Source organism: Medicago truncatula, chromosome 5, assembly GCF_003473485.1.
Source record: "Medicago truncatula cultivar Jemalong A17 chromosome 5, MtrunA17r5.0-ANR, whole genome shotgun sequence".
Lineage (NCBI taxonomy): Eukaryota > Viridiplantae > Streptophyta > Magnoliopsida > Fabales > Fabaceae > Medicago > Medicago truncatula.
In genome coordinates, this window is record NC_053046.1 from 11,904,882 (window position 1) to 11,965,952 (window position 61,071).

General features: G+C 32.9%; 5 protein-coding genes, 1 long non-coding RNA gene and 1 pseudogene across 13 annotated transcripts; 2 read left to right on the forward strand and 5 right to left on the reverse strand.

Moving 5' to 3' along the window:
• The first annotated feature begins 1,485 nt into the window (after positions 1-1,485).
• On the forward strand, positions 1,486-4,758 carry LOC11415723 (putative disease resistance protein RGA3). The gene has a single exon (XM_003612688.1). It carries the CDS (start codon positions 1,486-1,488, stop codon positions 4,756-4,758), a length of 3,273 nt encoding a protein of 1,090 aa, XP_003612736.1.
• A 1,940-nt stretch (positions 4,759-6,698) lies between these two features.
• Positions 6,699-9,035, reverse strand: LOC11416706 (probable rRNA-processing protein EBP2 homolog). The gene is made up of 2 exons (XM_003612689.4): positions 8,883-9,035; positions 6,699-7,895 (listed from the first exon to the last, which is right to left on the reverse strand). The coding sequence occupies exon 2, from the start codon at positions 7,887-7,889 to the stop codon at positions 7,020-7,022; it is 870 nt and encodes a 289-aa protein (XP_003612737.2). The 5' UTR covers positions 7,890-7,895; positions 8,883-9,035; the 3' UTR covers positions 6,699-7,019.
• A 2,366-nt stretch (positions 9,036-11,401) lies between these two features.
• Positions 11,402-14,955, forward strand: LOC11411127 (aspartate--tRNA ligase 2, cytoplasmic-like; annotated as a pseudogene).
• Positions 14,956-15,307: 352 nt separating this feature from the next.
• LOC11409585 (GDSL esterase/lipase At4g10955) lies at positions 15,308-17,858 on the reverse strand. Of its 2 annotated transcripts, none has more exons than XM_013598203.3 (3): positions 17,538-17,858; positions 16,851-16,935; positions 15,308-16,338 (listed from the first exon to the last, which is right to left on the reverse strand). In XM_013598203.3, exons 2-3 carry the CDS (start codon positions 16,910-16,912, stop codon positions 15,366-15,368), a joined length of 1,035 nt encoding a protein of 344 aa, XP_013453657.1. In that variant the 5' UTR covers positions 16,913-16,935; positions 17,538-17,858; the 3' UTR covers positions 15,308-15,365. The 2 variants fall into 2 exon arrangements, with proteins under 2 accessions (XP_013453657.1, XP_003612739.2); XM_003612691.4 differs by lacking the exon at positions 17,538-17,858 and adding an exon at positions 17,081-17,218.
• Positions 17,859-24,644: 6,786 nt separating this feature from the next.
• Positions 24,645-30,484, reverse strand: LOC112421788 (uncharacterized). Of its 2 annotated transcripts, XM_024783462.2 has the most exons (9): positions 30,336-30,484; positions 29,826-30,172; positions 28,421-28,945; positions 28,184-28,345; positions 27,486-27,587; positions 27,319-27,366; positions 27,005-27,064; positions 26,428-26,864; positions 24,645-25,462 (listed from the first exon to the last, which is right to left on the reverse strand). In XM_024783462.2, the coding sequence occupies exons 2-9, from the start codon at positions 30,154-30,156 to the stop codon at positions 24,884-24,886; spliced, it is 2,244 nt and encodes a 747-aa protein (XP_024639230.1). In that variant the 5' UTR covers positions 30,157-30,172; positions 30,336-30,484; the 3' UTR covers positions 24,645-24,883. The 2 variants fall into 2 exon arrangements, with proteins under 2 accessions (XP_024639230.1, XP_039690104.1); XM_039834170.1 differs by lacking the exon at positions 30,336-30,484 and having other exon boundaries at positions 29,826-30,242.
• Positions 30,485-36,731: 6,247 nt separating this feature from the next.
• LOC11407549 (putative disease resistance protein RGA3) lies at positions 36,732-46,803 on the reverse strand. Its single transcript, XM_003612696.3, has 2 exons — positions 43,514-46,803; positions 36,732-36,963 (listed from the first exon to the last, which is right to left on the reverse strand). Exons 1-2 carry the CDS (start codon positions 46,801-46,803, stop codon positions 36,732-36,734), a joined length of 3,522 nt encoding a protein of 1,173 aa, XP_003612744.2.
• Positions 46,804-51,216: 4,413 nt separating this feature from the next.
• On the reverse strand, positions 51,217-57,727 carry LOC112421870 (uncharacterized). 6 transcript variants are annotated; one of them, XR_005646166.1, is made up of 10 exons: positions 57,300-57,727; positions 57,129-57,189; positions 56,304-56,477; positions 55,636-55,849; positions 55,235-55,312; positions 53,484-53,630; positions 53,352-53,382; positions 52,613-52,857; positions 52,208-52,269; positions 51,217-51,980 (listed from the first exon to the last, which is right to left on the reverse strand). It is a non-coding gene; the product is annotated as an uncharacterized lncRNA (long non-coding RNA). The 6 variants fall into 6 exon arrangements; XR_005646167.1 differs by lacking the exon at positions 52,208-52,269 and having other exon boundaries at positions 55,235-55,335; positions 57,300-57,726; XR_005646168.1 differs by lacking the exon at positions 52,208-52,269 and having other exon boundaries at positions 56,304-56,418; positions 57,300-57,723.
• Positions 57,728-61,071: the final 3,344 nt, after the last annotated feature.

Consider the following 61,071-nt stretch of genomic DNA (forward strand, 5'->3'; position numbering starts at 1 on the left):
GTTAATTAATCTTCATCAATTAATAAGTAATAAATCATAATATATTGTTGTATTTCATTATTGATTAAATTGAAAGAGTTGAAACCAATCAATTGATCTGAAGTATTGTTAATGAACTTCACAAAAAGACGAATATTTTGGAACAATCCGTGTTTGATGGAACAATTCATCTCACATAAGAATGAAGTTAAAGAGAGGACCAACGGAAGCATTCAAGTTTTCAAGCTTAATCACACTAAGTCACTAACTATTATTTAAATTGCATAACAATGGAAAATAAAGTAACGTTTTGTTTGCAATTTACAAAAAAATATTAATCAAAGAATGAATTTAATTTATGATTTCTTGTTACAATTTCACTAATTTTTTTACTTATTGCATGTAGTGTTATTTACGCACTCTCATACCAACGATTCAATGCTTATGGTTGTATCTTGAATTCATCCTTTTACGATTGCATTTTGTTGTATCAGATCTCTTTCTTTACTATTCAAAAATCTTCTTTAGTCTCATCATACTAAAAGCCTCAAGGAACGCATTAATCTCTTCATATTAAAGCAAGATTCAAGGAACTCATATTTCTTATATCTTTGACATTTCTTATAATCTATGATTTCTTAAAATTTTTGCATATATTATGCATATAGAAGATTATGTTTTTTCTTTACTAAGTTATACTCCGAAAGTTGGTCCCCCTAAGTTAAATTTCTGACTCTGTCCTTAGTCTCACGGCCGAACTCAAGATCAATAGGGTCATTACTATGAAAATCGAAGGGTTAGCATAAAATAAAATAAAATATTTCCTCCGTCCCAAAATGTAAGTAAAAAATACTCATTTTCTTTGTCTCAAAATGTAAGCAAAAAAAGACAAACTTTAATCCCTTTTAATCTTGTTTTTTAAAGCAAAAAAGACAAACTTCCCGTCTTTGTGCGGTGTATTTTTTATTTCCCGTCTTAGTGCGGTGTTTATTTGATTCAGGTTGAAAGATTAACTTTGAGCAAGTGCAGATCCGATCGATCAATGACTTAGGCGTCGTCAACGTTGCAGATCCGGAGACATGGATAATGTGAGTTTGTTCACAGATTCATCCTTTTTTTTAACGAATTTGGATTTGTATTGTATCGATGTACTGTCAAAAAAAATCTTTTTTTTTTTTTTAAAACCATATTTTCCAAAAAAAAACTTTTGTTTATTCTCATGAACTTAAATACAAATTACGTTCAATTTTTTCTCTTTTCCATTTTCTCCATAATCAATAACCAATAAAAATTGTTTCCTATTAGTTTTAATAATAAGTACGATTTGATTTTTTATTTTTTTTTACAATTTGGGATGGAGGGAGTATTAAGAGTGTTGAAAAATGTAGTGATCACTACATATACTAGATAATAGTGAGCAATGGTATCTTCACCATCCACCCTAATTACCTGAGCACTTTCCATCCAATTTTTTTTGAAGATTTTCACACACAAAACACAAGAACAATGGACGTAGCCATGCTTTCCCATTCCATCTCCAACATCCTACAATCTACAAGCTCCCTAAAACCCCTACCAAGTCGTTTATCAGGACTTGACATCACCCAGCTTGAAAACATTCTCACACAAATCAATGACAAAGTCCATAAACACAGCCACTACTCCGAGTGGCTTCAAAAGGTTAAAGATGTAGTCATCGATTTGAACGATTTGATGGAGGATCTTCGTTACAAGGAGAGTATCACCGACTCATCAAAATCGCTTATCAAAACAGGCTTAAACATTATAAATCGTTACCAATTCAAGAAAGCCATTGTCCAAGTCAACAAAGCCACTGAGGAACTCGAACTGCTGCTGAAGGAAGAAAAAACAGTTATTAGTAATACTAATGAGAAAAGAAAGTTGGCATACAAAGATTTTGAGAAAAGTACTGAGCATGTAGCTGTTGGCAGAGAAAGAGAGAAGAAGGAGATTATAGATAAACTGCTGAAGATGAACAAGGTTGATACTGCTGTTCCTTTTGTAATTGCTATTGTTGGTGTTCCTGGAATTGGCAAAACAAAACTTGCTCGTCTCGTTTGTGAAGATGAGCAAGTCAAAGGGAGTTCTGGTTTCCAAGCAATTTGGATCAATGGTCTTCATCACCAATTTGATGTTGAATCCATAGTAAAAAGCGTTACTGATCGGTATGTTCATAAGAAACGCGTCTTACTTGTTATAGATGATTTGCGAATTGAGATTGAGAATGGTGATCTCGAGAAGTTGCAGAAGAAATTAGCGCAGGCTGCAGGTGGAAGGACTGATACCGTCATACTTGTTACAACAACACGAAGCAGCCATGTTGCCAACAAAATTGCTGCTAGACATGTTTTGAAGTTGCAGGGGCTTAATCAAGAGGAATCTTGGTCATTGTTTCAGCAGATTCATGGACCAATTACTTCAACCAAAAAAGTGCAAAGCACCACTGAACCCGAACGTGAACCTGAACGGGAGATTGTGGAAGGTTGTGCTGGAGTTCCTCTTTTGATTGTGATCGTAGCGATGGTAATGAAGAAGCAAAGTGGTGGTGGTGGTCGTGGTGACAACTGGATTCCGAAAGCATTAGAAACGCTTAAGTTTATCTATTACGACAACCTTCCCACTTATCAGAAGTTATGCTTCGCATATTGTTCATTGTTTCCAGAAGATTATTTGATTGATGCAGAGAGATTGATTCAACTCTGGACGGCTGAAGGGTTTCTTATCAATCCAGAACAACAATTTGGTCAAGCTTGTTTCAAAGACTTTGTTCCTTTGGTTTTCCATCAAGCGGAAGAAGAAAGTGACTACCTCCGGTACTGCGGTGTTGTGAGGAACAATATGAACAACTGCTTGTATAGAATGAATCCGTTGATGCATAAACTCGCAAGGCAAGAAATCGCTGGTAACGAAAACATCACCGTGGATGTGATGGGGGAAAGGGTTCAAGATGGAATGCTGCGAGTTTCGTTCGATTTTGCTTTAGATCTTTCATGTGAGATCCCTGATTTGGTGTTTCAGAAAGCAAAGAAACTAAGGACCTTTCTTTTGCCATACAACATTAACAACCCTCGGCTTCCGTACGAGGTAAAGGTGACAACATCAACTTGTGATAAGATCTTCGACACCTTCAAGTGCTCGCTACGCGTGTTGGATCTACATGATTTGGGGATCAAGACGGTTCCGAGCTCTATTGAGGATGTGAAGTACTTGAGGTATCTAGATCTTTCCCATAACAACATAGAGAAGCTTCCTAGTTGCATAACAAATCTTATCCACTTGCAAACATTGAAACTGTCTCAATGTCATGTCCTCAAGGAATTGCCAAAAGACATGGACGATTTGAGTTGCCTCAATCATCTTGACTTAGAGGGATGCTTGGATCTAACTCAAATGCCAAGTGGGATAAATAAGCTTACTTCTTTGCAAACATTGTCACTTTTCGTAGCCAGCAAGAAACAAGTCACGGGAGGACTAAGATCACTCACAGATCTTAACAATCTGAGAGGCCACTTGGAAATTTCTCATCTTGAACAAGTCAAGTTCTCTCCATCAAAGGAAGCTGCTAAAGATGATTTTTTGAAAAATAAGCAACACCTCGAGTTCTTGACTCTAAGATGGGATCATGACGAGGAGGAAGAAAGCAATGTCGACATTGATAATAAATTTATCGATTGTCTCGAGCCACATCAGAATCTGAAAGAGCTATTAGTTGTCGGGTACCATGGCCACATGTTGTCTAATTGGCTCGCTTCACTTCAATTCCTTGGTAAATTTACCTTGAACGACTGTCCCAATTGCAAATTTCTCCCACCAATGGATCAGCTTCCACATCTCAAGGTTCTCCAACTTCGGAGATTGGACTCTTTGAAATTCATTGCAGAGAACAATCACACTAATACACCAAAATTCTTTCCATCCTTGAAGGAACTTGCAATCTCAGATTGTCCTAATCTAAAAAGTTGGTGGGAAAAAGACATACGGGAAAATGATAGACCATCTTTCAGTTGCATTTCAAAGCTAAATATCCAATATTGTCCTCAGTTAGCTTCCATGCCACTATATCCCGGTCTTGATGATGAGCTCGTTGTGGTGGAGTCGAGCGTAATATCAATGAAGGATACAATGAAGTACGCTGCTCCTGAAATCAAAACTTCTAATTCACAATTGAAACCCTTCTCCAAATTGAAGTCCATGGTAGTTGAGCGCATCGACCATTCTCCACCAGAAAGATGGCTCAAAAACTTCATTTCACTTGAGGAACTTCACATTAGAGATTGTTTTAATTTAGCGTCTCTACCACAAGGTTTCAAGTCTTTGAGTTCACTCCAAACACTCACTATTGAAAGATGTCAAGAACTTGATCTTGACAAACATCCAAATGAGTGGGAGGGTCTGAAAAACCTTCGTTCTCTTACATTAAGGAGTATTCCAAAACTTAAGTCCCTTCCATGGGGAGTTGAAAATGTGAACACTTTGAAAGACTTAAGGATTTATGATTGTCATGGTTTAACTTTTTTACCAGAAAGTATAGGTAACCTCACTTCACTTGAAAAACTGGTTCTTTCTGAATGCAGAAAGTTAGATTCTCTGCCCAAAGGAATGGAAAAGCTTGAGTCTCTAAATACTTTGATTATTATGGATTGCCCTTTGTTATTGCCAAGGTGTCAACCAGACACAGGTGATGATTGGCCACAAATTGCTAATATAAAAAACAAACTGGTGAAAGAAACTTCTCAAGACTTAATGGATCACTTGTGAATTGTGATCAAGACTTGAATTCTACTTTTAATGATTCTTCTTTCATGATTTATTTCTTATGATGTTAAGTTATTTATTATTGTTGATTTTCAGACAAAATGTAGTATCTCTTTAATTAGTTATTATTTCTGGTGATGAAAACTTGAATTCTACTTTCATCGATTCTACTTTTGTTGTCGAGTCTTTTTGAGTGTGAGTGTAGTATCACTTGTATTACTTCCCAAATGTCAGTATAACTTCTTGTACTTTTATCCATTTTCTATAAATATAATCTGCCATTAAAAAAAAAAAAAGAATTTAGACATGTCAAAAAAGAATTAACACAATTCCAGAACTAATGCAGGAAGAAATCCACCACCATTGTTTTGACATAACAAAATTATGAATCACAATAACTCCTCCATAAACGATGACCCGGCCTGCCCCTTCGATATATCGCACCAGAACCTTACTCAAAACCAATATGAGCAATAGATAAGATCAGCTAAACTGCGATTTAAATCGCAAAAACTATGATTTAAAGCACAAACATGAAAATTGGTGATGAAGTTAATGGAGATAGAGTTGAAGATAAGTATGATTAAAAAAAAGAATTTAAAACTGGTTTTAGATTCTTTATTTTAGATTTTTATTTTTGTAAAATTGTAACATACTTTTTTTTAAGGGTGTTAGAAACAGATTAAACTTTCAAAAGTGATTATTTTAATAAACGAAAGGGATCTTTTAAGAAAAAATGTAACAAACATGCCCTTAATCGGTACATAAAAATTGATTAATAAATATTTAAAAAATCAAGTTTTTTTTGTTGAGACGTTAAAATATCAAGCTGTGTTTGTTCATAATCATATACTCTTTTTGTATATGTCATTCTAGCAAAAAAAAAATTAAAAATTCTCCCAAACTATGTCATTTTGTGATATCAATAAAATTTTGCACTATTTTTCAAATTTTGTCCCATTAATTATTATTATCCTAGTTCATCCACTCTATTTAGTGTGAGAGTAGTATACAACAAGTATAGTTTCTACCTATAAAAAACCATAAAAAATTATAGGTGTTCATGAGGAAATTAAATAAGAAATTCCAACTTGAGGTATAAAAGCTTATTTCAAGTCATTAGAGAAACTGTTTATGCTTTATTTATGATATTCCGAGACAACAAAAAAAGAAAAGAAAGAGAGTTTCCTCCATGATTCTTGAAAACCATTCATGTCTGGATTTATCCATTCTAAACACTTTTTTTCCCTGCCTAGATGGATTCAGAGGGGTGTGGTTCTTAAGAAATCAGCAAGCTAAGAGATGTGGTTGAGTTAAGAGAATAAACGAGTTAATGTGTGGTTGTGTTAAGAGATCAAATAAGTTAAAAGTCATGTGGTTGAACCAATAGATTAAACGAGTTACAGTGTTCAAAGTCTAGGTTTCGAATCCTGGCAAAGGAGACAAATACTAACATAACAACAAACATATACCCCCTCATTATGATGAGAAGCTATAAGCTTTAATATAAGCTACTTGAATTAGCTTATCAAAAACCGATATAAGTTATACTCTCGTCAGAAAGTGACATTTTCCAAATTGGACTTTTTTTTAGTCAAATGAGCTAATAAGACATAAACTATAAGTTAAAAAACAAGTCTTACCAAACATACTCTTTATAAGCTAAAATTATATTAAAGAGGTACGATCAAAGTATTACAGGTAATGAAAGAAAAAAGAAAAAATACAAAGAGTGGATGGATTAATCAAAGACAGCATAAAGGATTACACCACCAAACTTGAATTATCACAACACAAGGTCTAAAATAAGAGATGAAGATGAATCTTTTCAGTCAAAAAGTCTATCGTTGCACTCTTTCCAAATATTCCGAAAACATGCCAACCAAATGGCATTGAAGCATTAACGAAACAAACAATGACATGCACCAATGCAAGTGTTCCCGTAAACAAGACAAGAAAAGAGTGTTCAATTGATAAATAAATAACATAACAAAAAAGAAACAGTCATTTCTCTACTAACACAGGCTTGGTACTTAAACGAGCGATTACATCTTATAGTAACGAGCAGCACAGCGTAACAAATTGTTTAACAAAACATCAAAATTGCAGTAGATATATAAGAATCTATAACTGCCAATAAAGTTTATCAACTTACCATGATATATTTAGGAAAGAGAACCTACAGATTTGATGGAAATTCTCCAGATTGTGCCATATCAGCATTCCATCACACGCCTTTGTGAGAAAACAAAACAAGATTATATTTATCTCTTTCTCTTATTTCCAGCAGCAGAACCCTTACTGAATCCGCCAAAATCATTAGTTGTGTCAGCTGTATTCTGCTTCTTTGAACCCTTCCGGCCTCCAAAACCAAATTTGGCATTCTTAGTATCTCTTTTCTTTTGCGGCTTCTTTCCCTTTCCCATAGCTTGCTTTGCCTTACCTCCTGACCGATCGCCTGGAGACACTCCAGGCCTCTTTTTCTTTGATCTCTCAAACACTTTTCCATCCTCAAAGCTCAAAGACTTATCTGGAGCATCGGCTCCGTCAGCAAACCCACTCTGTTGTCTCTGCTTCCTCCACTTCTTAACAGATTCAATGTCATCCTTTTTCTGCTTGGCCCTTTCTTTCAATTTCTGTGACTGAACCTCTTTAGACAATCTCTTCGCTTCCCTGGCCTTTCTTCTCTCATCAGCTTCCTCCATCTTCCGCTTCTCATCTAATAGCCGACTTTTCACCTTTTCCATGTGGCTATCTCCCTTCACCATTTCTGCGTAATAGTCGGCAGGTCTCAGGAAAGGGAGACCCATCGACTCAAGCTTTTCAAAGGCCTGTCTAGTTCCCTCCAATGCCTGCGTATAAAACGATAGCTCACGTGCCAAGTCATCATTCACATCTACTTCCTGCCCTTGATCAATATCAATGGAGAGTTTGTGCTTCCAATCCACATTCTCAGGCCAGCTTATGTCTCCAAGTTTATCTAATATAGCATCTCTGTTATTCACTGCAGTTTTAGATGGTTCAGCTAATTTGACATCTTCTTCCGAATCTGATTCAAACGGTGACATTTCCTCATCCAAATCTTCAGTTTCATCGTCAATCATTGGATCACCGTTAACCAAAGGCACCTCCATTTCAATCTATACAAATATCATATAAAGAAAAAAGAAAAAGAAAAAAATCATTTTAGGACAAACTAATGCAATCTAGCATACAAAACAAAGATTTTCTTTGTTATTTTACAGGATAAACAGAAAAGTAAACACATCAGTGGGGAGAAGATTCCCCAGCTATTAGGTGGAGAAAAGGCATCACATTCAAAACAAAGTCTTCAAATACATGACTAAATAAACCATTGTACGGATAGAGCACAAAAATGCACATCTATTTTCGTGAATGTATTAGGTTTACAATTAACACAAATGATTAAAGGGAAAATAGAACATAAAGTAATGACTTCTTTTTTTTTAACCATGTTATTGGTGCAAAGTATCCACGGGCATTGCCGATGACTAATCTCCGTCGACAAATATGGCTAACCACCTATAGTGGAGTGTCCCCTCCCAATCATATTTTCCCCTCAACAAGGAGACCTTGCTTAAGGGATCCGAGCCTAGTTCACTCGGATCAATGTAATGTCAATTGTCATCACAAAGTATGAAAATCGATAGAACTAAAATACAAGCATAATAACAAATATTTAATAAATGATAAAATATAAATCAAATCTACAAAGTGTAATATAAAACTGCAATTTCAATTTTTCCAAATTACAGAAACCTAGCACCATAATACCCTTTCCCGTAACAAAAATAATGAAAACCAAACAATAGCACAAATTCATCTATATACACGATGAGAATCACTAAATCTTAACAAGGCATAAAAGCAAGCGAAATTCCAATAATAAAACCAAATTGAAATAAATAATGGTGAAGATTCAAAATAGAATAGAACCCATTATCTTCAACTCATGAACCCATTCAGAACAAATAAAAAAAGTAGCTAAAAGCTCAATATAAGCTTAAAATCTCAGAACAAAGCTTGTTTCTTCGTAACAACAAAAACATGAATTAACGCGAAAAAACAAAGCGGAAAAGGAATAAAAAGCGTGTGCAAGGACTCACCGTGTTCTACGTTGGAACGGTTGCGAAAATCAGTTCAGAAATTTGTAGGGTTTAGACAGAGGTTTAAGGAGGCAGAGATGGAAGAGAGACAACGTTTGTGGTTGTTTTCTGAGAAACAACACCCTAGACCTCTTATGTTTTCTTTTTGTCACTTTTTTTTTTCCTCTCTGTTTTGGGCCTCAAGAATCAAACTCTACTAGAAAGTTACTCTATAAGCCCCTTTAAATACTCACACACCCCTGAAATATTCACTTCACAAAAAAAAAATCCATGAAAAAGTTTGAAAAAAATTTAATGTTAAAGAAAAATTTATAATAAAAAATGTTTAACTAAAATAGGTAATTATATTTTGAGATTTTTTGTGTGTAAATTGTTAAACCAAAATGGTTTAAAGAACAAAACCTATAATTTTGAGTTTTTTATGATCACAATATATTAGAGACCAATTGATATTGTAATGTTTTTGCTTCTTGCATAGAATATTTTTACCATTTAGACAAGAAAACATAAGCTTTGTGAATGTCTCGTTGCCACCATTTGACACCTCCTAAACATGATTGTTTGGGCAACATAGATGATGGGAAGTCAAAGTCAACACTACACATCATCAATTTAAGGAATCGAGCAACCATATATGACGTCATTTTTATCAAGGCATGAGCGATCATCTAGAGCAATATTGTGCCTTAACTTATATTCAACTAAGAATATCTCCCATACAACGATCAAATCATGCCATCTAGAAATATAGTACAAATCATGTCATCGTTAAAGTAGTTATTCAGAGCCAAAGTCGCACTACAAGACAAAACAAGGTATTAGGAATCTTATCTACAATTGTACCTTCAATGGGATCAACAATGACACTATTCAAAGTAACGACTTCATTCAAATCCCATAATAAAGGAAACATATGTCGTTAAAAAAGAATATTCTTACTACAAATCCACAAAACAAGAATTGATTCAAACATAATTTCACACTTAGCAAAAATCACAAATATTACAAAGTTTTATTTATATTCTTTCTTAGGAAATTTAATACACTTGTAATTTGGTTTAATTTCTTTACATATTTGTCGAGTTGTTGTAAACATAAAAACTTCAGTTTCAAGGAAGGCCTCTAGGTTGAGGCGAGTTTAATACAAATAAGTTATTTAGGTTTAGGCAAAGAAGTCCTCTAGTTTGAGGTAGAAAATGTAGGACTAGGTTGTCTTAGTGTTATGTAATAAATGAGATTATAGTAAAAATCCTTCAAGTGTTAAGGGACTGGACTAGCTCGGATTTGAGTGAACCAGGATAACTTCCCTTGTTGTCTTTACTTTCTGTTCTAAGTCATTATTTAAGTTGTGCTAATAAAAGAAAAAGATTTTTAAAACACAATTTAAACACCCATTTCTTGTGTTTTTTGTACCTTCTTATAAATCGGATATCCTCGTGTAACTGAGAAGAATAATCTCTCGAATGTTTGCTATACACAATCGATCCTAGTTTTCTAGTGAGAGAAACTCCAACATGGGTAGTTTTAGGTCATTTTTGACCTAAAATCACCACTCTACATCTTTTTTCATCTTTTCTTTCAATGGTTTCAAATATATCAAATTTTTCCTTTTGTGTTTTTGTGATTTCGTCGTCTAATTGCAGTGTTGTGTTGTTAGTCGTCTTGTACGGCGTTTGATTTCGCGTCTTGTCGCATTGTTCGTTTAGTTCCTATTAAAAGATCGACATCAGTCAATTACAAATTCAACGTTGCAGATCCAAAAACATGGGTATTTCTGTTACTTAGATTTTATTATATTATTTGTAGGCATTTTGTTGTTGTATGCTATTAATTTGGGTATTGTGAGCTTGTTCGCAGATTCATTCTTTATGTTTTTATCGACGTTTGTATATGATGTGATGTACTCTATCAATTTGAATAAATGAACATCGTTTTTTTTTATCAACAAAAAAAAAAATCCCTCAAATGTTGTCAGACTCAAATGGGAGATAAAATCTCCCTAAGAATTTTAAAGTTGTTGTGTACTCATGCTCAGGTTTGAACACGGGACTTTGATTAAACTAGAATTAATAAATAATTAATTTTCGAGTTTTTAGTGTTTATGATATAAATTTAATTTTAAAAACATTAATTGTTACCGGTAATCTCAATCTTATTCCATCAACTGAAGTCAATTTTTAACTTTTTTTTTCTCTCTCTCTTTACGTATGGTTCAAAAGATTCTTTCAGTCTTTGGGACATATATTAAAAAACAAAATATAAAAATATAAATAATTTTGAAAATTGTACATCATGTGATCGAATGTATTCTTAATTTCTTATAGTATAAGTTGGAGTGTAAATTTAGTTTCAACGTTTTTTAAGAAATTAAACTAGAACCCAAATTGTAGTTTCAAGGCTTTTTAATCATGAACAACCGAAATTTGTTTTGAATACGGCTCTTACTTCATCTGTATGGTGGCTGAATAAAAGAAAAAACTTGGGGAGACTTCAATGCCTTGGGGCACAAGTCTCTTCATCAAATATATAAACAGAACACTCCCAAAGCCTGCAAAGCTAGATTTCTCCTTTACCGTCGTGATTCCGAACTCTCAACTTTCACTCTATCTTTGCTTCCACAATCGAAGAGAATACGCCCTGAGTTCAGTACGATCGAAGCTTCCACAATCTTTTTCAATGTCATCTCCCGAGTCCAAAGAGCCTGCATCGGCACCATCATTGACGAAATCATCAGAATCTATAAGTAAAAAAGCCGCCAAGCTGGAAAAGCTCCGATGTTGCCAACAAATGGCCTCCGCGGCTCCTACGTCCGCCTCTAATCTCTCAGCAGACCCCTTAGCCACCAATTATGGCGACATCCCGTTAAAGGAGCTGCAATCGAAGACACCGGTCCATCCTGTCCCCCGGACCCAGGTCGAAGCACTTGACGATTCACTGGTGAATAATTCAGTTAGAATTTGAGGGAGGGTACAAACTATACGACCAGTGAGTAAGAAGTTGGCGTTTTTAGTCCTCAAAGAAAATGTTGAAACTGTACAGTGCTTGGTGCAAACTCAGCCTGATTCAGTGAGTGAGCAGATGGTGAAGTTCGCAAAAACTATCAGCCGCGAGTCTGTGGTGGACGTTCATGGCGTTGTTTCCATTCCGGCTGCTCCTATTAAAGGCACCACTCAGCAGGTTTTTATTAGTTTTTTAGGGTTTCTAATTTTGTGGTGTTGTGAAAATTTGATTTTGGAGTGTGAGTTGTATTGTTTAGGGTTATGACGATATTGTGTTGTGTGGTTTTGTTCGTTATAGGTGGAAAGTCAAGTAAATTGTATTTTGTGAGTAGGGCTGATCCCGTTTTACCCTTCCAAATTGAGGATGCTTCTAGAAGTGAAGCTGAATATGACAGGGCCAGTCAGGTACATTACACCAACTGTTCATCCTTAGTTGCGGCAAGCAATTACTATATTCCAGATCAATAATTTAAAACCATACTGATTAAGATTTGTGTTCTTCTACGTTTATTGTATATAGATTCGGTTTATCTTTTTTGTACATGTTATTTTGTGTTCATTTTGATATTTCCATTTATGTGAATGATGATGTTTTTTTTGTGATGGACGCAGGCTGGCGAACAACTTGTTCACGTGAATCAGGATACACGATTGAATTTTAGAGTAATTGATTTGCGAACACCAGCTAATCAAGGAATTTTTCGTATTGCGGATAATGTTGAACATGTAAAGCATTTTAATTCAATTTCAATTGCGAATGTTATTCTGATGAGTTTGTTTCTTTACTTGTTTATTTACTGTTGAGTCATGTTTATTATATTTTCTGGAATAAACGCATCCAAAGAAACTTGCTTAAGTAATGTATTTTGTGTGTGATGCTATGCTGAATCATCTCAATAACTTTTGATTGTATTTTCGGGCAGGCATTCCAGACAATTTCTAAGAGCCGAAAACTTCATTTCAATTCACACTCCAAAGTTGATTGATGGATCTAGTGAGGGTGGTGCTTCTGTTTTTAAACTGAATTACAAAGGGCATCCTGCATGCCTGGCTCAGTCACCTCAACTTCACAAGCAAATCGCAATATGTGGTGATTTTAACCGTGTTTTTGAGGTCGGGGCTGTGTATAGAGCAGAGGATTCCTTTACTCACAGGCATCTGTGTGAGTTTACTGGTCTTGATGCTGAAATGCGGATTGACTGCCACTATTTCGAGGTATATCTGTCACACTGGCTGATTTTGTGTTTGAAATCGTTGAGGGGCATAACCTGATTTACTGATGATTTGTCTTATTTTATTTGGCAGATTATGGATATAGTTGATAGATTGTTCGTCGCTATATTTGATTGTTTGAACCAGAAATGTAAGAAAGATCTTGAAGCTGTGAGGAATCAGTACCCATTCGAACCACTAAAGGTACTTTATTTTTTTTGTATTATCATAGTTGATCTTATGTAGTGGATTTGTTGTTGTTTTTTGTCATGCTTTATTGCATATTGTTCAGCATGATTTGTTCAGTTGATCTTAGTATTGTGGTGTACATTCTTTTTGCTGTGTGATATTAAATGTTAATTGAATGCATAGTTATTTGTTTTGATCTGACCATAACCCTGTGAATCTGCAGTACCTGCGAAATACTCTGCGGCTTACATACGAAGAAGGTATTGAAATGCTCAAGGTAAGCTAAAAAATTCTAAACTATTCAACTTGCAAGTGGTATATAAATAACAAACAAATGTGATACAATGAAGCTGAAACCTCTAGTCTTTCTTTTACACGACGCTGAGTTAGAAAGGTGGGAGGTGATGGAGTTAAGGCACTGATAAGGAGTAGCTTGTGCACATTTTAATCTTATAGATTATCATACTAAAATCATCAATTAAAATTGACATTTTGGAGTCCTGTAAAGGATGCTGTCATGTGTGAATTGTCGTCTTCAGAAAACATTTCATCGGTAAAACCAACTGGAATTTGGCTAGGCTCCCAATGTTCTGTCCTAGGGTGTGACTGTGAGCCCGTCCTCTGAAGTCTTCTAGTCTAATTTTTCTCCTATGGATAGTTCTGGGAGTGAAGTTTTTTATTGAATCATTTAAGACTCATAAAAGAACTTATTTTAACTATGATCTATAAGGCTGATAGAAATTTACTATATGCTTGTCTTTGCATCTATTAATGATTTTTCTTTGCAGGAAGTTGGAGTAGAAATTGAGCCTTTTGGTGACTTGAATACTGAAGCTGAAAGGAAACTAGGCCAATTAGTTTTAGAAAAGTAATTCCCTTAATATTTTACTACTAAATATTATGTATTTATTATTATGAGCTATTATGTAAAATTGATTTTGAACTTCAATTCTATTTATAGGTATGAGAAAGAGTTCTGTATCCTTCACCGATATCCTTTGGCTGTAAGGCCGTTTTATTCAATGCCTTGCTCTGATGATCAAAACTACAGTAATTCGTTTGACGTCTTTATCCGTGGTAAGAAGATACAACAAGTTATTTTTCTTTGCAATGCTTTGATATGACACTATAGTGCACTTAACTCATCACATCTTGTTCAACCGTCATGCTTCTCCAAATGTATTAGCACTTCCATTAAATCTCAAGCTTCCTGTTATTTTTGTTTGATTTGAACTTCTATATATTCGTTGTCCCTTAGGTGAGGAGATAATTTCAGGGGCTCAGCGTATTCATGAACCAAAATTGTTAGAAGAACGTACACAGGCTTGTGGTATCAATGTCGATGCCATATCTTATTACATTGAAGCTTTCAGGTATTATTTATCATCACATCTCCCTGTAGCATTGAGTGTCGCTTATACCTATGTTTAGGATGTCTCTACTACTGAACCCTGGTTATTGTTGTTATTATTTTCTGGTGAAAAATTGTCTATCAGATAACTAAATGTGTGATCATTTCCAGATATGGTGCACCACTGCATGGTGGCTTTGGCGCAGGCTTGGAGCGTGTCGTAATGCTCTTCTGTGGCCTCGATAATATTCGCATGACATCACTCTTTCCACGTGACCCAAAAAGGATTACACCATGATAATATTTCGCATCAAAACAATAGCTCAGATATCGAGTCTTTTTTATTTTTGTTATTGCTGGATGGTCTTCTGTAAATTCATGAAGATATAATTTCCATTGGCAATCTTGGAGCTGATTTTAAGCAATTTTAATTCTCTAAATAAAAAATCACAGATAAAGGAGTGTTTCATGGAAGATTTATGAAACAATATAAGGAAATACTAGAAAATTTTCTCTAATTGCTGGAATCTCGATCATTCTCATGCGTAATAAACTTATGTCGAAGCAAACATCTTTTCAAGCACATACATCTTTTCAATGCAAAGTTAACTACTATTTTGTCAAAACAAAATTATTCTAAATTACAACAACTTAAAAAGTGTATTTTAACACAAACAACTTAAAAGCTAAATAGCATTTTCTGCTCATACTTGAGTACAATAACTAGAAGAACTACTGGTATTTGTAGAGTTCGGATTTCAAGTGTAAGTCTGGTTTCCACCACTGGTGAATCTCGTGATCTTCTTTGAAATTTCCAGTAGGATTATAGTTAACTGTCAGAGTAGCTGAAGGAATGAGATGTAGAGGTTCAGAATCTTCAGGTTCCTTACCAAACACATTCATCATTAGAGAAACTAGCGAGGTTTGGGTTGCTATCTGCTCAATGATTCCAGCACCAATATCCTCCATTTTTCCTCTATGTTCAAAGTATCCGACATACTCCAAACATATTTTGTCACATGGATTTACAAATAAGCATGGAACCCAAGCAGACAAAGCAGTAAAAGAATCAAAGGACAATTTTTTGATATCCATTGTAGCAACCGCGAGTCCAGCTGTGAACATGCTGCCAGCGACTCGAAGCCTTTCTTTCCACTTTTTATTTTTAATTCTTTCAATTGGAGCAGATGGAAATGGAGGGTTGAAAAGAAAAGACTCAATGAATATGTCCTTCTTAGCCATAGCTTTTCCTCCAAGCAATGCAATTCCTGAACCTAGGGAGTGGCCAGCCAACCATATTTTCGAACCACCTACAATATCCACCATGTTTCTGACAGCTTCGATGGCTATTTTTGGTCGTGAAGTTCGATGAAGTCCATTTCTACAATATTCAAAATCCAAATGGAAATCGCGTATTAATGTGTCTGGTTCTTTTATAGTCCCTCGAAAGGCAATTACATAACGCGGACTTCTATGTAAGGTGTCATTGCAAATTGATGATGGAGGCTTGAACTCATAAATTGCACCAAATATGGAGTGATCAACATCATCAATTAGTGTATGATGCAGCTGAAAATGGAAGAATGTCCACCAAGGAAGTGCTAGAGCATTGGGACCTTCTCGTTGTTCTTGCCGATCCTTTTCCAGAATGTAAACACCTTGGACCAAACTAGCAGCAACTGACTTTCGATTACAAGCATCATCCCTGAATGTATAATTAAGATGAAATCTTATTTTGTAATATTAAATTTATATGTAAATTCTAAGAAGGAAAAAAACATTTCAATTTTAAATGCAACTTTTAGAATTCAAACTATTTCTTAGTCAAGCAAGTCAACTAGTATACCAATACATTTAAATATGCAGAAAATTAATGTATACTAATAAGTTTAAATTATGAAAAAGTTAACAAATTTTTATTCTAATTCAAAGTACGAAATATAATATAATAATAAATAATATTATTCATAGTTACTTAAATAGGCCGGTCTAAGAGGCTTTTTGAATGGTCTGTGGCCTGACTTTTTAAGCTAAATAGATTTCTAATAAAGCCTAGGCCTTCTCTGTTTAAGAAAAAAGTCTGACCTGACCTGTCTGTAGGCCGGCCTGACCTATTCCCATACTACAGTCATCAATTACGGTATGGTTTACAACCACTATAAATACAACAAACTGAAAAGAAAAATTAAAGTGGAAGATTTTTCTGATAGATCTTACCAGTTGACATAAGTTAGATGTAAGGGTCCAGAGATGTCAAAGCAATCTCTCTTGGAGGCCATTACTTCCCTTACTGCCTTCCTATCTACAGGAAAAAACAAAATGGATCATATGTCAACCAATGATGAGCCATTACACATAGACAAGAAAAACAACAAAAAGAAAAAATTCTTGTAATGAAGACTAAAAATAGAAATGGAGAAGTGAAGATGAAAAACAAAGATATTTACCGCATAAACTCATGTTGACTACAAGCAAAAAAATTCACAACCAAAGTTAACTAACTTCATCACTGGTGGATAAATCATCTTCAGTGTTTTAGCCATGTTACATAGTTAGTGAATTGTTTTGCTTACTAGCTACTATTTATGTTGTTTTTTGTTGTTGGTGTTTGGATCTTCTATTGGTATATTTTATGTTGACTTTTTCAAAAAAACTAACTCTATCAAACAAAGTATTCATTTTTAAAAATGTTCACCATTACAAAAAAAAGATAGAAGTCTAATTGGATATATAATATAAGGATAATTTTTTAGTATCCAGTAGTGTAAGCAAAACAAACAGCAAGTAGCATTCAACATTGGAAATTAATTCTACAATTTAATTAGTTGAATATTTATATATATTTGCTAACTTGACATTTGGCTTTGTGTTACTAGTATGAAGAAAACTAAAGGGGATACTCACCTAGAAGTAGAAGTAATAAACAAGAGAGAGGAGATCTCCAAACTACAGAATAGAAATTGTGATAAAACTCCCAAGACCAAAGGTGATCCACAACTTTAATTTAAAGGGAAAGTGAGGCTGACTTCAGATTCTCTCCTCCCTCTCCTTCCTTGATGCTTCCTCTCATGCACAAAAATACAAACCCAATTGTTCGTAAAGCCTAACTCAACTCATAATATCGATATCGTTAGGTTGTACACATTCATCCAAATACAAACCCACAATATTACAATTGTGCATATGATTCTGGTGGTGCTTGTCACTTCGTCTACTGTCAAAAAGACAAAATGGGTTAGAGAGAAAAAGCCTAGATATAAAGAGGATGTATTGAACAATTGGAAGGAGAAAATCTATATCCATAATTATATTAATCATCTCTTTATTTTGTACACATGTAATTGCACATCTTTTACCTTTAATATTTTTAATATGTATTGCCAAATTTATTAAAAATTTGATATTTTGATAAAATTCATCGAGACAAATCCAATAACATCTTATCTGCTATCATTTATCTTTACATAATAGCAGAAAATATGGTAAAAGTATGTTATGTGAATAATACATATAGTCAAACTACGACTTTAGTTTTCTCTCTCTAGATTCCCTCTTTCATTTTCTTCATTTAGGGGGTGGTTTTGGGTCATTTTTAACGCGAAATCACTCACTTATATTCTTTTCTCTCTATTTCAATCATCTTGTGCGATGTTTTTTGATTTTCTGTCTTGTTGCGATTTTCATTTAATTCCTATTGCAAGATCAACTATTCAATTGATGATTTAGGCATCAACGTTGCAGATTTGAAGACATGGGTATTCCAGCCACTTCAATTTTATCATATTATTTATAGGCATTTTATCGCTGTGTACTTGTATGTTGTGAGTTTGTTCGCAGATTCATCATTTACGTGTTTAACGATGTTTATTGATCTCTGAGGCACAAATACTTCTAAATAGACATGGATATTCCGTATCCAATATGTATCCTGCACAAATACTTCAAAATCGTTGTGTGTAATTCTTTGGACTTTTAGTCTCTATAAAATTTTCAATCACTATTTTTTGTCTCTATTTTTAAGTGAACTTATGCGTATCCTTTGTATTTTTTTAATGAACCTTTGTATTTTTTAATGAAATTGTGCATAATACCGTAAATATCTCTTCCAAAAATATTAGATTTTTTTTAACAAAACATGAATTAAATATGAATTTTTAATCGTCAAAAATATAAAAATTCATATTTAATTCATGTTTTGTTAAAAAATTCTAGCTTTTTTTTGAGACATTCTTATAATATATAAACTTTTCTAAAAAAAATTATTCAAAAATATGAATTCTACATATGAATTTACTTCAAAGGAGAGACCAAAAGTGAAGATGGAAAACTTTTAAGGGACTTAAAGTCGAAAACTTTTTTGAGGGATTAAAATGAAAATTTTATATATTTTATATAAAGATAAAAAACATATTTAACCCAATATTCAATAGACATTTATTCATTTTTTTCAACACAACAAGAAAGATAAAAATAGCGAGGATAGTGTGATATATATGAGATATGTTGATAATATGATTGAAATAGAGAGACAAATAGAAAATGATGAGTTAAATGTTTGTTGACAAATTTATTTGAGTATACATATAATATTGTAAAGTATACATGTATACCTATGAGGCCCAACCCTTATCAAGCGCAAGGTGAGCTGCGGTGCCGGACCTCACAATTTAGCAGCCTCAAATTTTTTATTTTTTTTAATATAGCACCCCAAAAGTATAGGTATATATAATAAAATATAAAAAAAATAACAGACATTTTATAATAGTTTAGTGGTAAAATAGAATGCATTTGGATCTTTGGTCTTGAGGTTCAATCCCGAACATTTGGGTGAATTTGAACCAAATATAAAAGCCTTAATTACATACACAACTATTAGGTCATTACAATTTAATATGCATTTAAGAGTTATATGTGAATGTAAAAAAACTCCATATATCTTAATTTTTTTTACATCTATTTCCATTAACAACACAAATTAAATCCGTTAAATAATTAGTATTTTTTCTATTGTTTCATGTTTAATCATGCATGCCGACACTAATTTGCTACTATTTTTTCCTTGATATTAGTACTAGTTTGTCACCAATTAGATAGCAAAGACACTTTCTTTAAGCAACAACAACCAATATACTTAAGATCCATTTTGCAATAAACAAAGTGATGGTTCTTTTTATGTTTTTAACGTTTCTTTTTATTATGAATCCAATTTTTAATATTAAAAAAATTAGTTGTTAGTGTTGTTCAACATAAGTTTTTTTTTTTTTGACGGGGAGTTCAACACAAGTTAGTTAGTTCATTTCATACAAATTTACTTTTACTTAATAAGAATGACTATTTTTTATTTAATTTATAACTTAAATAGATGATTATTATTGCTTAAAAAATCTTGTTTTTTCATAATTGCCCATTTTTTATATTTGAACATGAGCTTCAATATCAAAATGGCCCTCGTATGATATGATATGATTGAAATAGAGAGACAAAGAATTGAGCAAATAAAATACTAATATTTCATAAGATCCCTTACCAATTTTTTACACAAAATATATACATGTAATTAAAACTCAAAACTTTGTCCTCATGAGCTTAGTTTAATTGATATAAACTGCATAATATATGCAATGATCCCGACCACCGAAAAAAATTAAAACTCAAAACTTTAAACTTCTAACTCAAGTCTTGGCAATGGCCATTGGTTGTGTTTAGGGTTGGGAATAGGTCAGGCCAGGCCAGGCTTTGATAGGCCTGAGCCTGGCCTACGAAATAAATCACAAGCCTGAGCCTGACCTATGGCCTATCATAGGCCGTTTTTCTAGGTCTGACCTGACCTATTTAAAAGCCTAAACTGGCCTGAAAGCCTACTTCACATTAAGACCATCAAATAGTTCATTTGGCCTACTAAATAGGTTAAACTTGTCTTAAAGTCTACTTAAAAACCTATTTCACTACAAATAAATTTCAACTAGATTAAAGCCTACATAAAAGTCTATAACAACAAAGTCTATTAAGGGACTAATAGATAGAGAAAAAGATGTTTATATTTTTAATATATGCAATTATTTTAATATGAAAAAAATATTTTTTAATAAATAAGTATTAATAGACCGGCCTATTAGGCTTAACAGTCTTTTTTTGAAGCCTAAACTTGACATATTTAACTAAACAGGCTTTCTAAAAAGCCTAAGCCTAGGTCTATCTACTAAACAGTCCAAGCCAGGTCAGGCCAAAACAGGCCAGACCGTAGGCCCCTGTAGACCGACCAGGCCTATTCCCAACCCTAATTGTGCTAGATTCTATGGTTTTAAAAATTATTCGTAACGTGTTAGACCTAAAAGGACAGTGTAAAGTGTAAACAATTGCTTTCCAGGAGCCTTGAATCTTGTGAGAGCAGTCGCAGTCTACAACACTATGCCCTGCGAAATGAGTATAGAAAGAACATATTGCTATATTTTAATCATTACAAGAGGTGATTGATGATATATTTTATTCACCACTACAGTTTTTTTTAAGACGTCAAATACTTTCTAATATCTTAATGCCTCTACTTAATATTCACAACTACAATTATTATTAAAATGAAACAACTTGTAAAAAAATGGAAAATTATCAATAGCCAACCAACCATCCATTAACAGATTTAGATCGAAAGAAATAGAAAGATTGATGTAATATATGTGATAAGAGAAATGATATTTGTACAATTATTTTTATATAATTTTCTATCTCATACTCACATTATTTTCTTATTCTCTTTCTTTCTTTTGCTCTCTCCATTATTTTTGATCAATAAAAAGAGCACAATAAGGTTGTCCCAAAAATTGTAGAAAAAAGTTGTTCAAATATTATTATTCATGTGATAAGTAGTGATAACTCAACACATAGTTGTTGACACAATCCATTGTATACACCTATTCATATATACTGCATTTTTATTTTATTATTTTCTTCCCCTTCCACTTCACCTCCACTTTCGATCACTATTATTGTACCACTTCATCCTTCTTCTCAACTAAATTACCCAAGACTTCCACATACCAAATCACACATGACTCTCCATTAACGAATCCAGTAATTTCAATTGATGGGGGCAAGCTTTTGTACCATAACTATTTTTTATTTTTTTTTTATATAACAAAACATATTGTACGAGTGATAAAAAATAATAACATAATTATAACAAAGCAAAAATTTAGACTAAGAAAGTTATATATGCTATTTTATATCTAAAAAATTAAAAACACCTAAATATTTATGAATTATAATTATATGTGTATTTATATTTTAAAATCATTATACATTTTTTTTTTCATTTTCGACATTGTTTTTTTTTTTTAACAAGCCAAAATGGAATATATTATATCACCAAAGATGATTCATCTCGCATAAGGTGTGCAAAAGAGAACTACCCACAAAAAAATACAGCTAAATGTCTGGTGCCATAAATGAGCACTCATGAAGAAAAACAAAGCAACACAAAGCTACAATAAAACACCCATACAAGGTAAAGAGTGCCGCCACCAGTCGTGGTAACTAAAAGCATAAGTAGGCTTGTTTGCCTTTAACCAAGAAAAAGACATCAATTTAATATTATCTACTAAGTGATCCAAAGTATCAATCTTCTAGTTAAAAATCATGTTGTTTCTTTCCTTCCAGATAACCCAGACAGTAGCTATCCAAAGTATCTCTGTGTCTCTTCTGGTTAAAAACATCAATCTGGATGGCTACTGTCTGGGTTATCTGGAAGGAAAGAAACAACAAGATTTTTAACCAGAAGATTGATACTTTGGATCACCTAGTAGATAATATTAAATTGATGTCTTTTTCTTGGATCACTTAGCATGCTCCCTAAGGGCATCTCCAATTCAGGTTTCTTGTTGCCTAGGTGGAAGTGAAGGTTCCGTCCCTTAGGGTGTGTTTGGTTATATGGAAAGATTAGACAAAGGAAATAAAGTGAGTGGATTGATCCACCTTCTCCTGTTTGGCAATACTGCAAAAAGTAGACGAAAGAATGTTTTTAACTTGGAACCACAGTGGAAACCTTTCCCTGCTGAATTGGACGGAAAGGTGAGGAAGAAACCATATTTATCTGACAAAAGTAACCCTCTAAATTATTATGATATGCAATGTTGGATGTTGAAACAAAATTAATTGCTTCCCTCTAAAAAAATAAAAACGATATGCATCGTGTCTTACGTGAAAACATGTCCATGCTATTTTTAAACATATCCGTGTTTCAAAATTTTTTTAAAAAATTAACATGTTTTTAACGGCTATTATCTAAATTAATATTTTTTATACAAAATTAAGTTCTAAAAAACTAATTTTCATTCAGATTTTGTAACTTATATTGAAAAATTGTTTATTTTATTTAACTGAAATAAATTTTTAATAAAAATCAAAGAACTTCCTAGGGTTATTTTTATCATTGTGTAAATATACATCTTTCTTTCTTCCTTTCTTTCCTTTAACTTTCTCTTATACCAAACAATTGTGAAATCCTTTCACTTTCCATTCACTTTCTTTCCTTATACCTTCTTTCGATTCAATTTTCTTTCCTCTCAATTTCTTTTGCGATCCAAACATACCCTTAAGTTTTGTAGCATTGGAGGAAAGCCAGCTGGAGTTCTCATTGCTTAATTTTTTTGTGTCAGTTGCTTATTTAAGCAATCCAAAAAGTGTGTTGCTTACCATTAAAAATAATAAATCATGTTCAAATCTCTACAGAATTTAATAGTTTGGAAGAAGGAAAAATAGTTTTATCTGAAAAATAAAAAAAGTCAATAGAAAAAAACGAGAAACACAAACATTGAGGAAGGGGACTATAGATTCAAAAAACTGAGGTCATGTGTAGCTGCTTCATTTTCAACTTTTGAGAAACTGATTGTAGGGCAATGAAAGCAAGGTCTGTGTGTGCGTTTTTGCATTGAAGTGGGTAAAAAAATTGATTTTGGGATCAACTATATTGATTTGGATTGAGAGTGGGTGGGGTTTGAAAACCGGTGTTCCATGGTGGTAGGGAAAGAAAAATGAAGAGTATGAGAATTCTAGAGAGAAGGAAAGGTACGGCGGGTGACAATAAAAAAAAATATAATTGGTGGGGTCAATTATAAGTTGCTGAGCAATGATATTTTAACAATCATTTGCTAACAACTTCAATGACAACCTTCTTTTTCTCTCTTCTCATTGGTCAAAAACAATGGAAAGAGAAAAAGGAAGAGAGAGAGTAAGAAGATAATGTGAGTATGAGAGAGAAAGTTGTCTAAAAGTTGTTAAAAAATAATTGTACAAATATCATTTCTCTATTTAATTTAGCATTGAAGTAAAATTGGTTAAAATTGTTTAGGAGTTGCTTGAGTGCAATGTCGCAATTTGGACCCAGAAAAAATAGTTTAAGGAACCAAAATTAGTTTTTCCTTTGAAGATGCCCTAGGATAATCCACCACCACCTTTCTAACATCATTTGGGCTTTGCACCAACTCACCTCCCACTATCAAAGCCTTAATAGAATTCCTCTTGGATTGGCTTTTACACTTCAATGATTTTTTATTTTTATTTTGAGTTTGCTCCTTCTCAAAATCGGGTTGAATTATGATTTCAGTCAAACCAATTTACCATCAATTTAACACGAAACTCATACCTCAAAACATAAAAATGGGTCCAAATAGTTAATTAAGCATCCATGCCACCACCATATTGCATACAAAATAGGGATATGACTTACTTGACAGAACGAATCAATAAGTACCTAACTAAGCCAAAATATTACATTAAAAATTTGACATCCATTTTTGTCCAGGAATAATCTCAGTAAGAGAATTTGACATCTACGAGAAAGTTGTATGTTCAATTCATGTTAGGTTCGCATTTTTTTACATCCCAAAAAAACAAAAAGAATTTACAATCTAGGAGGTTTAAATTCAAGACTTTGGTTATGAAACTTGAGCTTATAGTATATCAAAATATGTTTATTTGATGAATTTGCTTCTCTACCTAATAGGCTAGCACCATGGCTGCATCAAATGAACTCACGTGATCGAATGCTTACAAGCTTGTGAATGAACAACCCAAAAATGGGAATAAGTGTTTTTGTGCACATGGCTGGTCAAGGGTTCAATAACAATACTTCTTCCATGGATGAATGCTAATAAAGCAAACAATGCAAAAACAAATGTTACAGTTCGTTCTAAATGCTAATAAAGCAATCAATGCAAAAACAAATGTTACAGTTCGTTCTAGATAAGTAATAAGTATCAATTGGATAATACTGTAGACTTGAAAATCTCAAGGAAGAGGCGCAACTGTGACGGAACTAGAACGATAACAGGAACACTGGCAAATGACATTGCTGTTATTATGACTCTATGATGTCCCTTTAAGAGCATAGCAAGTGAAGCACAGAAGGCAACTATCATAGAAATCACAGAGAAGAAAAGCATAATGAGTGCGAAAAGTAACCTTAGTGGCAATGACTTGAGGAAGTCTTTTTCAGCGTAACGAGCCGTTAGGATTCCAATGAAGAGAAGGACTGAAGTTGAAGAAGTGAAAAGAGATGCTGCATCTGCTATAATAAACGCATCAAATGTGATGTCGTGCAAGAACAAGGGAACTCCATTGTCTTGATTGTTTCCACCAGGGACAGTGAAAGCTGCAGCAAACATGATGGTTGTGATGAGTGTAGCAACAAGAGTAAATGAACCAGCTGTATCTTTTGCCCATTTCTCTCCGGCTTTCACCAGCTCCTTGTGGCCTTCTGTAAATAGCTCACGAGGCTTCTTATCGTCAGCATTTTTTGCTTCCTTACACTTGGGGTGCACAATTTCCTCCACTGCCTACACAAATTTTCACAATAAGTTATAGCGCGATTCAAATTCATGGTTAATTACATTCAGTGAACACTTAATGAATATGATAATGTGCCGATAATCATTAATCATTTGTATAACGTAATACGCACTTATTTAAATGTCATGTGTCTCAAAATTGGACGTTGGCTATAGTAAATTATAAATGTTTCCTGAGTATAAAATTTAGTTTTTGCTGAAAAAACTAATATATTGAAATGAGAGCTTTTAGTTTATGTATATTTTATCTTTTCAGTTGTCTACTATATATTGAAATGTCCGATAAAAGTGCATAATCATTGTTTCCACATATAATTAACGGATAAAGCTAAATACAACGAAAGTTTACTTCATGAAACATAGCGAATGCTTTATAGCCATTGGATCATGCTGGTTTTAATCTATTTTATTTTTATTTATTTTTAAAATGAAAAAAAACAGTTACAAGTAACATTCGTTATACATTCGAGTGGCTTTTTGTCGCGTTATATAGCAAGTCTCTTAATTAACATTAATGTGTACAAAAAGAGACTCAAACACTTATTCATGTTGATATCTCTCTCTTCCTCGATCTCTCATTTAATAGTACGCAATCTTTTAATAACACTATTTTAATTAACTGTTGAATTGATACGTATTGACCACCACATTGATATTGTAATTTTGTGAAGTTATTTAGTTAGAAAAGGTGGTTGTGAAGTTGTTATAGGAGCTAACTTGTATCTCAAGTCATGTAGTCTGTAAATAGACGACGTCACATATGTGTTTGTATTAGTGAATTTTTCAATATACAATACAAGTCAATTTTCTTCTAAACCCTCTAATGTCTTCTCTGTTGTCTTCTATTATCTCTCAAAATCATCAAATAACCTCTTTGTTCCAACAAATAAGCATGCATTATGCATGTATGCATGCGAGTGAGTGGTAAAAAAAGATGAGAGATAAGAAATCACCTTGAACCATAGAATTTCTCTTTGCATCTGCATAGCAGGACCGGATCTACGATCAAGATCAGAGGAAGGCCCTAAATATCCTGCCAAGTGCAACATGGAATTGCCAAATGCATCTACGCGGCATTTAACTATCTCCTTCCGTCCATTTACAGTTGAATCATGTATGAGTTCGAAAACGGCTTTTCTACGGTTCAAAATTGCATGTGAAAATACGCCTCTTTTATTTTTATCAATGGCCCATAAGAGGTCAGGATTACCCTTTCTCATTGCATCTATAAACTCAATAATCCCATGCTTTGCTGCTTGCAACATTGCATCGTAAGCCGAAGCCTCTCTAAGTTCTGATTCCTTAAACTCTTGAATTCTTTGGTGCAAGCAACTCAATATTTCAAGAGCTAGACGGTAGGTCATTTTCTGATTATATATTTTCCTTATTCCTGATATATACAATTGGAGGGATTTAAAAAAGTTTAATTAATTAATCACAAAGAGGAGAGAAATGATTGCACTTACAATAAGGATAATCTTAATTATCAATCTAATATACCTATCTAAACGAGGATTAACAATTACATACCAGAGAACTTTAATAGTACCCAATTCTGAAATGACATGTGAACAAGTATGAGTAGTCGACCTGAAAAAAAAAAACTGTGTAAATGAAAAATGACATATCAACACACATATATATAACAGGGACTGGCTTTGCATTCACACCCTTAAGGTCTGCATTTTTTTTTTTAAACGACTAATTTTATTAACACTCACTCAAATGAATATAAGACGTATCCGGTGCAAAGCACATAAACGGAAACAAAAAGATCACAGATCACAACAAGGGTTCACACAAGGCTTTAATATATAAAAGAATTTGATAGTTAAAAAACCTACCCAACTGCTTTACTGGCGATAAGTTCAACATCCGTCCACATAACCTTCCTAAAGAAACAACGGAGAGGATTAATAATCTTCAGAATCGCCATTCGCGTGTTGTAGAAAAACTTGCTTGCATGAACATAATAAGCTCTAGAAAGAAGAAGTAGTGTAATATTCCATACCTACGAAAGAAGCTTTGTGCTGTGTTTCCTCTTTGGCAATATTTGCACGACTCACTATTATCCCGGAAAATTCACGCACTTCTTTTTCAGGGAATCTCAAAACTAAAAGCGGAAGTAGATTAGTCTTGGATGCAGACAGAAAGAAAACACTTGAATGCAAAATTCGAGTATTTATCTTGTTTGATGATTTTTATTCCAATCTCATTCATTATTTATTTACTTTTGTAAAGTTGGTCTTGAGAAGAAAAGTATCGCAAAAGAGTGTAGTTTGATGAGTTTTTGGATACACAAGATCGAGTTTTAAAATATTGAGCATAATGCTTCCTATTTCCAAACAGATCATGCAAAACTCTTGATTAAAGTAAAACTCCTTTGATATATTATTAGAAGTAAAGATGAAAAAATGAATACTATATATGTAGTGGAGATGTTAAATTAAGTGTTGGATCAAAAGTTTGTATTTTATAAATCACCTTTACAATTTTTTTAATAAAGTTATATTGATCATGTATTAAACAATATTTATCTTTGTGTCTCAACAATGTATAAATAATTTTAGATTTGTATAAAAATTCATTTCACCATGTAACGTTTTAAGTTTTCGCAACTAGCTATTTCACAACCAAGAATTTTAAGATAACCCAATTTGAAAAGTAAGCGAAATGGAAACAAGAAAAAAAAAACAGAAAAAACCTTACTATCGTTAAAGAATTGTCGTATGAACCCATATCCACTACCACTTGGAAACACAGAAGGCATGCGTGCCAATGCGTATAATGGTTGCACACAATCCGATTCAAAGTGTGATTTGTGGGCAAGAGGCATTTTAGGAAATTGTTGGAGTAAATTCAAAGCCACACCTAAGATACAATATTGAATCTATATCAAACACTGATATGAAAAATACCCTTAATTAAAATTTAGTAACCACTTACTGAATATTTCTGCAGTGATACATCGTGTAAGAAGCAAAACACCATTGTGATAATTATCATCACGCAGGTCTTCCGTCGGTGTATAACGGTAAAGATAACGTGTCATTTCTTTGTGTCCCTTAGCAGCAGCAAGAAGAACAGGGATTTCACCATCATTGGTCTTCATAGATAACAGGTCCCTGAAGGGATTTACTGTTTCTGACCGTGATATTTTCCTATATACGACGGTAGTCATACACTTCGCTATATTCGTGTTTCCTGTCAGCTCAGCAACAAGAGCTAGTGCCGTGTAACCACGATTGTCTTTCATTTTCACTAACTTATCTTTCCCTTCCTTCACCAACTTCTTCACAATTTCCTCGTGCCCAGCAACTACCGCAACGTGAAGAACCGTCCTCCCCATAGAGGATGTGGAATATATAGCTGTACTGTCACTCTTAATAAATGAGTTTGCATCTTTCCACTCACCGCTCTCAATATACTTGTGCAACGATTTATACTGACGGAGACTATCATCCACCACACCTGTAATTTAAAGTATATATATTCCTTTGATTAAAAAAATGAGTGAAAAGCTATTTGTCCATTATAGTGAAGGAAACGAATGTGATAGTCAAAAAATCGAAGTATACTTATAATAGGGAAAAGAAATTGAAGAAATGTGTATTTGTTTGTAGCTTAAAACAATGTCTATGTATATGTTTGTAGCGTAAAAATGCTTATGCATGCTTTGTGTCCACTAAAATAATTGAATGTACCCTCTTATGAAAATATAACTATGAACCCTCTGAACTAGTTCCTTTGCACATAATGCGGAATTCTCTCTCACTATCAGCACTATCAGGAGGTGCAGTGTAATGTTGCTTCTCTCTTACCCCCATAACATTCTTAAAATCAAGGTAGTTCAATTTCAGATAGAAGAAAGTCAAATTTCAGATGGGAAATTGTGAGTTTGAATTCGCCTTCCAACCAATTTAATAATATTACAAGCTTTTAATCTTGTGTTTTGTTCAATTGAGATCATAAATTTAGAGATGATAAAAGGAGTACACTTATATTTAGTAATAAAAGATCTCTTAAAAAATTTTGTTGAAACTAAAAGACGTGATTTATCCATTAGTGTATCAACTATTGAAGTTGACAATGAAGATATTGAAAATTGGAATGCGTAAACAACCGTTGAAAACGATCCTTTTTTGCTATGAAGATATTGAAGATTAGAATGCGTAAACAATGATGAACGATTATCTCGTGACTTATATTAAAAGAAATATGTTAATAATATTGATAATAAGTTGATTATTAGTACAATGTAATTTTTAGATATATATTATTTATTTATATAGTTATTGTAATATATAATTATAAAGTAAAAAGTTTTAATGTGTACATAAAATTTACATACCTTGCTCAATATCTGGATCGGCTTGTAAATCTGAGCTATAAGTTGCACCCAATTTATTCCAGGCTTCTTTAGCAATATGAAGATCTCTAATATGAGTAAGATTCTCTGGTCCACATGTTAGTTGAATGATATGCAAAGCCTTCCCATTCTTCCTGTTCCAAATCTCATATTCGATCTTAGAACGCGCACCAATTTCAGGAATAGAGGTCACAACACCCCACAGACCATGTCCCACAAGATAGTTTCTAACCAGACAGCTCCAGTTTTCGTAGTTGTCTTTGGTCAGTGGTTCAAGAACTATTCCACTCGCTGCAATGCTTGTTCCTGTCATTCTACTGCTTCACAATCTGTGGTGCAAAAATATGTATGATATAATTAGTACTAAATCATTAGACAAATATGTATATAATAAATTGAAAGACAAAATGGAACAAGAGAAAGTAGCATAGTTGGTACTTAAGAAAGCAATTATAGTGTCAGTGGACTTGTAATTAGAAAGAAAATATTAACCTTAAACTTTAAGTTTCGAGTGTGTGAGTGCTCAGTGTAGTTAAGTCAGAATACTTTGAAAGAAACAAAGGGAGCAAACGATTGGATTTGGAAGGAGAAAAAAAATAGGACGTTAGAGAAAGCGTAAAACAATGCGCAAGTGCAACGTGAGAAAAGTTAGAACACCAAAATCGAGTCAAACTTACACTACAAATTACTATAGTATATGTATATAGATACATTAAAATATGGCAAATCCAACGTGCATAAAAGAGATAAGTTTCTACTATTTAATCGAATAAGTCTCGCTATCAGTATATATACCATAGTGCATAGTGCAATACTAATTTACTTGAGCATATTAGATAAACACTATAGAAGATAGATGAAAAAATTGTGTAGCTGACATAGGATTGATGAGAGTAACCTGGTAAAAGAGAGAGGATGGGATGCAAATTGCAAAGTTATCTAATTGTTGTCTCATTAGATAATTAACCATAAACGTCAGTTTATGGTTAATTATCTAATGAGACAACAATTAGATAACTTACGAGCGGAGGGCAACGACATCTCATATTTTTTTTTTATAAGGCACAAAAATACTAAAAAATCAGGATTTTGGGACCTGAACCCATGTACACAAGAGTATTACACCAAAGCCAAACTAAGGCAAAACAAACATAAGCATATTAGAATTCTAGCCTATAACAGAAACTTTTATAAGCTTCGGATGTACTTCTACAAATATTTTAGATTGCTTTTGATCACACCCTTCTTGGAACGAATTTGTATATGCTCACTACTAGTACTTTGAACCATTGTATCATTTAGCTTATTGGCATGTTTCTTCTTATTAGACTTCTTCTGCCTTTTCGACATAAAAGGAGTAAATAAACTCCCATCCTCAATATCCCCTTCAATCTCAGCATTTATGTCAGGCTCAAGAGTGATTTCAAAAGCCTGATCTGTGTCCAAATCATCAGCCCAGAACTTGCTTAATTTTTTTTTCACTTTTCCTGCAAGCTTCAGAATTATTAGTATTGTTAACAGGTTTGAAAGTCTTCCCTTTGTCAGGCCCCAACACTTCATCATAAGTGGCAACAGGCATGATGATGGATGTACCATTATTGACATTCTCAATCAAGACAGTTGCAGCATTTTCCACATTGACAGAAACCTTAGATTGTGCAACTTGTTTGAAACTAACTATCTCCTTAGACACCCTATCAACAATTTCCGCACTCTCCAACTAAGTAACATTGGAAATGTGATTAGGGTCCTTGTTAGCTAACCTTACCTCCCCTGAAGGAAGTTCACCATCTTCAAGTAGCAGGTCAAAAGAGTTTCCTGCATTTCTAAACCCACGTGGGGTACCAGAAATCGACTGAGTATCGCAACGTCCCCAAATCACCTCACCGATCAATACTGGCAACGACATCTCATTGGATGTGGACAAAATTATCCATTATTTTTTGTTAATGGACAAAATTGCCCCTTGTCACATGGGGGTGTAAAATAGTGGTAGCCTCATGGGGTGGTCTACCTATCAGCACACTTTTATATTGGTATAAACTTGTGTAAAATTTTATAATGATGATCTACATAATATAAACTTTCAATTAATTGGTTGATTTGTGTGTGTACACACACACATCCATACATATATACACACAGAGAGAGGGGAGGAACAAACTATACCGATGTAATGCTACATCAATGTTACAAAACTCAATAATGTTTTACTCCATTAAAATATTTCAAATTTAATCGTTGAATTATAAATTTATATCATATCTATCATCAAGGTAAATTTTAAACATATCTAAAATTATTTTATATGTTTTAAGCACTTTTATTTAGCATCGATAATCTTGTTGGGTCTAAAAAATATAGGGTTAATATGCCTTTATCCCCCTATAATATAGATCACTTTTTGTTTTAAGCATTTTTGCTGATGTCGCATGTTGCGTCATCTTTTTTGGATGACGTGGCGCGCTGACTGTATAATTGATTTTATTCTTTTATGGGGTACACGTGGCATTTATGATATAAATTAATAAAAATTATTAAAAAAAATTGGTAAAATGAAAAAATCTAGAAAATTTAAAAAATCTGGAAATCTAGAAAATTTAATAAAAAACAATCTGGAAAAATTAAAAAAAATGAAAAAATTAATATATACCGAAATTTTCAAAAAAATTTAAAAAAAAATCTGAATTAAATTAAAATTATAGAAAAATCGAAATTATATTATTATATAATTATTTTTATTTTCAAAATTAATTTCTAGAATTTTATAATACTATATTTTCAATTTTTTTGAAAATTTTGTTTTATATTAATTTTTCCAGATTTTTAAAATTAAATTTTCTTGATTTTTTCATTATTTTTAATTTTTTTTAATCATATTTATTCATTTTTTCAGAAATTCCAGAATTTATTTCATTTTTAAAAAAGAAATTAAGAATTTTTTTAAAATCATAAATGCCATTTGTATCCTATAAAAAAATAAAAATAATAATTATTATACAATCAGCGCGCCACATCATCCAAAATAGGTGACACAACATGCCACATCAGCAAAAATGCACAGTCAGCTTGCCTATGAGGGTTTTCCAAAACAAAAAAAATTTACAAGGACCGAATCCAGAATTTTTTATTACAGGGGGCAAAACCAAAAGTGACCTATATTACAGGGGTAAAGGCCTATTAACCCAAAAATATATCAAATGATTTTAGATTTATGTAAAATTTTACATAGATGATCTATTTGATATAGATTTACAATACAAGGATCAAATTTAGAAAATATGTATCGAGTAAAATGATATTAAACGGTGTAACAATGGTGTAACATTACATTCGTGTGTGTGTATATATATAAAATTTACACTATTTTTTTAAGAGGTTAAAATTGAATAAAATGATCAAACAACATTGTTTTCCTATCACAATATGTGTCAGAAAAACTAAGGAAAAAATGTTTCAGTTACAACAAAGGACAAAACAAAAGCGGCAAAAAAGGCCGAAAACAAGCATTACAAAGCACCTCTTAAACACAATAGAGGATTGAGCCACCACATGTTATAATGAAAAGAAAAGTGAGCATGATGCAATCCTTCGGCCTACAAAAAGATTGAATCTTGATTTTGTCAAGAAGATGTTGCAAAGTTTCCTCCTTATGCTGAAAATCAAAAGACTCGAACAGTAGAAAGTCAAATCAAAAGAAAAAATGATCGAATATTTTTTGAGAAACTTCCAAATATAATGCATCAAATTGAATTAAATGGTCTGAGACACTGACGAGATTGACCATGAAGAAGTCTAACGAATTTAAGACACCACTCCAAATATGAGTGAAAAATTCGCAATAAATAAAGAGATGATTCACATCCTCAACTTTTCCATACATTCCCACTAAAAGTTGTGTGTTAGCCATATCACCCATCCTCCTAATTAAATTACCACTCGTAGGGATACAATTACGAAGAAGACGCCACACGAAGATACTTACTTTCAAAGAAACCTCTTTACACAAAGATATTATTATTAGCCATTTAAATTATCAAGGGGGTAAGCAACCATCATTCGCTTGATTTTGAACAAAAAAAAAAAAACAATTCTTTACTATATGTTAAAACTAGTTATAACAAAAGAACAATTTAGTAAATTGCATTTTATTTTAAAAAAATATTTATGACCACCACCACCCAAATGAACGACGAGCCACTATCATTGACATCAATATTATCATAAAGAAAAATGTTAACAACATTTACTCTTTTGGTTAAAATCAATATGAGTTATAGCATTTTATGTGTGGCTCATTTTTAAAGTGTCGGATCCACATTAAATTTTTTGACACTCTCTCGAACTCACTCTCACTACTAAAAATTTGCATTTTCTGCAGAAAACTAGTTTCGTGCGGATTCTGGTTCCCACGTAATACTTTCGTTGGTAATTATTTCCCACAGATTTCAAGAACCGCAGAAAACTTATTGACATAAATTTCCTAAGGAATAGTGAGAAAAAAAATCAGCATGAAACCTTTGGCTAGAGTTGAAGGAGTTTTCTTGCTCGTGATATGTTTGTCTCCTACAAACATCCCATGGATACTTCCGCAACAAAAAACTGCAGAAAGCTCCGCATGAAAATAATTTTCACAGATAAAACCAGTTAGAAATTAAATTTTTCCGCAGGAATATTTTCTTACATTTTTTTCTTTTAATGTAGACACAAATAGATGTATATTTTTCTGTAGGAAATATTTTTTTGCATGAAGGTCTATTCAATCATATCATAATTCAATAACTAAATAAAAGTAAGCTTTAAAATGGTTGCTCCCTCCGTCCCTCTATACGGAAGTAGTTTACAAAAAAGTTTATTCCCTAAATATAAGATTATATACAAATTCTTAGATGCATTGATTACTCTTTTTTATAAATATACTCTTTATTAATATTACTAATTTGTTTTGGCATATGAAAAGTTCACGTTAAATATATATTTAATTAAGGATAATCTAGTAATAATCATACATATTTGAGACAATTTTATTACTTCAACAACTTTTCTTAATACTCGTGATTTTTGTAAACTACTCTTATAAAAAGAGACAGAGCGAGTATTTAACAAATATTTGACTAAATGAAGTAACAATAGCAATTATATTACATCATATATTTCATAAATAGAGTAATATGACATAAAATATTTGTTATAAATATGAATTTTTGTTATAAATATTCTGACTAAATGAGATCACTGTTGTGTTGTTATAAATATGGTTATATGATAATTCCACAACATAAAGTTTGCTCAATGGTGCATTTGTAGCACATTTGCTTGGATACAAAATTGGCATGGGTTTAAAACCTCTGTTTACTTTACCAAAAGGGTGCAAAACTTAGCCATTGAACCAATGCAATGTTTGTGCACTACAAGAAACTTGATCTTTAATAAAGGGAAAAAACCGTCACTAAAGGCTAATTTTCGTGGGTATAATATTTGATGACAATTTTGACCAACAACCACATTGGTTGTGCACCATACTTACATGTTGCAACGGATTTCTGTCTATGCATGTTTAATTAACTACGGACAATACCTTTACCTACGGATGAATTGTGTGTCTACACAGAATTTACCCTACAAACTAGTACTTTTACCTATGGCATCTCTTGCCATGGGTAAAAACAAATCCCACGTTTTTATTTTTATAAATGCCCCCCTTTTTTTTTAAAAACGTGAAACCCCAAATTTTTTTAGGAATTATTTATTGTTGTAGCACTATATTATATTTTTCTCCATCATACAAACTGGTTAATACCTATAAAAATATTTATATTTCATCGAAAAAATTGGTAATTGATATTCCAAACAATAGACATCCCAATGTGGAATATATTCTCAAGGTATTATTCACCGATCATATAAACTAAAGTCAACACTAGAATATATTCTCAAGGTATGATTCACCAATGTGGACAAATTATATAAACTAAAGACAACACCATAATACACGAAAACTAAGTTTTAGTACTTATAAGATGCAAAAACCTTTTTATATGGTTCTACCCTATGAAGAACAATCACATCCTTTTCTTCACATCGTGTTCCACCAAAACCATATCATCTTCCTCTTCTCCATCAATGCATCTTAAAATAAGACAAAAAACAATTAACAGTTAAAGAGATGGATAATAATGATATAACTCAAAATATAAATCTAACTGTAGTGGAAGTAGTGGCATCTAAATACCACTTGTATTAACCATATATATATAGAATTTATATTAAATAAATAAGATTTTGGGACACCACCTTAAACATAAAAATTAGATGACTTGCTTGAGCATCAAGAAAACTTTTTGGTAAATTTTTAATAAGCAAGTTCAAAATTTCCGGCACTCAAAATTACATCCAACTTCATTCTTTCATTACCTCATTCATGATTTAAGACTTCATAAAATCATAAGATAATTTGATGTCACCCCAAGAAGTATCTTGTTTAAGTTATTCACAACTCTAAATAAAAAGAGCAAACACCGTTTATAATTTTCAAACAACGCAATAAAAGAGCAGAAAGACGGACACGTGAGTGCCTGTCTTTTTGCTAGTTAAAATAAAAAAAGAAAATGAATACGTACAACAATAGAGTTAAACTTGAGAAAATTTGGACATCAAAATCGAGCCAAATGCTATAAGATTCCGTAAAAAAAATGAAGTCAGATTTATTGGTTTTGCCATCAAAGTACTATCGTATGCATGGTTAAATTAAAAAAGGGAAATGATTCATGTACACCCTCATATACACCCCTTATGTGGCATGGGTATTTTGGAAATTTCACACAACTTTCTCTTTCCCACCCTCTTCTCTCTCTTAGATCTCCCTTTCTTCTCCCTCTCACTCTGCCTCTAACTCATCGGCCTCCACCACCCACCGGCCACCACCGCCACACCCTTTTGTTCCATACCCCCAAATACACCCTTGTGTGGCCTTTCATCTTCTGTCTTCTCTCTCTGCAACACAGACCCACTGATTGCACATCCATGCTCCTTCACCACTACCACTGTTGCTCCCGTCGCACCTGCGCCCCATCCTCCTTCGTCTTGTTTCCCATCTCCGACGACACAAACCTCTTCTTCTCTGCAACATAGCCGCAAACCATCCAGATATGCAACACAACCTCTTCTTCTCTTCTTCCTCTCCACCACCGTTTAGATCTAAAACCCAGGAGATTGTTGTGGTTCACGGCAGAAATAGTGGCATCTGGTGAGACAGTGACGATGACGGTGGTCGATGGCAATGAGAGATAGACATAATGGTGGAGAGAGAACGGTGACATCCAATTTAAAAATTCAATATTTTTTATTTTTTTGTTGGGCCGACACTCTTTATGAAATATTTTATATATTTTTTGACATATGGAAGGGTGTGTGAGGGAGGTATGCTATATGAGGGTGTATGTATCATCATCACTCATTAAAAAAATACAATTGCACATGACAATTTAAATTTTTTGTAGGATACATGACGGTTTAAAATAATCCTGACAAAACTGTTCAAGCCCGAGGTTATCTATCTAATAACTAAAATCCAAAAAAATATGGTGAAATTTAAAATAAAATAATTCCACATGATTGTTTAGTGTTTCTTTTAGGGATCCTATTTAAAATAATGGAAATATTGTTAATCACTGTCATAAGAGCATTTTTTTGACAAACACTCTCACAAGAGCATTGTTTTCTTATATGTTTCTCACGACTAAATTCAAAGAAGATTTTTTTTAGCAACACCTAGATCTAATACACCCTCTGGTTATAAATATAAAAAAAAAAATTCATCCATATTTTAGATTCCTTTAATAAATAATGTATGTGATTTTTAAATGCATATAAAATAAATATAAAATATAATTTTTTTGCTTATATTTGTGACGAAGTTCGAACATATTTGGAGGTTATCTAACTAAACTCCAAATGATGTCAGTCATTACATTACAATACAAATACTATACGGTTCACACATAGTAAACTCCGAAGTCTTGAATCACGGTTCACACAGTAAACTCCGAAGTCTTCAAGAGTTTGGTCTAATTAACATAGACATTGATGTGGAAGTTTTAAATTCAAGTTCCAGTAACGTCTTTCGAGGAGTGTAAAACTAAATTCATATGCAAATGTTCTTTGTATCATACAGTATTTTCTTTTTCTCTAACTTACAATAAAGCATCGTTATGTTTTCTTTATTTTTTGACTAGAGATAGTTCACACATAAAATATTTTTTTAGAATAGTTCTCGTGAGCTTAACTCAGATTACACGAACATTGCATAATATATGTAAGAGTATAAATTCAAATATAGGATATCTCACGTATTCACTTTTGAAAGATAAATTTCTAACAACTAGACTATTTGACGGAAAAAAAAAAACGTCTTTCAGAGTATATTTATATATTATGACAGATTTTTGTGCATGCTCGACACACAATTACAACATTAATACAAATATGTTATCTTTTTTTTTGGTTACAATAATACCAATATGTTATCAAAACTAAAAGTATTTTTATTTCTTTGAAAAAAAACGTATTTTTATTATAGATTTAAAGAAAGTCAGTTTGATATAAAACTTTGGTGTAATTAAAATAAAACGTATTTGGTACAATTAAAATCGAGTCAGATTCATTGGTTTTACCACCAATGTACTACCCTATGGATGGTTAAATTAAAAAGATATAATTGCACATGACAATTCAACTCTTTGGTAGGAAACATGACCCTTTTAAAATAATCCTGACAAAACTGTTTAAGTCCGAGGTTATCTATCCAATAAATAAAATCCAAAGAAAGATGGTGAAAATTAAAATAAAATAATTCCACGTGATTGTTTAATGTTTCTTTATGAACCTATTTAAAATAATGTTAATGTTAATAACCAGTGCTCTTAAAAACCGTAGTTGTGTCTAACACAACCTCATAAAACTGGTTTGTGAGGTGAGCTTCACAAAACTGATTTGTGAGATGATGATTGCCCCACTTATAAATACATTGTCAGGTCATCACCTATCCAATGTAAGACTCTTAACACACCCCCTCACGACCATCACTATTGGGTTTGGTTCGCGGACATAAATGGTGGGTGGTTCGATAGCTGAAACCTGATTAGAAATCGTATGCCATCACCTATCTGATGTGGGACTCTTAACACACCCCCTCACGATCATCCCTATTGGGCTTGGTTCGTTGACATAAATGGTGGGTGATCCGATAGCGCAAACCTGATTAGAATTCATAGGTCATCATCTATCCGATGTGGGACTCCTAACACACCCCTCTCACAACCAACACTATCAGTCTTGGTTCGTGGACATAAATGGTGGGTGGTCCGATAGCGGAAACCTGATAGTAGGTGGCACAATGGATCTTGGAGAGGTTCTGATAGCAGAAACCTGATTAGAAATCGTAGGTCATCACCTATGCGATGTGGGACTCTTAACACACCCCATCACGACCATCAGGACTATTGGGCTTGGTTTGTGGACATAAATGTTGGGTGGTCCGATAGCGAAAATATAATTAGAAATCATAGGCCATCACCTATCTGATGTGAGACTTTTAACACGCACCCTCACAACCAACACAATTGGACTTGGTTCGTGGACATATGGTGGGTGGTCCGATAGCGAAAACCTGATAACAGGTATCTCAATGGATTTTGAAGAGGTTCTGATACCATATTAGAAATCGTGGTTAAACCTAACACAACCCCACTAAATTGACTTGTTGTGAGGTGATGATTGCCCCCACTTATTAACACATTATCAAGTCATTATCTATCCGATGTGCGACTCTTAAAAAGAACATTGTTTTATTTTTTATTTTTGAAAAAGTCATAAGAACATTGTTAAGAAGTTTTTAAATTTTGTTTTTTATCCTGAGTATGAAGAATTCATTGCCATAAAACTTAGAAGTTAACTTTTTCTACCTAATAAGATAACAATTATTTTCTTATTATGTTACTCATGACAAAACTATTCAAACTTCAAATTGTTTAAACATGAGGTTATCTAACTAAATTGTAAAGAATATTCATTCTTAAACATGTTTCGATAATACAAAATGTGGTCAGTCATTCACATGACAATACAAATACTAGTTCACACATAAAGCATCTTTCAGAATATACCATGACATTGTATATGACGAATTTTTTTGCATGCGCGACACATCACAACATTAATATGAATTTGTTATTAAAACTAAACGTATGTTTATTATAGATTAAAATAAAGTGAGTTTATCCCCGTGAGCTTAGCTCAGTTGGTAGGGATATTGCATATTATATGCAGGAGTCGGGGTTCGAACCCCGGACACTCCACTTCTCCACAATTAAATTGTGTGAGCTCTAGCCACTAGACTACTTGACCAAAAAAATTAAAAAAATAAAGTGAGTTTGATATATCAATAACTTGGTGATTAGTCTTTAAAAGATTTTAAGAACAAAAAAAGTTGAGTAATTTAGAGTATTTTTAAGAACAAAAATATGTAACTTGTTGCCTACTTACTTTTCATTTTTGTGTAACTGTCAATATGTACCACTTACAAAAAAAAAAAAAAAAAAAAAGAGAAAATTTGCATATTTCTTTCATTTCAAAAAGCACAGCAGTGATATTGAGACAAGATAAATCGTAAATATAACTTTGAGGGACAAGATTCAAATTCCTCAAGACATTTTCCAACTTATTAAAGATCAATGTTGTAGAAAAAAAAATATTTATTAGTTATCATCATATATACAAAAACTTTGTCCATCCCAACACAAAAAAAACTTTCTCCCTCTTTAATAACAAACTAATTCTTCAAATATTATAGAAAGGAAAATAGGTAAAGGTCGTTCTACCATATTTCTTAACGACAACTCTTAATAACTAGTTTTTAGATTAATTTTTTCGCCGTTGTCCAAATTTTAACCCAAAAGCTCTAACTTCTTATCATTTAGATCAAATTAGTTGAGCTACTTAACTTCTAAAAGAATCCAAAACAAAAATAAGAAATGAAAAATTTTAGGGTGAAGTCATGATAATAACTTTTCTGGTAAAGTTAATATTATAGCATCAAAAGTGCACTGAGTAACACCCTACTAGTTGTACAGTGACATCAAAAGTTTAGTCCTCATAGTATCATCAATTCATCGGTAACATCCCCACAAAGTGTAACCCTTAAGAATATCACATAACATCATCAACTCTGTTTTTCAAAAAAGTCAGTTTCCTGACTGCACCGTAGAAGCTCCCATAAGAAATATAGCGCTGTAAAGTTATTAGTGTGATTTGTTTAGAGGTTTTTTTTTTAAAGGTGTTAGATTTGAGTTGTTGAGTCCTTATTAAGTACATTCATAAAAAAAATAATAAATAAGTAATGTGTACACGTATTATCCATTTAAAAATTCTTTTTTGGTTTATTATTAATATGGATGTTCAGAGAATATGAATACTTAAACTCAACTAGTAAAATGGTTAGTTCAAACTCTGATTCTCCATTTATTTAATTTGGGTATGTATTTAATGGTTATTGACATTACGTTTATATATCAAGTTAATAAAAAAAAAAATTACGTACAACAATGCGGAGTTTAACTGGAGAAAATTTGAACATCAATCAAAATCGAGCCAAATGCTATAATCTTCCGTATAAAAACTCGAGTCAGATTTATTGGTTTTACCACCAATGTCTAACGGATTGATGGTTAAATTAAAAAATAGAGTATATAATTGCACATGACAGTTTAAATTTTTTGTAGGAAACATGTCCGTTTAAAATATCCCTCAAATAGTTCGTGGTCCGACTCCGTCTTAACGGAGGCGGATTTTGTTGAAATAATTTTATGAGATTTTACCTTGAGGTTTTTGTGTCAAAGTTATTTTAAACGTTGAAATAATTTCCGCTGCAATAAGATTTAATTTGATGATTGAGATAATTAGTAATTTTACTATCTTCAGATTTGAAAGAAGTGTAGCATCATATTTAGTTGTTTTACTCTGATTTATGCAAAAAAATTCAAGTTGGAAAAACGGGGTGTTACAATTGGGTCTGAGGTTATCTAATAACTAAAATACAAAGATGTGACAATTAAAATAAAATAATTCCACATGACTGTTTAATGTGTTTATTTAGGATACCTCGTTAAAATAAGGGAAACATTAATGACCGTCAAAAGAGCAATGTTAAGAAGACTATAAATGAATTCCCACAAAAAATTACACTGCCTTAGAACATTCCCCATCCAAACACACTCTTAAATATTTTAAAAATTGCAAATGAACCCCTCAAATTTTTAACCTATGAAAATGAGAACTCATAGAAACCTTTACCAAGGAAAATAAGTCAACATTTTTCCAATGATTTGCACAAAACCGAAAGTTTGGCAGGCCAGGTATCTGCTTTCAACAAAGGCACCCTTATATCTACATGTTTCAAATCTAGGTAAATATTCTTCCTCCAAGATTGTGATTGTAATCCTATCCCATTTAACACATACTCGAGGTAGTTGACGCAAGGGAATATCACAAACATTGTTAATTAGGGCTTGTAAAAAGGTTTTTTTGGTGTGCATGTGGCTTGAGATTATTTGGAGTATTGATTGGTTGGATTGATGACTTATAACTAATACAAGGCAACATGATAATGAAATTGAGCCATGATCCCGGGGAAGAAGAAATGTGGTGGTAGGAAGTCATGGTGGTTATAGAGAATGCTTCTCTCTCAAGGAACTGTCATCACTCTCTTCCTAATGCATGTGTATTCTTATTGCTTCCTATCCAGAGTAAATTTAAAACATTGAATTATTGTTTTCTTAGCAAAAAATATAATATCGTTGAATTGAATGCATGTTTTTAGATAAGGATTCTAAAAGGATTGGAACGATTTAAGATAACCATGTTTACTCTGGATAGCACGATAATAGATTAACTCAAGATGTCTAATCGATTAGATGTATCATATTATTCATTAATATAACCGAAAACAAGTCTTGATCGACTAATATAAGCGGCCCTAGTCAATTATAAATTGATTTCCATACCCTAAAATTCAATTTTTACAACACACATCGATTTTAACTTAGCAGAATTTGTAGAAACAACACCAGACCTTATAACATCAACATCAAACAACACATAATTTACAGTACTTACACGAACAAACACATAATCAAACAGATTAACCACAAAGAACACATAATTAACGTACAATCATTCATAAGCATAATAACATTAAGCAACACATTATTGAGATGTTCTCATCATATATATATATATATATAGTCTAATTCCATTGTCCCCATAACAATCTAAACACAACATTAATGGTGGTGGGATCATATATAGGACATTCCTATTTAATAAACATACCGCCACCCGTTATACCTAAGGATTAAATCCCATTGTCTCATTGTCAAGTAAATTTACAGAATTCAAAGAAGAGTTTTTTTTTATGAAATTAAAGAACATAATTGAAATATGAATTTCATCGATCAAAAGGATGATTATGATCAATGGAAAGAAGAACTTGTACTATAGTCCTTGAGTCTGGTGATACACTGTAAATATGGACAGCCATCACCTTTGAGATACAATAGTTGAATGGAATATTGGACAATGCAACCATCATCTTTCTCCTATTTCCTTGATTTCACATGTCATCCCTTAAGTCTTGAGGAGTTTTCTTCACCAGTTTATTCTTGATATGAGCAATTTGTGGCCAATCATCACCTGTGTCGGGTTGACACCTTGGCAATAACAAAGGGCAATCCATAATAATCAAAGTATTTAGAGACTGTAGCATTTCCATCCCCTTGGGCAGATAATCTAAATTTCTGCATTCAGAAATAACTAGTTTGCCAAGGGAAGTGAGGTTACCTATGCTTTCTGTTAGGTCAGTTAGACCATGGCAATCATAAAGCCTTAAATCATGCAAAGAGTTCAAGTTTTCAATTTCCCTTGGAAGGGACTTGAGTTTGGGAATACTCCTTAATGTAAGAGAACGAAGCTTTCTCAGACCCTTCCATTCAGTTCCGGAGATGTCGAGATCAAGTTCTTCACATCTCTCAATAGTGAGTGATATGAGTGAACTCAAAGACTTGAAACCTTGTGGTAAAGACTTTAAAATAACACAATCTCTAATGTGAAGTTCCTCAAGCGAAACAAAGTTTTTAAGCCACCTCTCTGGTGGAGTTTGCTCAATACGCTCAATTACCATTGATTTCAATTTGGAAAAGGGTTTTGACTTAGTAGTAGTTTCACTACCATCAGCATGATGCATTGTATCCCTCATTGATCTTACGTTCGACTCCACAAGAACAAGCTCATCATCAAGACCAGGATATAGAGGCATGCAAGCTAATTTAGGACAACATTGGATGTTTAGTTTTGAAATGCAACTGAAATATGGTCTATCATTACCCCAAATCTCATTTTCCCACCAACTTTTCAGATTAGGACAATCCGAAATTGTAAGTTCCTTCAAGGATGGAAAAAACAATATTGGGGTAGTAGAGGAAGGGGAATTACCAACTTGATTGTTTTCTGCAATGAATTTCAGAGAGTCCAGTCTCCGAATTTGGAGAACCTTGAGATGTGGAAGCTGATCCATTGGGGGGAGAAACTCGCATTTGGGACAGTCGTTCAAGGTAAACTTAACAAGACACTGGATGGAATGGAGCCAGTTAGACAAGGTGTGACGATTGTACCCCACAATGAATAGCGCTCTCAAATTCGGATGTGGCTCAAGACAATCAAGCAACTTTCGGTCTATATCTTTGACATGGCTTACCTTCTCCTCCTCCTCCTCTTCCTCGTCATCATGATCCCATCTTAGAGTCAAAAACTCAAGGTGTTGTTTATTTTTCAGAAATTCATCTTGAGCAGCTTCCTTAGATGGAGAGAACATGACTTGTTCTAGATGCGATATTTCCAACCGGCCTCTCAGATTGTTAAGATCCGTGAGTTCTCTTAGTCCTCCAGTGATTACTTGTTTCTTGCTGGCCACAAAGAGTGACAATGTTTGTAAAGAAGTGAGCTTATTTATACCACTTGGCATGTGAGTTAGATCCAGGCATCCCTCAATGTCAAGATGGTTGAGGCAACTCAGGCCATCCAAGTCTTTTGGCAATTCCTTGAGGATGTGACATTGTGATAATTTCAATGTTTGCAAGTGGATAAGCTTAGTGATGGAACTAGGTAGCTTTTCTATGTTGTTATGAGAAAGATCTAGATACCTCAAGTACTTCACCTCCTCAATAGATGTTGGAACCATCTTAATCCCCAAGTCATGTAGATCCAGCACACGTAGGGACTTGAAGGTGTTGAAGATCTTATCGCATGTTGATGTTGTCATCTTCACCTCGTGTGGAAGGCGAGGGTTGTTAGTGCTGTACGGCAAAAGAATGGTTCTCAGTTTCTTTGCTTTATCGAACAACAAGTCTGGGATCCCACATGACAGATCCAAAGCAAAATCAAATGAAGCTCGCAACATTCCACCTTTAACTTTATCCCCCATCGAATTCACAGTCATGTTTTCTTCACAGGTGACTAGCCTTGCGAGTTTATGCATTAACCGATTCATTCTATATGAGTGATTACTTACAACACCTTCTTCTTTTTCTTCCACTTGTTGGAAAACCAACGGAACAAAGTCATTGAAACAAGGTCGACAAAATTGTTGTTGTGGAATGGTGAGAAATCCTTCAGCAGTCCAGAGTTCAATTAATCTCTCAGCATCAATCAAATAATCTCTTGGAAACAATGAACAATATGCAAAACATAACTTGTGAAGCATTGGAAGATCCTTGTAATACATAAACTTGAGCTCTTGTAGAAACTTCCTCTCCACTTCTGCTATTTGGTCTGCTGCCAAAATTGAAACACCACCAGCACTTTGGTTCTTCATCAACATTGCTACGGTCACAATCGCAAGAGGGACTCCACCACAATCCTTCACGAGTTCCCATTCGATGTTGTCTTGTTTGTTGTTGGTTGAGGTTGAAGTTTGCCCACGAATTTGTTGGAATAACAATTGAGATTCATGTCTGTTAAGCCCTTTCAAAACATACCTGGCAACAGAAATATTATCGGCGACATAGTTGCTACGTGTAGTGATGAGTATTGCCCAACTGGTACCGCCAGATTCAGTTAATTTCTTTTGCAACTTTTCAAGATCATGCTTAATCTCAATTCGCAAATCATCGAGCACAAGTAGGCGGCGTACACTTCCATCAATGACTGTGGTCATAGCTAAGTTAGCAATGTATTCCACATCAAAGGTTTCATGGAGAGAACGGATCCAAATTGGTTCGAAACCAAAATGAGCTTTGACTTGTTCATCTTCGCAAACAAGACTTGCAAGTTTTGTTTTCCCAATTCCAGGAACACCAACAATGACAATAACAGGAACGAAATCATCAGCAGGGTTGTTCAACTTCAGTAGTTGATCTATAATCTCCTTCTTTTCATTTTCTCTGCCAACCATGGTAATTTTCTCAAAATTTCTTTTGACATTCTTCATGTTACTATTAACTGTTTCTGTTGCTGCTTCTGCTGCTTCTTGAGATATTGACAAACACAATCCCTTTAAATCCACCTCGATCAAGCGTTTGAACTCCTCCGCGGCTTTCTTGACTTTGAAATGATTGGTTATTTTTAGGCCGAATGCAATGAACGCTGTTGTTGAGCCACTAGTAGTACTTTCGTTGTAACGGAGAACCTCCATCAAGTCATTTAAATCGATGACCACGTCTCTAACCTTTTGCAGCAAAGGAAGAAGACGTACTTCACCTATGGAGGAGTAGCTCAGTTTCTGGACTTTGTCATTGATTTCTTTGAGAATATCTTCAAGCTTGTTGATGTGATCTATTCCTGATAAACGAGTAGGTATAGGTTTTAGGGTGCTAATGAGTTGTAGGATGCTTGAGATGGAATAGGCAACCATTGCTACGTCTATAGATTGCAGGATGAATGCTAGAGATGTAGTAATGTTCAACAAAAGGGTGGACTAGTGCTCTGGTAAGTGGCGTGGAAGAAATTACTTTCTACTATAGTCAACAAAATACACTACTACTCCCTCCATCTCAAAATATCATACTCTTTAGCATTTTTTTTTCTCAGTCTCAAAATATTTTTTTTTTTTAAATATATGTCTCGAAATAATTGTCACTTTAAAAAACCAAACGCATAATTTATTAATTTTCTCCCACTATTATAGCCTTAATTATTGATTTTTATCGAATTTAACTACTCCACCAACTACAATTAAATAAGAGTATTTTAGTAAATGATATTAATTTTATTATTGAACTCAATACAATTAATCACTTTCTTAAAGATCGTGCACAAACATTAAACGACTATTAATTAAAGAGGGAGGGATTACCTAATAATGCCTTAGTATTTGTTACGAATTACCTTTTTATTACTAATTGATTGATGGTAAGACAACAACATATGATTACTCACTCCTTTCAAAATGAATGTCGTTTAATTTTTACACACATACTGAGAAGAGTACCTCCGTTACCAAAAGAATTGAAGTTGAAACCTTAAAAAGAGTACACTCCAAAATCTCATACCAACACCACCATATATCTCTTCAAAAAACACCACCATATATAACCATTGTTAATGTACTCCCACTTGATATTTAGAATAGATATATTAACAATGTACACCTTTTCTCTATGTGTACAAGAAATTTTGGTGTTCTTTTTAAGAAAGTACTTAAATATTTTATTTTATAATTTCTCTTTGGCATGCACAATTCCGTTCACGTTCTCTCATCTTGTCTCTGCGCCCAAAATATTCCATTGGTCTCAAATGTTTATAGTTTTACATGATGTGAAGAGACAAAACCAGCAAATCATCACAAAAAACAAATGTTTATTCCACACCGAGAAAGCTACAGCCGTTACAAATAAAAGGTTCTTTTGTTATCTTTTCTAATGATAAATGTTAGTAATTAGTTACTAGATTAGTTTTTTTCTCCTTAATCCAGATTTGAACCAAGGACTTCCGACTCTTTTTCCTTTAGCTCAAACCATTTGAACTACCCAACTCCAATAGAAGGGTTTGTTTGCTGTCACATTGGCGGCAATAGGCAGTCCGAAGGCAATGCCCACGATGGCCAGGTTGTGTTTGTATACAGCGTATGCTTTGGAAGGAAAAAAAACATGAAAATGTGCAGTTTGGTGTCATGGAGTTGATTGTTGAGGTATAGAAACAAACGGCAGACTTGAATTTGCATCAGTTCAGATTGGATAGAATCATATATGAGCATCAGGCTAGAGGAGAGAATTATATTCCTCAATGTTACTGTTGAAGTCCCATGTTGAAAATTACACTCTTCTATGTATGGAGTGCACTACCAAACATAAGATGCATTCAAGAATAATAAAAAATATAAAATTTATGATAAAAGAAAAATGATGATTGGGCCAAGTGTAAATAATATATCGTCACTAGTTAATTCTTTTTTACTTTTAGTTCTTTAGTTTATTAGATTTGAGCTATCTAGTCGAATCGATTTACAAATGAGCTTTAATCGAGTTTGAGTTTAAAATAAAGTTAGTGCTGAACTAGAGTCGAGTTTCAGGTTAATTCATTTTGTAACGACTTAAACTCAATTAAGTTTGACTTAGATGATATCGACTAATTTCCAATTCTAGATTCGTAGAATTAGCGATTGCATAGAAGTGGCAAATGCTTGAGTTGATTTATTATTATTATTATTTTAAATTGCAAAGAGAAGTAAAAAGAACACACCCAAAAATTACAAGCACTAAAAGCCTCGAAACAACAACAGCAATTGAAACATCCTACACAAGCTTGAGCAACATAATTGACACTTAAAAGCTAGAGTTTGCTTTCTATACAAGCACCAAACACACCTAAAACTAAGATAATAGCTATTTCGAGTGAATAGAAAACAACCAACCAGTCCTAGCCTCTGGAACCAAAATATCAATGAAAATTGATGGAAATATAAACTCATATACTCAGCACCTCTATATGACTGCAAAACATACACTCAGCCACCAATCAGTTCCTCAAATAATGTTTCCTTAATTAAAAACATTCTAAAATTTATTAATTTTAATGGAATTTTTATGATTCAATGGTAATTTCATACTTTCAAAATAATCAACATTTATTTCCTCTATATTTCTTTCATATATCTTTTACACCAATCAACATGTCAAATAAACTCATTTCTTACATATTTATCTAAAGCCTCGATACTTCAAAATGGATGACGTATTGTATTCCCTGCGTATCCTGCACCGATATCTGTCCGATACTTCCCGATACGTATCCGGAGAGTATCCGAATATTAAATTTTATTTTTCTTAAAAAATAAGGCATAATACATCTCCCGGTTCCTTAACTTATGTTAATTTCTCAGTTTGGTCCCTTAACTATTAAACGCTTCAATTTTAATATAAAAAATAAAAAATAAAAAAAATTCTAAAAAATTTGAAAAAATTCAGGATTTTTTTTTTGCAGATTTTTTAAAAATAATTCTGGAAAATGGCTTTTAATTTTGAAAGAAAAATATGAACTTTTTCGAAATATATAATTAGCCAAAATTGTAAAATCATCATAATTTCGTAGAAAAAATTATTTTTAAAATAATCGTAATTCTGAAATAAAATTTTTGCAAAAAACTATTCTAAATTGGTATCCAGATTTTTTAAATTTAAAATATTTTCCAATTTTTTTTTTGTAGAAAAAAAAAATTAAAAACTTTTTTTCGAAAAAAAATCTGACATTTTTTTTTTTAAATTTTGAATTTTTGCTTTTTGTGTATTTTGAAAATTAAATTTCAGAATTTTTTAAAATCTTTTTAATTTCGAAAAAAATATAATTATCAAAAATCGATTTTGGCTAATTATTAGAAAATATATTCCGAAAAAGTTCAGATTTTTCTTTTGAAATTAAAAGTAATTTTCCAGATTTTTTTAAAAAAAAAAATCCTGAATTTTTTTATTTTCGAAAATTAATTTTCAATTTTTTTTCAATTTATTTATTTCTAAATTAATATAAATGAATTTATATTATATTTTGAATTTTTAAAAATTAAATTTCAGATACTTAAGTGTTGGTGATACACGGTAAGATATGATGAACTTCCTTTATCCAATGGTCTACTTTTTTAGGGATTTAAAATTAATAAAATATGACCAAATTGATGACGAAAACAAAGATAAGGACCAAATTGAAACATTTAATAGTTAAGGGACCAAACTGAGAAATTAAAATAAGTTAAGGGACCGGGGGATGTATTAAGCCAAAAAATAATTATCCGATACTTTTCGATACGTCCCGGATACGCGAAAGATACTTGTTTGTTCCGATACGCACGGATACGTGTGGTTTTTTTTTTTTTATATTATTTTGATTTATGTTTTTTTTTGTAATTGAGTTACTAGAGTTTTCTTTGGATGAACCACATTTGAAAGCTGATTTGTATCTTGATGACGGGAATGGAGGAGAGGAGATTGAGACGATTAATGTTAACTAAAATAACTTAACTCCTGAGTACTGATGTATTCTTTTTTTGATATAGTGCTTCTTTTTTGGATCGATATATTATAACACCAACAATGTACCTTTTGGATATAGTATAACACTGATGGTGCTCTTTTTGGTATATATTGTGTATGTAATTGACTAATCACCACTCTCTTAATCGTCAATATTATTTATGTTGATGTGCTACGAGCCTACGACTGGTTTCTTGTGTTTGTTAATATATTTGAATATTAAAAAAATGGTTATAATTATATTGTACATTTAATTATATAATTTTTTTTATTAACGTATCTCAGCCGTATTGTATCTTATTTTTGAAATTTTTCCGTATCGACGTATCAATGCAGTATCGTATCCATATCGTATCTTATATCCGAGCTTCACAGCTTTTCATAGTCTTTCTCACGTCTTTCTCTCTTCTCAATTTCTTTCTTACAACCCAAACAAACTTCAGGGTGAGATTTTTTGGAGGGTTTTAGAGGATTAAATCTTTATTTTAAAATATATTTAATCTTTTAAAAATAATCATACAATATTTTAATCATACTAAATTGATTTTAATAAAAATTATATTATCTAAAATTTAAAAGAGAAAAGTAAATCCTCCATTCAAAATATTTCATCCAAACATTGTCTTAGAATGAAAAACACTCTCTGACATATATTATTAAGGTTTAAATATATTATATTATAATCCATGCAATTATATCACTTTATACTCTGACAAAAGGAAATTTATGGAGTATATGATTTGACAAGTTTCCTAAGTGAAAATGCTATAAAACTTCTTGAGGTATGAAGGTAGAATGTATATATCTAATCTCTAAAAAAAATGTATATATTAAGTCACTTTATGGGCTAAAATTTTTACAATAAATCAAAAACTGGATCCTAGCAATTAGGAGGTTTTAACCTTTTTTTATTGGTGGATTTTGCGATTTCACTCACCCCTACCAATTAAAATCGCAAAATCGTTGGTTTTCACGATTCTGGTTAGGATTCTGACAACAATATCTGTAACATCAGATCCATAGGGTATTTAAGAGGGAATAAAATGGAATCTAAAGGTACATTTATAAGTAGCCACGTTGAAATTTCAAGAAAAAAATTCAGCAACACTTCAGGCATTGTTTATGTACCAGATTCTATGAGGCTGGTCAGAATCTGTCTAACAGCTTCACTATCCATATCCATATGAACTCCTCTGTAAATTTCTTCAAGTACATTCTATCTTTTAAACACTAATTCCTTCATCTTACTGGCTTTCAAAACATTTAAGCGCTGAACTTCAACCTCAACCAACACAAATATAAATAATCAAGCAACTAAAATTCAGACTATACAAATAAAATTGCAATGCAAGTACAAGTCGTTGAAGGTTTCACCTGCTCACTGACATTAGAACAAAGGCCACCTTCGATTGACACTTCATCAACTGATGCTGAAATTAATCTAATAACATGGTTAAAGGCCTTTTTCTCATCAATCTGTATCTCCATAAGATCCCATAACTCTACCAAAAACTTAGCAAGTTTTTGTACCTCCAAGAAAGTAAAATTATATTCATATATCTTCAAGAACCTATTGGAAAAAAGTGCTCTGTCAATAACAAAATCAGAAAAAAGAAGCAACTCGTCTGATACACAATAAAGAAAGGACAAAATATGACTTCTGTTTCATTCATTGCATCTTAGTAAAGAAATTAAAAGAAAAATTACGAGTTATGTTTCATTCATTGCATCTTAAATCTTGATTTATAAAAAATTGAGTTTACTGTCCAATACACTTTCTTCTGACTTCATAATCACCTTATTCCAAATACCAATTGTATATAAAGCACTACATCAGGAAATCAAAATAATTATGCCATCTGCAACAAATTAAGAGACAGGGTATCAAAAGCTAGTGCAATTCAATGCAAGTAATGAGTAAATTGACTAGGATACTAATATCCATTCAACACTAAACTATAACTATTGGTACATCTTTTACAGTGATCATTTGATGTATCGAATGAGATGATTTAGCAGTGTTACTTGCAATATCAACAGTGAGACACATACATATGCATGCAGCAACCACACGAATAAATATGATTATATACAAAGGTCTGAGAGAGAAAAGGAAGCAATAATGAGCTCACACTTAATATATGTACTAAAAAAATAAGGAAGTACTAATATTATGCGATTATATTTTGAATTTTGTAGCACCTTTTCATTTTGAAGTTCATGAACGTGTGATTTGAGTTCCCCCAATTTCTCCTTGGTCAGATCACATTGATCAACATCTTGATCCGTGACAGCTTTGGACTGTCCACAACATGCTATTTCAGCACAGATCTGAGAAATTTGGGACTTTTTTCTAAAATTTCCTTGATTCTCTCAGCCTTCTTTGACTTTAAGTCCTCTAAGACAGATCGGATGTTGGCTAATTGCTGCTTCAGAGTGCCCTTTCCCTGTCAAAAACATAACTGAGTTGAATGAATATTTATCTAGAAGATTCAGTTAGCCAAATTCTAATTATGAAGATGAGCAAACATGAGATCTGGGAACCATCAAACTGGGATTGCAGTTATTAACTCAAAAGAATAGGATATAATTAATCATAGAATCAGATAATGATTACAGGACAAAATAATTAACTACTCCACATGGATAGAATCAAAATCCAAACCAGAAAGAGAGATAAATTACACAAATATATACAAACATCTATCAGCAAAACATACTTCTGATATATTTCCGAGCTATCCGCAACAAATAACTAGAAAGAGAGATAAATTACACAAACATATAACATACTTTTTTGAGCTATTAAAAAAATATTATACCTGAAATCTAATAAGAAATTACCAGAAATTCTAGCAATAGTTTGAATATGTTGATATTAGGAGGAGATTAAATAAAACTGTAACAAAAATCAAAGCAATGAATCAAATTTGTACAATACCTTCAAATTATACCCTCAGGTTGTTCGAAACCTTAAGCAAAGAAATCAAGAAACAACAAATTATCAAAAATTATTGCAATCGATCGCCGATCGCCATTGCGTACAGGAAAAGAGATCTGAATGAAAATATACCATAAATTAAACTAATAGATTGAATCTCTGCAATAGATGAATCATAGGATCGTTGTAATCAGAGAGGAAGATCGATATCGATCGGAGAGAACGACGGTGGACGATGGAACACGATTTCTGGAATGCTGCAATGCTACAACACGATTACTGGAACACAACGTACGCACAAAAAATACATCAGCATAAGATATTTATGAATTGGGTTACTGTGACATATTCCACATTTTAAATGCATAACTCCGAAATCACTCAATTTGCTAAAACAATAGCACTGACAGTTATAATCATAGAGGCCTTGATATTAAAAGTCAAATATAATTAAATATAACAATACCCTTTAAAATGTAATACACAGATAATTAGATCAGAAAGAAGAGGTCATATAAAATCTTTTTGGAGAGAACTATTTAGTTATAAACAAAATGTGCAACCACCAAAGAACGTAGTTTCGTTCCGAAAAAAGGAAATGTGATCCTACACCGCCAAGAAAATAATATTAATGAATAGGATGATGGTATATGTAAAGGAAACGAAAGGCACTCGCTGAAATTCTCTCGTTAAACTCTGGTTATGCTGATTCTCTACTACCGTGACAGTGATTTTTTTATAGAATAATGTTCATGTGCATTCAAGCCATAAGTCTCAACCCAGTCAAAGACTTTGGGTTAAGGAAGCATCTCCGAAACTAAGATGACAATGAAATTGTTAAGAAGTAGGAGATCAAGAAATGCACAACAAAGCACTATTTGGTTTTGAGAGGGTGTACATGGGATACGCTCGCAACTATTTTTTCGAGTACTTTTTATCTATCACAGTAATTACTTTTTTCTTTCTGTACATGATATGACCCACATCGCTATTTCCTGGGCCAGTCACTTAGAATCTTGTAATAACTATGAGTTTCTTAATCAGTGGCGTCTAGTATGAGTTGAAATTAGTTTTTGTATCTTAATACTTTTACAAACTATCACATTTAACTTCTCTAAAAACATCTACAAGCTTAAAACGAATTTTCTGTAAGTAAAGAAAAACGTATTTAATTGTGAAGATCTCATGAGGTAGAATCTAATTCAAACTAGGCTACAAAATCTATTAATCTGCAAGGCTTCACAATTTATTGCAAAGAAATTTAATAAAAAAGGGAATCCTCTTTTCCTACTTAAGTGAGACAGTGATCGCAGGCCCTATTCGGATAAACAACTTAATTAAACGCTAATAGCATAAGTCTATGTTTGGTTATGCGGTGACACAAATTGATCTTGTAAAATCAATTCTACTTTTTTTTTTTTTGGTACAAAATCAATTCTACTTTAACACAACTAAACAAGTCAAAATCAATTTTACATCTCTAGAATCAATTTTGACCCCACCAAAATTAAAACCAAACATACTCTAAGGGCCTGTTTTGATAGGCTTATTTACGAGCTTATGAAAAATATCTTGAGCAAATAAATAAGCTTTCATGTTAATTCATAAGTTCTCACTAACAAAAATTGTATCTTCATAAGCTCTTTTTTCACAAACTACTTTGACAAGATTATGAACAATACATAAAAGCTTATTTATTAGCATACGATAAAAATAAAAAAAATAAAAAAAGTAACAACCATGAAGCAAAAACCAGATCAAGAAACCACAATGCAGTGACAAAACAACATAAAAAACCAAAACCCAACAACTGAATCAAGTGAAAAACGATGCCCAAATGAAAAAAGTTAAAAAATTTGGAAGAAAAACAAAAGGGTACCTACCTAAAACGTATGGGATTTGAAGGGTCCTTTTTGATGGTTTGAGTGTAGAGTGCAGCAGCTTTGAGATAATTTCCTGACCTGAAAAACTCATTACCTTGATCCTTCAAAGACATCATAAAACTTGTTCAATAGAAACATAATACGATGAAGTTGCAGAAAATGGTTGACTATAATATTATATCAACTGTTCCTAAGAGAATAACATGAAAAATATAAGTATATTTGTAGAACTTGGCCTTCCAAAAACTCCAAAACTTAATTAGTGAGCAAATCAAAGACAAACTTGACTAGATAGAATTTATTTACTTATTAGTGTTCAAACCATATGAAGTGCATTCATCTATTTATTTACTTATTTATCCATTAAAAAGAAAAATAGGAAGATGGAGGATTTAGATTACCTTTATATCAGGGTTGGAGGATTTATTTACGATGATGAAGAACATAGAGTAGAGGGACAACGAGGAACGTAAAGTCTGAGTGAGTAGTTTAATGCAGATGATGAGTTTTTTTTTCGGAACACCCTTTTACAATCTGAGAGTTGTCTGAAATCCCGACTCCTCTGCTCGCCGGAGTTAGGGACCATATTCTAGATCACTGAAACAAGCACTATACCTGCAAAAACAACACACAACTAGCCATGTGTCAGCAACATAAAACCCTACTTCCCTAATACACCCAAAATCAGTCCCAAATTGCTCAAAAAACTCTACATACAATATGATATTGGTGAAGATATACAAAAGGATAGAGAACAATGAATCAAAAAAATATTTAAAAATTAGTACGATTTCTCATCCTCAGTTCAAATACTCTCATTCTCTGTTTTACATAGTCAAATACTCTCATTCTCTGTTTTACATAGTCAAATACATAGAGATATAAATTGTTTAGGCTATTAACTCTTAACCAGCATTGGCCATATACATATTCATATCACATCAAAAACCAAGTCAAGTAAATATATCATAAAATTCATTGAAATATAGACACAAAGACACAACCAAGTCAAGTAAAATATTTTTTTCTTTATTTTAAGGACAAACAAACATACAGTTAACATAATGACCTTTAACACTTGGCCGTCGCCCCAACAATCTTTTTGTTATCATAAGGAGAATGACACGCAGGGTGTCATCCTTCTCCGCCTTCTCCAAAATGTGGTGCCAACACCAGACATAGATCTGCAATTAGGTAGACTTGAAACTAACATTCATCACATTGAACCTCTGATAAATTGCACCTGGTCAGGAAACAAAACATAGACAACAGCACCTACATGACTAGATCTCAAGCACAAGTAAATGTCCAAAATATGAAGAAGTGACACTTCACTTAACCACCATTTCTACCTTCTTTAAAGTTCAGAGAAAATAAAATCTCAAGAGTGTTAACTATCATGAAAAGCAATAAAAAAACCTTGAAAGAGGTTAAAAGGATCAAGATTCAATACAAGAAAATGTAATGGATCAAAGAACAGATGACACTGAATATTAACCATATAATAAAAACACAGTTTTCTTATACAACACATGGTACAAAAACCTCCAAATAATTTTCTATGACACATATAACCTATGAATCACAAACACTGACACGAACACCGATAATAATTTGAGAAAATCATGATTCAGTCAGAAGTGTCTGGTGTCTCACAGCGATACCCACACTGATTACAAGTAACTATAGGTGAAATTGAATGTTAACCATATAAAAAAATAATTCTATGACAAATTATACAAATCTCAATTAATAATTGTGCCTTGAAATCCAAATCTCAATCTCTAACGGTTTGCTGAAAACCTCTAATTGGAACAGAAATTGAGAGAAAGTAAAGGAAACAAAATTCAGGAAATTCAAAACCTCGAATGGTTTTTGCATGAATGATACACACCTTGTTCATCATCGAGATCTATTGGATCAACGGAAATAGGCTTCGGTAGAGATTCGAACAACTGCTCATAATCAACAGATGAACAATTGCAAACAAGGAAATGAAATCAAAGGAAAAAGGAACAATAACGGAAATAGATCAATGAATTACACAAGCTTGGGAAACTCGTACTTGGAAATCGATCGGAGATGACGAGTTCTAACGGAGATGACGAATTTGTTCGGAGATTGATTGGAGATGACGAAAATATTCCTATAACTATGGCATTTATACGAAAATATGACTCTGGCATGCAACATTGCTTCATACGCGGAAGCCTCTTTGAGCTTTGAACTATTAAATTTTCCAACACTTCCGCAGAAGTAACTCAATATTCCTATAACTTCATAATGTGTATATTTCTGATCATATATTTTCCTGATTCCTGACACAATTGAGGGGACTTAATCAGTCTTAGAGTTGTTAACTAAAATCAATTCGAATTAAGCATATAGGGAAAGCTTTACGTGCAACATCAATATCAAAGATTTTTTTAAAACTATCAATCAATCATAATCATCATGTCATTAAAGAAGTCTGACTTCAACCATAAATGATTTTAAAGTCACAATAGAAATTACTCCTAATGATTTATCAAAATTATAAACTTTTGACTCATTGTACATATTAAATTTTGGAAAATTATCTTTTAACACCCTAACATTTTTACATGTTAAGAGAAAGAAGTGATTTCATGGATGTAATATGTTAGTGGTGTAATCGGATGATAGAGAGATAATGAAATATTGAATGATTACTGGGAAATATGGGGGTGTACTCATATAATCATCCTTAAATTTTATTAATTGAACCATTAATTAATTTTTTTTTCAACCAAGAACCATTAAATTAATTATTTTAATAAAAAAAATCACTTAACAAATATTCGAAGCTAAGTCTTTTGTTTTTTAAGCAAGATTCTAAATGCTAAGACGTCACTATGGTTTGTTTCACATTCCAGTTACCTAGTTGTATCTATTTTTTATAAATTGTGTCACGTTTAGATCCTACTAATATATTTTGCTTTTATTTTTAAATAAAAAATCAAAGTTAAATTAATTAGGAGTACACGAGTTTGATCTATGATTGAAGTAGTCATGATTGGATTCAGTGACGGATCTTACCTAAAATATTAGGGGGAGCGAAAAATACTAACATAAAAGTTATGTACAATTTTAGTTAATGGGAGCCAAATGAGAGAGGGTCCAGTAATTTTCTTTAAATATTAGATGTATTATGGTATCTACCTTAGTAATTTTATTTTAATTTTTTTTAGTGGGGGGAGCCATGTGGCTCCTTAAGAGCTCCGTCGCTGATTGGATTTTAATAATTAATTCATTACTTTTGTCAAAAAAAAAAACTAATTTATGACCAATATTTGAAAGCTGAGGGGATAATTAATGAGATGAATCAAACTTTTGCATTTGATTTTGCCTAATGCTAAACTTCCCGAGTACATCCTCCGGTCACAAATATAAGCAAAAATTCATGTTTTAGATTCATTCAAATAGCGACAATTTCACGAGGTTCAATATATAAGCTTATGCCAGTATCTGCCGTTTTTTTCACCAAACCCGGAAGTTGAAAAATTGACCCCTTTTAATAGGAAGACACGTAATGCTTCGGGACAGTTTCGGGAAAAAGTTGTCGTTTGAAATAGCATTACTCTTTGATTTTACATACCACTAATATCTAGGTTATGGAAAATTTGAATCAGCAAATATGCAACTCAACGAAATATCTTACAGAGTAGTAGGCCTGAACAAATCAAAAAAATCAGTGTAGAAATAATAAAAAGAAAAATATTAAAGAAGAAATATTATGTTGCTTTTGTGGATTCCGTGGTAAGGTAATATAGTCCCTCAAGTAACTCAGCCAAACCAATCATCGTCAAGCTACCTTGATCTTGCTCTGTTTCAAGCATTTCAAACCATAAAAGACTACAACACATTGTAAATCATAACAAAGTTACATATAAAAAATTCAATTGGAAATGAGGCATAAGACATTCAATGTAGTAAAACTTGGAGAAAATTGCACAATTCTTGAGAATTTAGCTAAAGATGAATAACTATTAGGTAATCTAAGCCCTAACAAGGAGATGTGTGATTTACTTGTTGGGTTTAAAAAATTTAAGGATGAACATATATGTTGTAATTTTGGCTTCAAATTTGTGGTTTGAAAGAACAGAGAAATCGTGACACAATTTCATCAACGTGTCACGATTTTCCAGGCAGTGAGTGTGGTTTGCAGGGTGCTCAATCGTGTCACGATTTTGGGAAAACGTGACACGATTTTCAAACTTGTTGGGTATGTTTTCAGGATCAGGTTGGTCGTACCTTGGGTCGTACGCACCAATCGTATCACGATTTGAGAAAACGTGACACGATTTTGACAGTTGAAAACTGCTATATAAGTGTTCTTGTGCAGATTTTGAAGGAGAGCTTGAAGTGAGAGAAACTTGGATTACAAAGGAGGTAACTTTAGGGTTGAGTTTCTTTGTAGTGAGGATCTCTTGGGTTGGGAAACATTGTAAACACCTTGGGTAGTGAGATTTCACCATTGGAAGGATCAAAAACTTCCTTTTGTGTTTTCTCTTAGGGTTCATCGTTTGAGAGTGGGTGACACAAAATGGGTAGAAATTAGGTCTTGTTCTTGTGTAAGCTTGCAAACTATTTTCTTGTAACTCTTTTGTAACACTTTCATTATAGTGGATTGGAGAGCTGCTCTCTCCCCCATATTAGGTCATATTGGACCGAACTGGGTCAACAATCTCGGTGTGTTTGTTCCTTTCTCTCATTGCTTATCTTTATTGCACTGTTTATGCTTGTGGTGTTGCTCTACACTAAGATCTAGGTCTTTTTTTTTTTTTTTTTTTGCTTGAAGACACTTTACACATTGATTACCACTTCCTTTGCTTCACACATCTTTGTTATTCATTGGTGTGATTTTTGTACTGAATTCACACATCTTTGTTATCCATGATCCTAGTGTGATAATATTAAAAGAGTAAGAACCTCTAAAGATACCTGAATTGGCATGGTTATTCACATGTAGGGGTGTTCGCGGTGCGGTTTGGTTCGGTTTCAAGCATAATAATCATCCAAACCGCGAGAGAAAAAAGCATGCGGTTTGGTTTGGTTCGGTTGATTTTTAAAAAGTCATCCAAACCAAACCAAACCAAACCAATGCGGTTTGGATTGGTTCAGTTGATGCGGTTAATCGCGAGATAAATAAAAAAATTACATTTACTCTAATATTGCCAACTAGTACCAAGCAATTTTAATTATTCAAAAAAAGAACTTGAAGTTCCAAAATAGCATTACAATACCAATAAAAGTTATTTATCTAAAATAAAATTACACTACCAAAATAATATTTAAGAACCAAAAAAGAACAACTTGAAGTTCCAAAGTAACACATTATCATAGCTGGATAGTGTTGGGCTTGGGCTTGGGTTCACTTTGGTATTGGGCTAGTACAGTACTTACTTAGTTTAATAACATTGAGTATTTTTGCGGTTTGGTTTGGTTTGGTTCGGTTGCTGAGATGCAAACCGCAAACCGAACCGAACCGCGCGGTTTAGTCTAAAAGTCATCCGAACTCATCCAAACCAAGTGCGGTTTTTTGCGGTTTCGGTTTGGATTGGTTCGATTTGCGGTTTTTCTATTGGGTTGGTTCGGTTTTGAACACCCCTATTCACATGCATAGGTTAACGTTACTAAATGAGACAACTTGGCCTTGATTTGTGCTTGTGGTTTGGAATAAGTTTGCCAAATTCTCATATTTTGGTGAATCCATATGTATCAATCATTACCTTTGTAATTTTTTGAATCATCAAGTTCCTCTCGTCCTTTGAAATTCTCAATTGAAGAATTATTAGCGACGGTAGAAAAATTCTTGT

Coding starts and splice junctions, on each gene's coding strand:
- LOC11415723 (XM_003612688.1), top strand. CDS start 1,486: ATGGACGTAGCCATGCTTTCCCATTCCATCTCCAACATCCTACAATCT.
- LOC11416706 (XM_003612689.4), bottom strand. CDS start 7,889: ATGGAGGTGCCTTTGGTTAACGGTGATCCAATGATTGACGATGAAACT.
- LOC11409585 (XM_003612691.4), bottom strand. Junction 16,339..16,850: donor CATCTAACTTATGTCAACTG/GTAAGATCTATC, acceptor TTATACATTCAG/GGATGATGCTTGTAATCGAA.
- LOC112421788 (XM_024783462.2), bottom strand. CDS start 30,156: ATGACAGGAACAAGCATTGCAGCGAGTGGAATAGTTCTTGAACCACTG. Junction 28,946..29,825: donor CGATCCAGATATTGAGCAAG/GTATGTAAATTT, acceptor TTTAAATTACAG/GTGTGGTGGATGATAGTCTC. Junction 27,588..28,183: donor ACGACAATTCTTTAACGATA/GTAAGGTTTTTT, acceptor TTCCGCTTTTAG/TTTTGAGATTCCCTGAAAAA.
- LOC11407549 (XM_003612696.3), bottom strand. CDS start 46,803: ATGGTTGCCTATTCCATCTCAAGCATCCTACAACTCATTAGCACCCTA. Junction 36,964..43,513: donor CAAGACTTAAGGGATGACAT/GTGAAATCAAGG, acceptor GCTATGTTGCAG/AGAAGAAGAGGTTTGTGTCG.